The sequence below is a fragment of the Rutidosis leptorrhynchoides genome, chromosome 5 (genome assembly GCF_046630445.1).
Source record: "Rutidosis leptorrhynchoides isolate AG116_Rl617_1_P2 chromosome 5, CSIRO_AGI_Rlap_v1, whole genome shotgun sequence".
NCBI lineage: Eukaryota > Viridiplantae > Streptophyta > Magnoliopsida > Asterales > Asteraceae > Rutidosis > Rutidosis leptorrhynchoides.
Window position 1 is genome coordinate 26,759,958 of NC_092337.1, and position 72,089 is coordinate 26,832,046.

The following is a 72,089-nucleotide window of genomic DNA, read 5'->3' on the forward strand; positions in this document are numbered from 1 at the left end:
GACGTGTTGCGTACAATCATGAGGTCTTATGATTAATCTTCTCGTGTTGTTTACGGGTGATCCTGGAATATATAAAATCAAATCATAAGTAAATATATATTAAATATTATGTTAATTAGCCAAGATATGATTAATCCAATTTTGTCATAATATGATATATTACAGGTTTTGAAGTGTTTTAAAAATCAAATTAGAAGGATCTATTTAGTTTGCGAACAGGTTTGAAATCATTCAAACTATGTTCTTGTTGTTAAAAATTTTATAACACAAAATAAGATAGCTATATAAATATGAATCGAATAAGATTATGAATAAGGTTACTACCTCAAGTTACTTGGATAAAGCTACTGGAAAAGATAGAAAATAATCTTGATCAAACTTTCTTATGATGATTATAGGTTGTTCATGAAGCTAGTTCTTCATGAGTATTTACTGAGATTGTGAAGAACACTTAGAGTTCTTAAGAGTGTGTTTTTTTTTTGTTAGAGAAAGATGGTTGTAAGAATGAAATGAAAAACCAAGGTGATGGTGATACTTATAGGACAGTCTGGTTGTTGAGGGAACAAGGACAAATTATTGTGTTGAATTTTTGAGTAATAATGTATGCTAGCTTACAAATAAGATTCCCTCTTATCTAGGGCAGATCTAAAGCTGATAAGGATATTGATTTGATGTGTATTTACCAATAGTAAATACGTATGGATGATGGGTATGATACGGTAAAAGAAGCTCAAAATCGGGCTTTTATTTTGGGTCCAACCGGGCCAAAAATAAAAATTTTAAGACATTTTTAATAAAGCAATGTTAGCCCAAAAAAAATTTCCAAGCTGACCTGGCAGCTCGACCCCAGCCGGGGGCTCTGCCCCTTGGACCCCGCTTATCGGGGGCGCTGCCCCCGAACCCCCGTCATAATCAAGATAAGTTCAAACAAGTGTGCACTCCACACTTCCCCAAACTTGTTTAATATTTATCAAGATTATTTTGGTTACAAATTAATCCCATTACACTTAAATCATATTGGTGACATAAATCACAACACATTAAAGATTGTAAGTATATATGTCAAAGAACGTTACATATAGTTATCGTTTTGAAAACTTAAGTTAGTGGTCTGAAAGTATACTTATAACTCATTGTTGTTAGTTCACAATGAAATGTTAAACCATCCTTAAATCATGTTAAATATGTATAGATATGTACATATACATAATCGTATAATTATCGTGTGTTATATAGTTCGTGATATCATCGGTCAAATTGGACGGTCAAACGTTGTGTAAAACTCTTTTCAAAAATATAAGTCTCAACAGTTTGGATTGCTTATCATGTTGGTAGGGTTTAATTTATGTAAATATTAATCTCATAAGTATAGAACGATCGGAAAATTCCGGGTCGTTACAGTACCTACCCGTTAAATAAATTTCGTCCCGAAATTTTAAAATTGTACCTATTTTGCGTTCTCGGGAAACAAATGTGGGTACTTTTGTTTCATCTGATCCTCTCGTTCCCGAGTAAACTCGGGACCCCTTCGAGCATTCCAACGAACCTTAACGATTGGTATGTTGCTCTGCTTGAGTTGTTTAACTTCACGGTCCATGATTTCGACCGGTTCTTCTATGAATTGTAGTTTCTCGTCGACTTGGATTTCTTCAAGAGGAATGGTGAGGTCTTCCTTTGCAAGACACTTCTTAAGGTTTGAAACGTGAAATGTATTATGTACTCCGGCGAGTTGTTGTGGTAATTCGAGTCGATAAGCTACCGGTCCAATGCGTTCGATGATCTTGAACGAGCCTACATACCTTGGGTTCAGTTTACCTCTTTTTCCAAAACGTATTACACCTTTCCAAAGTGACACCTTTAACATAACCATGTCACCGATCTGAAACTCTAATGGTTTCCTTCGGACATCGGCGTAGCTCTTTTGGCGACTACGGGCTGTTTTCAATGTCTCCTTGATTTGTACTATCTTCTCAGTCGTTTCGTGTATGATCTAGGGACCAGTTAATTGTCGATCTCCTACTTCATTCCAATAGATAGGGGATCTACACTTCCTTCCATACAGTGCTTCAAATGGTGCAGCTTTAATGCTCGCATGATAACTGTTATTATACGAGAATTCTGCTAATGGTAGATATTTATCCCATCCGTTTCCAAAATCGATCACACATGCCCTGAGCATGTCTTCAAGAGTCTGAATTGTTCTTTCACTCTGCCCGTCAGTTTGTGGATGATATGCGGTGCTCATATCCAAACGAATTCCCAGGGCCTCCTGTAGTGATTGCCAAAACTTTGATGTAAATCTACTATCACGATCGGATATAATGGAAATAGGTATTCCATGCCTTGAAATAATTTCCTTTATGTATAATCGTAATAGTTTCTCCATTCTATCCGTTTCCTTTATAGGCAAGAAATGTGCAGATTTGGTGAGACGATCAACTATTACCCAAATGGTGTCATAACCCCAGGCAGTCTTAGGTAATTTTGTGATGAAATCCATAGTAATACCGTCCCATTTCCATTCTGGGATTTCTGGTTGTTGAAGTAATCCTGACGGCTTCTGGTGTTCTGCTTTGACTTTGGAACAAGTTAAACATTCTCCAACATATGTTGCAACGTCTGTCTTCAAATTAGGCCACCAATAATGCGTCTTAAGATCTTGATACATCTTTCCAACTCCAGGATGTATCGAGTATCTTGTCTTATGTGCCTCATTCAATATCAACTTCCTTAATCCACCCAACTTTGGTACCCAAATACGGTTTGCAAAATATCGAATTCCATCTTCTCGTATAACGAGTTGTTTCCCATACTTCTTCATTATTTCATTTCCTATGTTTTCTTTAGTAAGAGCTTCTCGTTGAGCCTCTTTGATTTGTGAGTTGAGATTCATGCGAATTTTTATGTTCATTGCTCGTACTCGAATTGGTTCCCGTTCCTTTCTGCTTAGAGCGTCAGCCACTACATTCGCTTTCTCAGGATGATAGCAAATCTCACAATCATAGTCGTTTATCAGCTCGACCCACCTACGTTGCCTCATGTTCAGCTGTTTCTGATCAAAGATATGTTGAAGGCTTTTATGATCGGTAAACACAGTGCATTTAACCCCATATAAGTAGTGTCTCCATATCTTCAATGCAAACACTACTGCTCCCAGTTCTAAATCATGCGTCGTATAATTCCGCTCATGAATCTTCAATTGTCGGGATGTGTATGCTATAACTTTCTTCCGTTGCATAAGGACGCAACCAAAACCTTGTCGTGAAGTGTCATAATATATCTCAAAATCATCGTTCCCTTCAGGTAACGATAAAATAGGTGCTGTAGTCAACTTCTTCTTCAGTAATTGAAATGCACTCTCCTGCTCAGAAGTCCATTCGTACTTCTTCCCTTTTTGTGTTAACGCTGTTAATGGTTTAGCTATTCGGGAAAAATCTTGAATAAACCTTCTATAATAACCAGCTAAACCCAAAAATTGGCGTATCTGCGTTGGTGTCTTAGGAGTCTCCCATTTTTCAATGGCCTCAATTTTAGCTGGGTCAACCTGAATTCCTTTGCTACTAACAACATGGCCAAGAAATTGCACTTCTTTCAACCAAAACGCACACTTAGAAAATTTGGCGTATAATTGTTCTTTTCTTAACAATTCTAATACCAATCTTAAATGCTGCTCATGCTCTTGCTCACTCTTGGAATAGATAAGAATATCGTCAATGAAAACGATAACAAACTTATCTAAATACGGACTACAAACTTGATTCATGAGGTCCATGAATACAGCTGGCGCATTCGTTAATCCAAACGGCATGACCAAAAATTCATAATGACCGTAGCGTGTCCGAAAAGCAGTTTTCGGAATACCTTCTTCTTTGACGCGTAGTTGATGATAGCCCGACCTTAGGTCGATTTTCGAGTAAACACATGATCCTTGCAATTGATCAAATAAGTCATCAATTCTCGGTAGTGGATACCGATTCTTGATAGTTAACTTATTTAATTCACGATAATCTATACACATTCGGAAAGATCCGTCTTTCTTCTTGACGAATAAAATCGGAGCTCCCCACGGTGAAGTGCTCGGTCGAATGAAACCACGGTCCAGTATTTCTTGTAACTGGCTTTGTAACTCTTTCATCTCAGATGGTGCAAGTCTATATGGAGCACGAGCCACTGGTGCAGCTCCCGGTACTAGATCTATTTGAAATTCTACAGATCTAAATGGAGGTAATCCTGGTAACTCTTCCAGAAATACTTCAGGAAAATCTCTTGCCACAGGCACGTCGTTGATGCTCTTCACTTTTTCCTTCGTTTCGACTTTATTAACATATGCTAAGATAGCATAGCACCCTTTCTTCAAGCACTTTTGAGCTTTCAAATAACTAGTGAGTTTTAGCTTTGAGTTACCCTTCTCTCCATAAATCATTACTGGCGTTTTATCCTTACGAGGAATGCGAATTGCCTTCTTGGCGCACACAACTTCAGCTCCTATTTTGGACATCCAGTCCATGCCGACTATTACATCAAAACTTCCTAATTCTACGGGTATCAAATCAATCTTAAATGTTTCTCCGGCTAAATTTATTTTACAATCACGGCAAATTTTATCGGCTTTAATTAGTTTACCATTAGCTAACTCAATCATGTACTTAGCATCTAGAGGTAATGATGAACAATTCAATTTAGCGTAAAAGTCTCTACTCACGTAACTTCTATCGGCACCAGTATCAAATATAATAGATGCGGATAAGTTATTAATGGTAAACGTACCCGTAACAAGCTCCGGGTCTTCACACGCCTCTCTAGCATTAATAACAAATGCTCTTCCACGTGCAGATCCATTATTCTTCTCTGGATTTGGACACTGGCTCTTATAATGACCCTGTTTCCCACACCCATAACAAGTAACAGTGGCCAAGGCAGTTCTATTTGCATTGGTGGCAGGAGTCTTGGTACCGTTTGTATTTGTAGCAGGAACCCTACAATCTTCAGCAAGATGACCTTTTCGATTACAATTGTTGCACACCACATTACAATAACCAGAGTGATGTTTGTGGCATCTGTTACATAAAGGATTTCGTCCTTTGTAACCTGAGTTTGAACCGCTACCCGCACCTTGCGTGGTTTCTTGTTTCTTGTTGGATTGTTGATGATTACCTTCCCACTTTCTTTGGTTTCCCGATGTCTTGACATCGGTGTTCTTATCCAGAATAATCTGGTCCATCAATTCATTCGCCATGGTGATAGCTTCATGAATAGTCTTGGGTTTGGATGCTGTAACATTTGCCTTGACCTTTTTAGGCAAACCGTCTTTGTACAGTTCAATCTTCCGTTCTTCGGTTGGTACCAATTCGGGACATAGCAAAGCTAATTCCATGAATCACTGATTGTAGTTAGTGAGTTCAGTACCAACAGCTTTCAGGCTTCGTAATTCAGCTTCCAACTTCCTAACCTCGTTCCTTGGACAATATTCGTTGATTAGCATTGTTTTGAATTCTTCCCAAGGAGTATCATAAGCTACATATCCTCCTACGGCCTTCACATAGTTTTTCCACCACGTGAGTGCACTATCTTGTAGGGTGCACGATGCATATTTGGTCATGTCCTTCTCAATACAACCACTGATTTTAAACACAGACTCAATCTTTTCGATCCACTGGGTTAAACCGACCGGTCCTTCTGTTCCACTGAATGATGAGGGCTTGCAACCTTGAAAAGTTTTGTAAGTGCACCCCACACGAGGATTTGGGTTAACTGCAGCACCTCTTGCAGCCTCGACCCACAACATTCTGTCGTTCACTCGCTGATTGATGAGTTCCTGGATTTCTTGTTCCGTCATTCGGTTCAATCGCGCCATAATCTTCAATAAGAATGAAAAAATAATTATTCACATGGAATATTATAGATGTAGTATGTATTTACAGTACATCGTAGCTTATTAATAATATGAACCAGTTATTATTATAAAAGCCTTTTCTTCTTATTAGCGTTTTATAATTATATCTAGGGTAGTACCTACCCGTTAAAGTTCATACTTAATAGCTTAGTACGAAAATCAATTACTACCACCCAAATAATACTTAACCATGGAAAATTATTGCATTTCACACTTCACTATTTTACATATGCTTATCTTACGTCAAACATTAAGCAAACCACACTAGTAATATTATACAAAACATTATATAATCCCATGGTTTAAAACAACAGCGCATCATTTCACCCAAAGCGTTTGTGTTCAAAGAAATCGCTTAAAGGTTATCCTGGTTGTCTCCCTGCGTTTTGGCTGAGGAACCGAAGAACTGGATGTCGGGATAGAACTAATAGGAATAGCGGGAATAGGTGTGGAAATATCTGGTGGAGTTGGTTCCACAAAATCCTCTCTAGACTCGGGATTTAGATTTTCCATTTCAGTAGCCTTTCGTTTCTTTCCTCGTTCGAACTTGTCTTTCGTAATTTCCTGTATTTCTTCCTCCTCAGGATCACTTTCCGGTTCCTCTTTAATTGATTCATCCGGAACTTGTGAGTCTTCCCCAAAGGTGTCGTTTTCATCATCGGATAGATTAATGACTGGAACACCATCTGAAGAGTCTGGTTCGGAGTCGCTGAATGTGATAATAAGTTCTAAGCCAGACATCTATCACATAACAACTAGCACGTTAATACTACATAATATTTACATATTAATTTTTAACCAACAAGGATAAGCAATAGTTTTCGAAATCAAACACAGTCAAAGTCCAGACTCACTAATGCATCCTAACAAACTCGATAAGACACACTAATGCAAATTCTCTGGTTCTCTAAGACCAACGCTCTGATACCACATGTCATAACCCGACCTTAACCATAAGGACGAATACAATAACATATGATTTCATCGCGAGGTATTGACCTCTATATGCGACATTTTTCAAAAACTGCATTCGTTTTTACAATACAAACCATAGCTTTTATTACAAATACAAGGTTTAAACAACTTAATAATGATTATCGTTTAGCGATAATCTTAGACTTACAAACTTTACATGTGATAATCAACATATTTTACATTACAAATCCTCCGATATGTAGTTTTATTTTTGACACAAATATGCATACTCAAGATCTTGCTTATATTCAACATGTTGCAGCGGAAGCTTTTAGTTATCACCTGAGAATAAACATGCTTAAAACGTCAACATAAAGTTGGTGAGATATAGGTTTAATGCCGGCAGCGTTATAAATATAGACCACAAGATTTCATATATAAACGTTTTAATAAAAAAATATTCTAAGTTGTTGAGCACTTGATAACCATACTTAACATTTAATCAACGTCGCATATTCCCTTTATTATGAAATCTTACTACACCGTACCAAGTGTAGTTACTGAAACGAAGTACTGTGCAACCGTTGAATACTGGTCGTCCAGTCCGGTTGGGGTTGTCAGGCCCGATAGATCTATCAACAGGATTCGCGTTTACAATACCTCATGTAAATATTAGTTACCAAGTTACAGGGAAGTATGCCAGTGGTACAACTCAACGTAGAATATATATTTTTAATCACTTGTGTCCATAACGTAAATCATAAAATGCATGTATTCTCATCCCGAAATATTTAGAGTTTAAAAGTGGGACTATATACTCACCTTTTCCTTGAAGGTATTTAACTCGACTTGGTCTCCGATAGATATCACGAACCTAACCATATATATAATATATCAACATATTTTCTTTTCAAGTAATCGTTACATATATATATATATATATATATATATATATATATATATATATATATATATATATATATATATATATATATATATATATATACTTATAATACTTTTAATATTTTCTTAGTCCGTAGTTAGCAGTCTGTTGTTAATGGTCCATAATTAGTTGCTCAATAAAATAAATAAAGACCCCATCGTATTCGTATTGATCAGAATTAATCTCGACCCATGGTACCATGTTGTCAAATGATGTGTTGCGTACATAAAGTACCGTGTTGTCAGATGACGTGTTGCGTACAATCATGAGGTCTTATGATTAATCTTCTCGTGTTGTTTACGGGTGGTCCTGGAATATATAAAATCAAATCATAAGTAAATATATATTAAATATTATGTTAATTAGCCAAGATATGATTAATCCGATTTTGTCATAATATGATATATTACAGGTTTTGAAGTGTTTTAAAAATCAAATTAGAAGGATCTATTTAGTTTGCGAACAGGTTTGAAATCATTCAAACTATGTTCTTGTTGTTAAAAATTTTATAACACAAAATAAGATAGCTATATAAATATGAATCAAATAAGATTATGAATAAGGTTACTACCTCAAGTTACTTGGATAAAGCTACTGGAAAAGATAGAAAATAATCTTGATCAAACTTTCTTATGATGATTATAGGTTGTTCATGAAGCTAGTTCTTCATGAGTATTTACTGAGATTGTGAAGAACACTTAGAGTTCCTAAGAGTGTGTTTTTTTTTGTTAGAGAAAGATGGTTGTAAGAATGAAATGAAAAACCAAGGTGATGGTGATACTTATAGGACAGTCTGGTTGTTGAGGGAACAAGGACAAATTATTGTGTTGAATTTTTGAGTAATAATGTATGCTAGCTTACAAATAAGATTCCCTCTTATCTAGGGCAGATCTAAAGCTGATAAGGATATTGATTTGATGTGTATTTACCAATAGTAAATACGTATGGATGATGGGTATGATACGGTAAAAGAAGCTCAAAATCGGGCTTTTATTTTGGGTCCAACCGGGCCAAAAATAAAATTTTAAGACATTTTTAATAAAGCAATGTTAGCCCAAAAAAAATTTTCCAAGCTGACCTGGCAGCTCGACCCCAGCCAGGGGCTCTGCCCCTTGGACCCCGCTTATCGGAGGCGCTGCCCCCGAACCCCCGTCATAATCAAGATAAGTTCAAACAAGTGTGCACTCCACACTTCCCCAAACTTGTTTAATATTTATCAAGATTATTTTGGTTACAAATTAATCCCATTACACTTAAATCATATTGGTGACATAAATCACAACACATTAAAGATTGTAAGTATATATGTCAAAGAACGTTACATATAGTTATCGTTTTGAAAACTTAAGTTAGTGGTCTCAAAGTATACTTATAACTCATTGTTGTTAGTTCACAATGAAATGTTAAACCATCCTTAAATCATGTTAAATATGTATAGAAATGTACATATACATAATCGTATAATTATCGTGTGTTATATAGTTCGTGATATCATCGGTCAAATTAGACGGTCAAACGTTGTGTAAAACTCTTTTCAAAAATATAAGTCTCAACAGTTTGGATTGCTTATCATGTTGGTAAGGTTTAATTTATGTAAATATTAATCTCATAAGTATAGAACGATCGGAAAATTCTGGGTCGTTACAGGCATCTAAGGCCGTAAGACTTCAAGGAGAAATTGTTACGTTCACACAGAAACTGAATGAAACACTATATGAGGCATGGACCAGATTTGGAAAGTTATTAAGAGGATGTCCGCAACATGGTTTAGACACCTGTCAAATAGTACAAATATTCTACCAAGGATGCGACATCACTACAAGGAAAGACATAGATATAGCAGTTGGTGGTTCTATTATGAAGAAAACAGAAACTGATGCTTATAAAATTATTGATAACACTGCTTTCCACTCACATGAGTGGCACCAAGAAAAAGATATCGTTAGATCATCTAAAGCAGCTAGAGCCGATTCTAGCCATGACTTAGATTCCATTTCAGCAAAGATAGATGCTGTCGAGAGACGAATGGAAAAGATGACTAAAGATATTCACTCAATACGAATTAGTTGTGAGCAGTGTTGAGGACCACATTTGACAAAAGATTGTCTCAGTATTGAATTAACAATGGAACAAAGAGAGAATATTTCATACATAAACCAAAGGCCTGGAAATAATTATCAGAATAATTATCAATCGCCAAGACCGATTTACAATCAAAACCAGAACTATAACCGAAATATTCCATACAACAACCAACAAGGTCCTAGCAATCAACAAGTATCTAACAATACTTACAATCAGCAAAGACCTAATTTTCAAAACAAACCACCACAAATCGATGATAAAAAGCCAAATTTAGAAGATATGATGACAAAGCTAGTTGAAACTCAAACGCAGTTTTTCACATCTCAGAAACAAACTAATGAACAAAATGCTCAAGCATTTAGAAATCAACAAGCTTCTATTCAAAACTTGGAACAAGAAGTAAGTAACCTAGCAAGGTTAATAGGTGAAAGAAAACCGGGAAGTTTACCTAGTGATACAAATGCTAACCCCCGGAATGAAACAGCTAAAGCCATTACCACAAGAAGTGGTACAACACTTAAACCACCTGAAATACCTGTAACTTCTGATGAAACTATTCCTACTCCACAAGAACCACAACCTGAACAAGATAAGGAAAAAGAACCGGTAGTTGAAAAGGTTAATGAAGATAACACAGTTAAGGCTAAACCTTATGTTAAACCATACCAACCACCACTTCCTTACCCGAGTAAAATGAAAAAGGAGAAACTTGAAGCCGAGCAATCCAAATTCTTGGATATGTTTAAACAGATAAATGTCAATCTTCCTTTCATTGATGTGATTTCAGGAATGCCTAGATATGCTAAATTTCTGAAAGATCTGATCACAAATAGAAAGAAAATGGAAGAACACTCGGCCGTTACTATGAATGCTAATTGTTCAGCTGTGCTGTTGAATAAGATACCAGAAAAACTATCTGATCCAGGAAGTTTCACAATTCCATGTTTTCTGGGTAGTCTTAGTTCAATAGAAGCATTGACAGACTTAGGTGCTAGTATAAATTTAATGTCGTATTCACTATACGCTAAACTAGACCTTGGAGAATTGAAACCAACAAGAATAAGCATAAAACTAGCCGATCGATCAATAAAATATCCTAGAGGGATAATGGAGAACATGCTAGTTAAAGTTGGTACTTTAGTATTTCCAGTAGATTTTGTTGTTCTGGATATTGAAGAAGATTCTCAAGTTCCTCTCATATTAGGAAGACCATTCTTAAACACGGCTAAAGCAATGATAGACGTGTTTGGTAAGAAACTGACCCTAAGTATAGAGGATGAGAGTGTTACCTTTTCAGTTGATAGAGTAATGCAACAACCGCAATCTGCAGATAATACATGCTATTATATTCACACTATAGATTTACATGCAGAATTGTTAGAAGAATTTTCAGAATTACAAGGAACTGGAGAATGTTCTTTAGGAGAAGGTAATGAACCAATAGATGAAGCTGAAATGTTAGCTACACTTATAGCTAATGGATATGAACCAACAACAGAAGAAATTCAAATGTTAAAAGAAGAAGACAGATATCGATATAAATCATCGATAGAAGAACCTCCGAAATTAGAGTTAAAGCCACTTCCAAACCATTTAGAATACGCTTATTTACATGGTGAATCTGAATTACCTGTAATAATATCGTCTTCTCTTACTGAAAATGAGAAATCACAACTCATTTCTGTGTTGAAAGCTCATAAACCAGCCATTGCATGGAAGATTCATGATATTAAAGGAATAAGTCCTTCGTATTGCACACATAAAATCCTTATGGAAGAAGGTCATAAAACGTATGTGCAACGCCAATGAAGAATAAATCCTAATATATAAGATGTAGTTAAGAAAGAAATTATTAAACTGCTAGACGCAGGTTTAATTTATGCAATCTCTGATAGTCCATGGGTAAGCCCAGTTCAATGCGTGCCTAAGAAAGGTGGCATGAGTGTCATCACAAATGAGAAAAATGAGCTTATTTCTACTAGGACTGTAACAGGATGGCGTGTATGTATTGATTATAGAAAATTAAATGACGTCACCAGAAAAGATCATTTTCCCTTACCTTTTATTGATCAAATGTTGGAAAGGTTAGCCGGAAATAGTTACTATTGTTTTCTTGATGGATTTTCCAGATATTTTCAAATTCCAATAGCACCCGAGGACCAAGAGAAAACTACATTCACGTGCCCTTATGGTACTTTTGCTTACAAACGCATGCCATTTGGACTTTGCAACGCCCCTACAACCTTTCAAAGGTGCATGATGGCGATTTTTCACGACATGATAGAAGAATGCATGGAAGTTTTCATGGATGACTTTTCAGTCTTCGGTGATACATTTGAATCATGTCTAGCTAATCTTGAACGATTGCTGATTAGATGCGAACAATCAAATCTAGTTCTTAATTGGGAGAAATGTCATTTCATGGTTAAAGAAGGCATTGTTCTTGGTCATAAAATCTCAAAGGAAGGAATTGAAGTGGATAGAGCTAAAGTAGATGTAATTGCTAAACTTCCACATCCCACCAATGTTAGAGGAGTTAGGAGTTTTCTAGGGCATGCCGGTTTTTACCGACGTTTCATTAAAGATTTTTCTAAAATTGCCACTCCTATGAATAAACTCCTAGAAAAGGATGCTCCATTCATCTTTTCAGATGAATGTATCAAATCTTTTAATATTCTTAAAGAGAAACTCACTAATGCGCCGATCATGATAACACCAAATTGGAATCTACCATTCGAACTAATGTGCGATGCAAGTGATTTTGCAATGGGAGCCGTTTTAGGACAAAGGATTGAAAAACGATTTCAACCTATTTATTACGCTAGTAAGACTTTACAAGGAGCACAAACAAATTACACAACCACTGAAAAAGAACTCCTTGCTATTGTCTTTGCTTTTGACAAATTTCGTTCATATCTCGTTCTAGCAAAAACGGTGGTCTATACCGACCATTCTGCTCTTAGATACCTATTTTCGAAACAAGATGCCAAACTAAGATTAATCCGTTGGATCTTACTCTTACAAGAGTTCGATATTGAAATCCGAGATAAAAGAGGAGCAGAAAATCTCGCCGCTGATCATCTTTCTCGACTTGAAAATCCTGAATTAGAAGTTCTAAATGAATCAGCCATACAAGACAACTTTCCTGATGAATATCTATTGAAGATAGATTATAATGAAATTCAATGGTTTGCAGACTATGCAAACTACTTAGTATGTGGATTCCTTGAAAAAGGATTATCGTACCAAAAACGAAAGAAATTCTTTAGTGATATAAAACACTATTTCTGGGAAGATCCACATTTGTTTAAAAGTTGTCAAGATGGAATAATACGCCGATGTGTATTCGGAGATGAAGCTAGTAAAATCTTAAACCATTGTCACACAGGACCAACAGGAGGGCATTATGGGCCTCAACTAACAGCAAGAAAAGTTTATGATGCTGGATTCTATTGGCCTACAATTTACAAAGACGCACACCTTCTTTGCAAATCCTGTGATGCATGTCAAAGGGCCGGAAAAATAAGTCAACGTGATGAAATGCCACAAAATGTCATTCAAGTATGTGAAGTATTTGACATTTGGGGCATTGACTTTATGGGTCCATTTCCAAAATCTCATAATAATTTATACATTCTCGTAGCCATTGATTATGTATCTAAATGGGTAGAAGCACAAGCTCTCCCAACTAACGATGCACGAGTTGTAGTCAACTTTTTAAAACATCTGTTTGTAAGGTTTGGAACACCGAAAGCTTTAATAAGTGATCGGGGTACTCATTTCTGTAATAATCAACTTGAGAAAGTTCTTAAAAGATATGGAGTAACTCATAAAATCTCCACCGCATATCATCCACAAACAAGTGGACAAGTTGAAAATACCAACCGAGCTTTAAAATGTATTCTAGAGAAAAACGTAGGATCAAATCCAAAGGAATGGTCCATTAAGTTGGAGGATACACTCTGGGCTTTTAGAACAGCCTACAAAACTCCAATTGGAACCACACCTTTTAGACTCGTTTACGGAAAAGCATGTCATCTTCCAGTAGAAATTGAACACAAAGCATTTTGGGCTTTGAAGACATGTAATCTTGATTTACATGAAGCTGGACGTCTACGGTTAAGTCAATTAAACGAATTAGAAGAATTAAGACAAGAAGCATACGAAAATTCATTAATCTATAAGGAAAGAACGAAGAAATGGCATGATAAAAGAATCAGAAGTTCAAAAGAATTTAAAGAAGGAGACAGAGTTTTTTTTTCAATTCACGATTTAAGCTATTTCCTGGAAAATTGAAATCAAGATGGTCTGGACCATTCATAGTCAAAAGAGTTTTCCCATACGGAACAGTAGAATTAATAAATTCAAATGGAATTGAATTTAAAGTTAATGGTCACAGAGTTAAACACTACATAGATAGTCCGATGGAAGTCGACAACGAAGTTAATCACAATTTCGACACCACAGCTAACTAAGTGTGGGGAGAATCAAGTCTTTAAAGGATAATATGTATTTCTGTTAGAGTTAGATTTTCTGTTTTCGTGTAGTTCTCGAAAATGGAACCCGAATGGTCTTTCCCTAGCAGACCCTAAAGAACTAGTCTTCTCCCCCCATTCTGAATTTTTATTTTTTTTTGGTTTTTACGAAATGAAGACTTCCTGTGAACTAAACCATGGTCTAATGCTACACGCTTTGATTACTGAACGTAATAATGACGTCCTTCCAAGTGAAATAGTATCATTAATCAAAGAAAAATTGGACGGAGTAAGAAAAGAATCCAGATGCGAAGATAATAAGTTACAATTTGGTAAAGGAAAATCAAAATCCGCAGCGAAAAGAAGAGCACGACACCTTGAAAATGTCACAAATGCGGAAAATGGTCACATGGAGGTAAATGTTCAAATAATCAAACCTATTCAAACACTGAATTTGTTACTTTATGCAGAGACGGACCGTTCATATGTTTAGAAGAAAAAACACTGAATGCTCGAGGTTACGCCTATGTAGCTATGGAAAACCAATTAAACCGACTATCTTATGAGTGGGATAGATCATATCACTAAGAAATCTATTTCACAGGTAAGTCTGTATAGTTTTTATTTTTATTTTTACTTTTAACCTTTTGATAATAAACGCTAATTTGTTCGCTATAAAGTATTAAATTGGTATTGAATAAAATTAGTTTTGGCGACCGAAATTATTGATATCATACAAAAATTTATTACATCACTGCGAAATTTAACGTTTATTCTTAAGGTATAAATATCTTTAATCAATCAACACAAAATATTTCAAAAATTCGTCATGAGTTAAATTAGGTCATGGAACCGAAATTACTTTACCGAAAAGAGGGGCGCATATTTTTGATAATATTTGATTGATTAAAGTGGGATAAAAGCCAAGAAGATTTTTTAATTTTATTTTTACCATATTTTTAAAATTAATATATAAATCTTAAATTAATATTGTAAAATTTTTAAATTAATATATTTAAAATTGTAAATATTTGAACAATTGATATTTTTAAGTTTGTATGTATAAAAACAAAAATATAATATAAGTTTGCTGTGAATTTTTAATTTTATGCATTTTAAAATTAAGTTTGGTGTGAATTTATAATATGAATTTTTAATTAAGTTTGGTGTGAATTTTTAATTTTATGCATTTTTAATTTAAGTTTGGTGTGAATTTAAAAACAAAAATTTACTTTATTTCGTTAAGTTAAAAATATGATTTTTAAAATTCGTCGTGAGTTGAAGACTAGGTCTTTGAACCGAAATTGCTTTACCCGAGGGAGGAACGAGAACTTTTATTATCATTATTTTTAATCTTATTGAATTAAAGTATGCCAAAAACATTAAAAAAAACCCAAAAATCTTAGCTTTTAAAAACATCGCTTGAAAAAGGCAAATTTTAAAATTTTGTCGAAAGACGGACTAGGACATCGTTCCGAAACGACCTCGTCCTAATACAAAGGAAAACAAAATTTTAAATTTATTTTATATTTGTTTTATAAGTTAAGGATTATTAAAAAAAAAAATGATAGCCGCGACTCGCGGAGTTTGAAGAACACAAACACCGCAAGTCGCGGAGCTTGCAAAACCAGAAAAAATAAAAACGCTGGAAACAGATCAGTTGCACACTACCACCCACTCCAACCTAAGAAAAACACCCGAAAAATACACACTAAAACCTCCGAAATTCACAATTTTTCACCGTTTTTCATCAAACTTTTTACTAAAATCATGTTGAGAAGAATGCTATCAAGGAATTACTCAAGGAAAACGGTAAATTTCTACACCTAAACACCATTTAATCCGAAAATTAGTGTTCTTGAGCAATTTTTTCTCCAATTCGATTTTGATGCTTTTTAGTGTAATTATGCTTAAATTGTTTATGTATTATGCTTGTATAACCTAGATTGATGCTATTTAACATGATTAGAATCCTTAAACTTCAAATTTTGAGTAATCTAGGGTTTGTGTTCTTGAGCAAATTTGGGGCTTTTTGATATAAACAGGTTATGACCGATTTTTGTCATGAATTGTTGCTAAATTAAGTAGTGTAACATGTTTAGGTAGTTAAATGATCCAAACTTTGAGCCTAAACATGATTTTGAGAATTAAAGTGGACTTTTTCAAGTCTAAAATTCATGAACTTGATTTTTGAGAGATAATGTCATTTGAAACTTGTTTAATTGCTAATAATGATTATTTTGACATGTTATTTGAGTTGAATGCTTATGAACTTGGCGAACATTTTCGTATATGCTTATTTGGAAAAGTGTAGAATTGTGAAAAATTGTGAAAATGTGTATAAGTTTAATTATGATTTAACATGTCATTATAATTATTTTGATTGATGATTTTGCTGACACTAATGCATATTTGGATGCACAAAAATTGTGTTTGATGTGTTTTGCAGACTGAAAGGGGTGAATCTTCATCCCAAGCTCGCAATGCTCCTCCTGAGAATGCGGAACAACAGGATGTTGATAGCTATTACAAATAAGATATACCTCATCCAGTTATGACATTTTCAGATATGCACTTGGAAGATTTGCACCCGAACTTGAGATTTGACAGACGTTGGATAGATTATCCAAAATACCAAAGGGGATTGCATACTCTTCATTCTAAAGCTGTTGAAGTACCTAGGATCATAGAATGGGAACCATTAGAAGCTGTAGAATTAGCCGGGCCAATTAGGGAATTACTTGCACAGAGGTATGGTAATTCTATTTTTAACGATTGGGTACGTTTATTCAACATGCGTAGACCTGTATATAAAGTATGGTGTGAAGAATTGTTGTGTAGTATAGAATTAAATGATCGGGTAGCTAGTTTAACTGATCGATCTTTTATTAAATTTTTGTTAGGAGGTTCGATGCGACACATGTCTTTGCTAGACATGGCTCAGGCCTTACGTATATATACGCCTGAGAAGTTAGCGTCTGCCGATTGTAGAGGGTTGATACTAAATGGTAGAAAGATAGACAAAAATTTTGATACGCATGGTGTATAGAGTCAAATGACTAGCCATCACCGATTTAAAGGGGGAAATTACTCTTATTTGGATATAGATAGAGCAGAGTTAAGAGTAATTCATAGGTTTTTAGCTAATTCGATTACACAAAGAGGTAAGAATAAGGAAAAGGTAAATGAACAGGATTTGTTTTACCACATGTGTATTCGAGACCCACAAAACGCTGTAAGTATACCGTATTGTGTGGGTTATTATTTATCAGCTATGGTTAGGGGAATGAGACCGCATAGCATAATAGGAGGTGGTATATTTATTACTTTGATTGCTGAATATCTCAATGTAGATATAAGTCGGGGGGGATTATTAGTTGAAGAACCAGAACCCCAAGATACAATTGGTTTAAATTTATACCATGGTGCTAAAGTTTTGAAGAGGCGAAATAACGCCGCAGTACGATATAATGGTAGACATCCACAGGTTGAGAGAAACCAACAGCAAGGTAATGTAGGAGGGGGAAATGAAATGGCAGAAATGCAAAGGTTTATAGCTTCACAAGAGTATGAAAATGCTAGACATAGAGCATTTGAAGATTGGCAAGTTCATCAAAACCAAATCATAGCTTATTGCCAACATGTAGGTAGAAACTATATTCCTACACCAACGCCCATATTCCCTCCCTGGTCTATAGAGATGCAACTACCGTATCCTACGTATAACCCAGCCGAAGCATTTTATAACACATATGGTTATGCATGGAACCCCTTCTGGTATCAGTATCATCCCTAGTCTACTTAGTTTTATTTATTTTATTATTTGTAATATTGATACATTTAATACTTATGTTGGATTTGTATTAGTTTTTATAATTTTTTAACTTTTATTTTTAGATTTTAATAATTTTTGAATGTGGGGTAATATACCAAACTTCAAAAATATGTATATATGTTTGCATTTTATCTTATGTACACAACAGGGTAAAACAACGCATTTTCAAAAACTGGCATTAAGTTCAGCAAAAGCAACTAATTTTGACGACAAGATGCAAAATAAATGTGATATAACAACAAGACGGAATGAACAAATGATATGCACCATTTATCATTCAGCAAACAAACGCCAATATGTTTGGGAACTTTGGTAAAATTTAATCATTTTCACACAAATCACCCTCAATAATTTAAATTGTTACTGATTTCTTGCAAATGAGGGTATTGCAAGATCTTAAGTGTGGGAAGGGGTTAAATTCTTTCGGATTTTTAAAATTTTTATCTTAAACACTTGGTTACCATTAAAAATACTAGTAAAGCAGTAGTTGTATTAGAATCTAGTGCTCTCTGATAATAAAGAACAGCCCTAGTTTTATATACTGACTACCCACTTCTAGTAAAATTTTTCAAAATTTTCAACTAAATGAACTCAAAATCATGTTTATACATATTTATGAACGATAAAACTAGGTGTTAACACCGAAATTATTGTTACCTCGGAAATGACATAAATTGATAAACAAACCAAAATGTTAGAATTCATTTAAGAATGGAATAGAGGAGAACAAAAAGGCAATAAAAAGAAAAATAAAAGCCAAGTGTGGGAAAATTTACCAAGTTTTTCAAAACATATATCACATATTTTTGTACAAATAACTGAAAATACTTTTGCTTTGGACTAATCTAAAAAGTTTTGCCCGATGAAAGAAAAGAAGAGATGGATCTACACGATGAATCAATTCCATCATTAAAAGGAAGTAAAGTCTTCCGAAAAAGAAACGCGCTTCTTGATATAGGTCATGAAGTTGTCGTCCAGACCAGCTGTAGGTTGACGAAAAACCTAGAAAAGTCATTACTAAAATCAGCAGGAAATCCACGGACCTTAGCATTAAACAGGGTCGCCAAGTGGTCAGATTTATCCTAACCATGAGAAGGATTTATCTCGTACAATGGGGGGCACCGTGCAAATTAGCTTGATAAGACTAATGAATCAGATCCCCAGAAAGGATAATCTCCTTAAAGATCAAAAATCAGCTTTTAAGACTGATATTACTCAATCCTAGAGATTGACCTTAAAGATTGAGAATTACAAACTCATGGAATTCGATGATATCTAAACTCGAGCTTGAACGAGAAAATATTTTGATCAAATTATAAACCGATTTGTTTTCTGAAAACCCATTTTCAATGTGTTCATTACCATTGAACGTAAAATCCTAGGAATTCACCTGGAATTCATTAGGTCACCTGAACTAAATCGGGTGTCAACCGTAAGAACGGTGGTTGCATAGCATGGTCAAAGACAGGACCTTGTGCCAGACCGAAAAATTATAAGGGTGAGCTTTACTATTGCTCCTACAAAGGATAGTAATTGCGTCCGACACGTTATAGACCATAATTAAAAGCATGTCAGGGGACATTGCCTTAACAGTTGCTTGTTCAACGCTTTCCTTTACAACCGGACGGTAGTTTATCGAAAGGTAATATACGAAGCAAGTATACTGGACGTGCTGCTTTCCCAATACAAGGTTAGCAAGTGGGTGACACAAAACCATAAGTTTTGAGCTAAAATTTTCAAATATGAAACCCACCAAACCCACAAAAATAATTTGCAAACACCGGTGAAGGGTTATTCCGGAAAACTTATCTAGGGTAAAAACTAGATTTAATTTTCAAAAGATCAAATGTTTTCATAAAGATCCAATTTCCTTAATGGATCTAAATTTTTATAGTCATGTGGGACTGTAAACCATATCGTTACTACCATTGTTTATACCGCAGTATAGAAATCACTGATGTACAAAGTGTGAAGAATAAAGAAGTGATTCTAGTATTTCAAGACTATATTGCTTGAGGACAAGAAACGCTCAAGTGTGGGAATATTTGATAATGCTAAAAACGAACATATATTTCATAGTATTATTCCTCAAGAAAGACAAGCTTTTAAGTTGCAATTGTTCTATTTACAAGTGATATTCGTTTAAATAATAAAAGGTGAAGACAAAAGACAGATTCGACGAATTGAAGACGCAAAGGTCCAAAAAGCTCAAAAGTACAAAATACAATCAAAGAGGTTCCAATTATTGATAAGAAACGTCTCGAAATTACAAGAGTACAAGATTCAAAACGCAAAGTACAAGATATTAAATTGTACGCAAGGACGTTCGAAAATCCGGAACCGGGACCAGAGTCAACTCTCAACGCTCGAAGCAACGGACTAAAAATTACGAGTCAACTATGCACATAAATATAATATAATATTTAAATAATTCTTATAATTATTTAAATATTATAATATATTAAAAATTCGTCGGCAAAGAAAGACTCCAAAGTTGGTGAGCTGGAAAATCAAACTCCGCGACTCGCGGAGTTTGAAGGCAAAAATTGTCGCTAGTCGCGGAGCCCCAAATTCTGAAACCGCCTATAAAAGCAAACACAGTTTGATCGCAAATATATCCATAATCTATCTCTCTCAATATATACGGAAATATATATATATATAATTTATATTTTAATTTTAATTTTAAATCCTAATAATAAGGGTATGCTAGCGAATGTTGTAAGGGTGTAAGTCGAAATTCTGTCCATGTAACGCTACGCTATTTTTAATCATTGTAAGTTATGTTCAACCTTTTTAATTTAATGTCTCGTAGCTAAGTTATTATTATGCTTATTTAAAACGAAGTAATCATAATGTTGGGCTAATTACTAAAATTGGGTAATTGGGCTTTGTACCATAATTGGAGTTTGGACAAAAGAACGACACTTGTGGAAATTAGACTATGGGCTATTAATGGGCTTTATATTTGTTTAACTAAATGATAGTTTGTTAATTTTAATATAAAGATTTACAATTGGACGTCCCTATAAATAACCATATACACTCGATCGGACACGATGGGCTGGGTATTTATATGTACGAATAATCGTTCATTTAACCGGACACGGGAATGAATTAATAGTCTATGGAATTATTAAAACAGGGGTGAAATTATGTACAAGGACACTTGGCATAATTGATAATAAAGTATTAAAACATTGGGTTACACTCAGTCGACATCCTGGTGTAATTATTAAACAAAGTATTAAAATCTTGTTACAGTTTAAGTCCCCAATTAGTTGGAATATTTGACTTCGGGTATAAGGATAATTTGACGAGGACACTCGCACTTTATATTTATGACTGATGGACTGTTATGGACAAAAACCAGACGGACATATTAAATAATCCAGGACAAAGGACAATTAACCCATGGGCATAAAACTAAAAATCAACACGTCAAACATCATGATTACAGAAGTTTAAATAAGCATAATTCTTTTATTTCATATTTAATTTTCTTTATTTTATATTTAATTGCACTTCTAATTATCGCATTTTTATTTATTGTTATTGTATTTAATTGCACTTTTAATTATCGTACTTTTTAATTATCGCAAGTTTATTTTATCGCACTTTTATTATTCGCAATTTCATTATCGTTATTTACTTTACGCTTTAAATTAAGTCTTTTATTTATTTAATATTTTACATTTGGTTTTAACTGCGACTAAAGTTTTAAAATCGACAAACCGGTCATTAAACGGTAAAAATCCCCTTTTATAATAATAATATTACTTATATATATATTTGTATTTTAATAAATTAAACTAATATAGCGTTAAGCTTTGATTAAAAGATTTTCCCTGTGGAACGAACCGGACTTACTAAAAACTACACTACTGTACGATTAGGTACACTGCCTATAAGTGTTGTAGCAAGGTTTAAGTATATCCATTCTATAAATAAATAAATATCTTGTGTAAAATTGTATCGTATTTAATAGTATTTCCTTGTAAAATTTAAGCTATTTTATATACACCTCGCTTTGACATCACTTGCATTCAGATTTTCGGTCACATCTCTGTGATTTATTTTTGAAGCTGTCAGGTGAGTTTATAGATCCCTTTTTAATTGCTTTTGCAATCTATATTTTTTGGCTGAGAATACATGCACTTTATTTTAAACGCAATGGATACAAGTACATACTAAATTCTACATTGAGTTTGAACCGAAAATTCCTTAGCTTTGGTAACTAGTAACTGCCAGTTATAAGAACTGGTGGGCGCGAGTAGTTGTATATGGATCCATAGGGCTTGACATCCCCGTCCGTTCCAGGTATAGAGACCCTAGCCTGAACTATAAAGCGGACGTATGCTATTTGAGTTTAGTACACGTTGGTTTGCGTGTATTGTACATGTTGGTTGCGTTAAAACAGGGGTACTTATTATATATACGTTAAGTTTAGTTACCAAGGTGCTCAATTTCGTAGAATATTTTGATAAACGTTTTGGATGAAACAACTGAAATCTTGTGATCCACCTTTATATACAAATTATGCTCAATATTAAAACTATGAACTCACCAACCTTTGTGTTGACACTTTTAGCATGTTTATTCTCAGGTCCCTAGAAGTCTTCCGATGTTTGCTTATACGTTATACAAGCTATGTGCATGGAGTCATACATGCTTTATTAGAGAAAACTTTGCATTCACAAAATCATCACCATGTATCTTATTTTGACTGCATTGTCAATGGATGTATTATTGTAAACTATTATTTACGGTGATTGTCTATATGTAGAAATCATCAGATGTCGAAAACCTTGGATTTAGATATTCATTTACGGTGTGTCTTTTCAAAAGAATGCAATGTTTACAAAAACGTATCATATAGAGGTCAATACCTCGCAATGAAACCAGTGAATAACGTACTGCGTCAATAGCGATTTTGACGGGTCATTACAAACTCCTAACTGCATTTCAATAAAGAAAACAATATTGCAAAGCATCGAAATAAGAGGCAGATAATAATGTTGTTAGTTTATCTACTGTTATCATTTCAAACACTCATTACATTCCACAAAACCAGTGGCAGAATGTGCTTGAGCCTGGGTGGGGCATTTGCCTCACCTAAGTTTTAGCTTGTAACCATCAATATTACATGTATTGGGCTTTGTATATAACATTTTTTTTTAATGACACTACCAAAAGATCACAAATAAATCATTAGACTTTGCCCATTAAAAAAATTAAACATAAAGCCTTTAGTTACACAAATTTCAATCAACCCACTAAATAAATCTAAACGCCAAACTTCAATTAAAATTATCAGCCAACCGAAAATTATAAACGAGTGAACGACTCTTCTTCTTTACAACTACAATTCTCGATCTATTAGTCGTTTACATAATATTAAAGATATTAAAAGTCTTCGAGCTGAGCTGTAATAGAACATTTTTCTTTAGTCGGTTATTTTGGTTTGTTCTGACTTGCTAACTGATGGTTATGTTTCACATAAATAAATAAATATATATATATTAAACTTTTTAAGTTTATAATTAAAAATTGCTATTTGTATCGATCTCGGTGCCATGATTAAAAAAAATTAAATTTCTGCCACGGCACAAAACAAATTACTCCCTCCGTCCCACCACAAATGTCCACATTTCCATTTTGAGATGTCCCATTTCAAATGTCCACTTTGTGTTTCAACCAATGAGAAGAGGTTATTCAGAAGAGAGAAGATTTCTGATTGGTTGAGAATGGAGTTAGTGGGATTTCCTAAAACTGTGTGCAAAAAGTAAGTGGACACTTGTAGTGGGACGGAGGTAGTATGATTTATATCTTTGTCCAATCCGATGAGTAATGTTATATATGAACTTAAAAAATAAGCTTTACACCTTCATTCATAAACTTATATTCACTAAACTTAGAGAAACTTCTCGATCATTGTATTAGTTAAATATGATTAACTTTAAAGACTTTTAGATTATTATAGGCTTATAGCTTTAACTTTTATATCTATAAAACTTACAGTATTTCATACTACGTATTTAACTTTATACGCCAAATGATTTATCCAAAAAAAAAAAAAAAAAAAAAAAAAACTCATAAATAACAATAAAATAACAGATTCTCTTTGACGATTTCTTTAATACGAATAAAAAATTGGTTACATTCCGGTTGAGTGAAGTAATCTACAACCTTGTCCCATGATCCACCTCCCAAACTTTAATAACATAAATAACTTTTTGTTAACTTTTGAAAACAAATTTAAAACTTCCAACCTAATGACGTAGTACACACCATCACGAGTGACGAATGGCGTACTATCTTCGATAATGATTATTATTAAAATTAAATGTCGAATGTTATTCCAGATATGTCACACTACGTTGCCGGGAGGCGTAGCGTCCTCTCTCACATGTCATTACTTGACTATGACACGTCACATAAATTATAGGACAACGTGGAGTAGGTTATGGGTATGACTAGAATGTTTTGATAGGGCAGTTACTCAGAGGCAGGCAGTTACTCAGAGGCAGTTACATTAAGCGATTATTGTCATAACTGCCCATTATCTCCCTATAAATGGCAGTGCTAAGTGTCGTTTGAAATATTAATCAACACACACATTGCCTAACTTTCTATTCGACACTCATCTTGAAGACTCGTCAAAAGTCAACCACTAACACCTCCTATATCCCGACTATTCTAACTGAGAATACCCTTATTCGAAGTAAGAATCTTCACCTTAATCATTCTTTTGCACTTGACATTAGTAAGACTTAAGGAGTACCTATATAATATAAGGGTATTTTGTGTTAATCATTATTATTTTTGAAGTGTCTATTATAAATAAATATAAATTATAAATTATAATTATTATAATTATAATTATAAATGTATAACAAATACGTAGTAATAAATAGTTGTAGTAACTAAAATTACAAACAAGTATATACTAATATACTATCAAAATTATGATCACAATATCATTTCCACATATATACCCTTGTATAAACGTGCTAGCACAATTATTTATCAACAACTTCACATGTTATTATAGAGTTGAGTTCTCGTTAACGGTTCAACTGATTAATCCAAACTCATTAACCAATACACGACACAATTATTAATTTTTCATTTCATTCATTTATTGTCAATAAAAGAGATAATAAAGGTTTACCCAAACACGACCATAATGTTGTGTCATATCCAAATACCCGAATACCGTATTATATCCGATTTGAATTTGTGTCTTCTTTCCAAAACATTACACAGTCCCCCAAGCTAAAGCCAAGCCCTTTTTGAACCTTTTTCACCCTTTATTCACGAGCTGGTTAGGGTTCAATCACGGATAAACAAACACCACAATATCCTTTTTTTTGTTTTCTTACCCAAATTCAACAACCCTGTTTTCATCTTCTCAATTTCTCACTATCCAACCTTTATTTTCACCTCTTTAATTACATTATTTCCAAAATTAAAAAAATACCCATGTAAAATTGATGCAACCCCATCAATAAAAATCGATTCTTTTTAGCAAACGTACATGTGAAGTTAATTTATATCCATCACAAGATATATCACACATTTTCTTGCTTTTCTGTTTACCTTGTCAAAATTTGAAGTATTTCAATTCTTATAAAGCTAGGGTTTTGTTTAGTTCCGCTGTAAGTCAAATGTAATTGTACTAATTATTATATATTTAGTAGTATGGAAGATTTATTTAATCAAGGATGGAAATGGTTAGAATCGGAGAATTATTTTTGCTCAATGAAAGCTGGTGGCGGTTTGATTCACAAATTTGAGCTGTTTTTGAGAAAACATTGGCCTAAGATTTGTTCTGGGTGTGGTAAATTAGGCAAAGTTTTATACTTTTTAGTTTTTCATTGGAAAGATTGTGTTTTTAGGGGATTTAGGTCTTTTTTCTGTTTGGGTACTGTGGCATTGCTGATTATTATCTGGAGCTGTTTTATCAGCTTGACTTCAATGTCTTGCTTGCTTTATGTTCTTCTTAGTATGGTAATTATATAAATATAAATCTTTATGATATTGAATCTTGATTATGTCAGTTTTTGAAAGTTATTATTAATTATTTTAAATTTTTGTATGGATTTAACAGGGAGCTGCTGGTTGTGCTGTGCACTACTTGGGTTACACACCCGGTTTATTTATTGTGGGGCTGTTTGCAATTTTGATTTTGTGGATGTATGCCAACTTTTGGACTACCGGTTTATTGTTTATCGTTGGAGGTTCGTCTTATTTGACTTCTGAAGTTTACTATTTGTTTAAAGATTGATATCACGATTGACCCATTTGACCCGTCAGAGATAATGCGTTTGACATAAGTGTATGTAGTGTTCAATCATTAATAGATGAAATGTGATGTTCGATTGTTTGGCCCGTTACAGATAAAACATAACCTAAGTGGACCCGTTCATAAGTTTAACATTGTATGCTGGTATTGTTAACGTTAACGTACATCGTCTTTTGAATATTTCAGGATATGTGTTTTCTTTAAATCATGCAAGGTTGGTGATTTTAATGGCAACAATGTATGCACTCTACTGTGTAAAAGTTCAAGCTGGATGGTCTGGATTATTGGTATCGATTAACCTTGCGTTTTTATCTAACGATGCTTTAAACTGTATGATCCAATGGAGTGACAATTTGAGTGAAAAAACACACTTTGAAGAGCAAAAAATACCCAAATCATTTGTTGATGATGATTTTGTAGCGGAAAATGAGTTTTCTGTTCCTACTGATGAACCTGAAAAGGTTAACGAAAAGGTGCACTCGTATAAATCTTCAAGTAAACCAGCTGCTACTGCAACTGTTGAACATAAACAAAAAGAATCGATATCTATACCTGTGGTTAAAGACGATGGGGAGGCGATTAATGAGATGAAAAGAATTATTAACTGTTTGGATCATTATGAAGCTTTGGGTTATTCTCGTTACAAGAAAATCGATGCTTTGTTGTTGAAGAAGGAATATAGGAAAAAGGTACGCTGTTTTCACGAAAAAGTTTTGTTCTTTGTTGTAACCAGTATTTAGATTTGCGTTTGGAACTAGTTATTGGAATATCGGAGTACTATTTCGAAGTGCAATAATTAGTTTTTAGTGGGTTTGTATATTTTACTTCCATATTACAAAATGTCTCCCCTTATAGCAATTTATCCTTTTCAGTCATTTTATCTATAAAAATTTTTAAGCTCCTTAAATTATCAATTTTTGCCGGATTTTAATTCAGAATACTTACCACAGTTCATATTATTATCCTATTTTGACATGGCAACATCGTATAATCACTTTAAAAACCCACTTCCAAACAACCCGTTAGACTCAAATAGTCAAATGTGTCATTTTAGTTCACATTTTTATTGTTAGTTTGTTACTTGTACCTTTCGGTTCATTTCGCTTATATTATGTTTCTCTATATTCAGGCTATGCTTGTGCACCCTGATAAAAACATGGGTAGTCCACTTGCAAGTGAATCTTTTAAAAAGATTCAATGTGCATATGAGGTAAGTGTTATCCATTTTACTTATACGTTACACTGTCGGTTTGGGTTAATCGGGATGGTTTGGGGGTTTAGTTGACCGGTAAATGCACTTATTTGGCACTACATACATAATAATTTTGAACCTGTATATCTTCTAGATTTGACAAGTGTTGCAAAAATTGGCCGACTAGTCGCCTGCGGCCTGACTAGTCATTTTGGTGACTAGTACGCCCTATTTTACTGAAAAACTCTCTTAAAAAGTCGGGCAATGCTAAAAATTCAGGTTAAAGTAGGTCAGAATCGGTCAAGGTCAAGGTTGGTCAAAGATAATATTTTTTAAAATTAGATTTTGTGCCATATATTTGTGTTCGAAATATTAATGTTTTGTATATTTATGTGTAACATAGATATGTTTAAAACATTTATTACTCCGTACTAAAGTCAAGTTGGTCAACGTCCGACTGGTCCCCGAATCAGTTGACTAGTCGATCCAATGTCCCGACCGACTCGTTTCCGTCTTAAGACTTTTCCAACCTTGGATTTGACCCATTTGTGATAAACCCAACCCAAAAATACTGATGTGGTATTATGGGTAGGTTCTTTCTGATTCTGTGAAAAAGAGGGATTACGATGATCATTTGAGAAAAGAAGAATCCAAGAGTCTGTCTGACAAGTCCCCGAGTACTGCCCATCAGGTACGTTTGTAAAAGAAATTGGATGCATATAACACAACTATTATAAATTATGACAATCAAATAATCTAATTTGCATTTTTTTATATGCTCATCATCATTCGTGGGCCAAAGCAGGACATGCCTGATTACTGCTCGGAGGAATCAAGACGTATACAATGTACAAAATGTGGTCATTCACATATATGGATATGTACCAATAGGACTAAGTCTAAGGCGAGATGGTGTCAGGTGGGACCGACACTGAAAAATTAAAAAACTACATATATTTATAATATTATTTGTTATAAGTTTTAACTAATTGTCTTTGTTTTTAGGATTGTTGTCAATATCATCAAGCGAAAGATGGGGACGGGTGGGTAGAATATAAAGGCTCACTTGTGTTCGATCGTCCTCAACAGGTACGAAGATCCTCTTTTTTTTTTTTTTTTTTTTTTTTTTTTTTTTAAATTTTCCGAGTAACAGTGGCTCTTTGAGCATTTAAAACATATAACATGTAATATGGCTTTATTGATTCTCGAGGCACACATTGCTGATATCAAGTTAATTATTCATATAGGTTGAAATTCCACGTGCTTTTGTTTGTGCCGAGAGTAGGATATTTGATGTATCAGAATGGGCCATTTGTCAGGTATATTTTTCAAATTTTTTGTTCGTAATTCGTTATTCATGTACTCAATTATTTGTATTTATACATGTAACCAAATGTAAGAAGCTAATAAGTTTTGATTGATGTACAGGGAATGGCTTGTCGACCAAACACACATCGTCCAAGTTTTCATGTAAACATGGTTGGGTTGGAGAAAGGTCAACGGTCAAACTCGAGTAGATATCCATGGGATTTGGATGCGGAAATGACAGACGAAGAGGAAGAATTCGAGTTATGGTTACAACAAGCGTTAGCCTCGGGATTGTTTTGTGAAACATCCAAACGAAGAAAAAGTTGGAGCCCGTTTAAGTTACCACAAAAGAAAGGTAAAAGACAAGGGAATAATCGAATGTCTCAATGATTGTCGATAGATAGTCGGTCTTGTTAGAAGATTAAGTGGTCCCAGTCTTACCCCGTGCTGACCGAAGAACCGAACAAAGAACAAGATGGTGGAAGATAAGTTGACTGATATCATTGATAAATTGTAGATAAATTTGTAGTAGTTTTCTTGGAGATTTTGAGATTTAGTGGAGTTACAAAAAATGGGTGGTGGAAGATGTGTATATTATTAACATTTGATGGAACTTGCATGATCAAGAATGTTGTGTTAGTTTTTTAATCCGTTTAAGTTCCTCTGTGATGTGTAATACCAGTATATTTTAGGTATTTTTAATAAGCTATCTGAAAATCAGAAGAAAAAAAGAAGTTTATCCTTTTCTTTTTAAGAATTTGCAGCTATTTCTTAATTAGATGGAGTTGGCAAAAATGGGTGGAATATAGGTTGACCCATTATATGAGTAGATGTACATAACTTGTATAGTTTTCTTGAAGATTTTAGTGGAGTTGGCAAAAATGGGTGGAAGATGTGTTTATTTTTAACATTTGATGGAGTTTGCATGATCAAGAATATGTTAGGATTTATTGGGCCAAAATAATGGATTATTAATCAAAGATACTGATTCCATAAACAACAAACGGAACAAATAAAAGTATAGAATCTAAATGATAGAAAATATTTGTGCTTATGTGTAATTAGTATGATTGGTTTAGTCCACGACCAAGTAGATAATATTTTCTTATTTATTTCGTGCTCAGGTTACAAGTTATACTAGGTGCATTGCCCGTGCGTTGCACGAATATGGTAAGCGTTGTTGCATCGCACTTGTAATGTTGGTACGTGAAGCGGTTAATGACGACGGTTAACAATACGAATCTGGAATATTTGAATATAAATATACGTAAATCAATTTGTGTCGTTCATTTGAAAACTGTCATTATTTCATTTGAAAAGTGTAGTGCGGTGAAAAATGAAAAATAGTATTTGAAGACAACAATGACTATCAATTTAATTAGGTACTATATATAAGGTAAGTGAAAAGGTTAAAACTATTGTTATTATTTATGACATAACATAAAGTTATTATGAATGTTTAGGGAAAATGAAAAGTTTAAAACTATTGTTATTATGCATAACATGCATCAATTTTAGTTATGATTAAAAATATTTAGGATCAAATGTATGATAATAACTTAATATCAATAATCAAACTGAAAGACTTTATACGCAACATTTTATTATTAATTTTTTAGTTCTAAATTGTCTTATCCTGATTAATTAATCAACCATTTTTACCATCTTTATATTTTTATTTTCTTAAACACGTCTATTATGAGTAATAATTAAGTAATTATAGTTACATGAAAACTCAAATATTTGATACGTAGTAAGTATTCACTTAATACTAAATAATAAGCTGGTTAATATTAAACTTGATGTAGTAAAAGTAACAATTATATGCTAATTAGACTACTCCGTAATAGCTACTCGATCAAACATAACGTATAATATGGTTGACTTATTCAATACATGTTAAATTATCTTTGTTATTCAAGAATCAATTTTTTTTACCATCGTTAATTACATTAATAATCATTTTACTATAATGTAAATGATTGCTAAAAGATTACGTTTAATAATAAAACATTAAAAAATATTAAGAATAAAAAAAAAGTTAAATCAAACAAAACGTACATACAATTCAATAGAATAGTAAAAAAAATTTGCATTCTTTAATATTTGTAACCTACATTCATAACAAATATGATACAAAAAGAAGGCATAATTTCTTTATCCATTATCAAAGAACTATATGATGCAAATAATTGCTAAAGAAAATATTTAATAATACAACATTAAAAGGAAATATTGAACATCAAGAGAAAAGCTAAATTAAATAAATCATACTTACAATCCAATACAAAAATGAAACAATTTGTGTTCTCTAATATATGTACATATTCGCAATAGGAAATACTCCACAATGCTTTGTCCCTTAATGTTGTAATATCTGAAACTTGTCCGAATAAGATGTTGACATCACTACATATTAACAATAAAAGAAACCTAAATAATAATAATAATAATAATAATAATAATAATAATAATAATAATAATAATAATAATAATAATAATAATAATAATAATAATAATACTAATAATAATAATAAATAATTAAAAACACAACAAATACATTATTGACGAAGATCTATAATCGACGTAAGAGTATATATATATATATATATATATATATATATATATATATATATATATATGAACTCTAAACAACTATCAAAACGGATAAATTTCACATGATAATAGAAAAATACTCATGTACACCAATAACTTGTTAATAAAGTCATACCGTAGCATAAGTCTAACGTTCGTGTGATAGATGAATATACAACATTACATGAGGAAATAATCTTACTAAATTGATGATGATGATGATTAAGAACTAACATATATAAAACTCTATCAATTATTAATTAGTATTTGCAATGTATGTGGTGAAATGAAAAATGTGTATTGTGAAAATGAATAATGAGTATTTATAGGCAACATTATAATAACTTATTTAATATAAGGAAAATGAAAAGGTTAAAACTTATTTATTTATTATAAGAATAATGAAAGGATTGAAATTAATCAATTTAATACATGGAAAATGAAAGGATTAAAACGTAGATATTATTATTAATGAATTTTCTAATTCTTTTATTTTTATAATTATTACCTTTATAAAATTAAGTAGGAAATAAGGAAAAATGTTTTTTTTTTCTTTCTTTTGTTGTAAATGATTAAATAAGATAGAATTTATTAGGGCTAATTTATGACACAGGGTGTCACTTTTTAGGTAGTAATAGATTAGAGTTATAATATATAGAAAAGTGAAAATAAGACAACAAATAGATCATCTTCCTGCCCACGCAAAACCCCGCGTTTCACGAGGGTGTCAAATAGATGTAAATTTGATGTTGGTCAGTTTTTTTTCCGACTAATCTTTGACATAACTACTAGTTCCCGACTAGCTACTTTACAAGCTTGTTCAAAACGCGTTAGGTTGGCATGCATACTTGTTTAATTGTTTTCCCAATCTTTCTTCATGAATAGGTTTGTCAAGTATGATAACAAACGAGAGCTTTAACGACTCTTCGAACCTGCTTTGTGGACCTTACCATCCACTTTCTCGTACTGCACCGCCTTACCCGATCTTGAGAAATAAGACAAAATATTCGAGGCAGCGGGTGAAAAGGATTTTGATGCACTTGCAAAGTTAGGATCACCGATTTGAACACCGTAATAGAGATTAGATGCTATGTAGCCAACAACCATAAAGTGAACATATTTTATGTTTTTTATGTTTATTTTATTTTATTTTCTCAAGTATGTAGAGAGATGATAAAAGAATTCATCAATTATCAATTATAGACAATATTTCACAACATGTATCTACACGTAAGTAACATCGCGACTCTATATGTAAATATATATACGCATAATATAAGACATGTAAACGTATACACATAATATATACAACATTTTAATATATATATATATATATATATATATATATATATATATATATATATATATATATATATATATATATTATATGATTATATGATATTAACTAGTTGTGGAGCCCTCGTTTCGCGCTGGGAGTTCCGTTTTGAATACGAGTTAGAAAAAAGTCTTGATCTATTTTGTAAAAAAGAATTTTTTTCGACATCTAACATCGAAGGGTTGTTCCTTTTGTGAAAGTTGCTTCTTTTAGCGTTAAAGTTAGTTTGATCTATTTTGTAAAAAAGAATATTTTTCGACATCTTTTGGTAGCATTGAAGGGTTGTTCCTTTTAAAAAAGTTGCTTCTTTTATCGTTGGAGACAAAAAAAAAATGTAGCACAGTAGTAGCTTATGTGGGTCCTACTGTTTGAGCGCAGAGTACAAGTCGGTAAAACGTTGTGGGTGTTATTATTCAGTATTTTTGGTGTTAGTGAAGGGATAATTAATAATTTAGAATATAGGTATAAAGTGGGGGGTTCGATTTTGTGACGATCGCTCCAAATCCATATGGACAATACGTCATTCATTGATTTCATTGCGAGGTATTTGACCTCTATATGATACGTTTTGTAAACATTGCATTCTTTTGAAAAGGCACACCATAAATGAATATTTAAATCAAAGGTTTTTAACATCTAATGATTTCTACATATAGACAATCACTGTAAATAATAGTTTACAATAGTGCTTCCGTTGACAGTACAGTCAAAATAAGATACATAGTGATGATTTGGTGAATGCAACGTTTCCTTGAAAAATATGCCATGTATGACTCCATGCACATAGCTTGTCTAACATATAAGCAAACAGCGGAAGACTTCTAGAAACCTGAGAATAAACATGCTTCAAGTGTCAACACAAAGGTTGGTGAGTTCATAGTTTTAATATTACACATAATCCGTATATCAATGTGGATTTACAAAAGTTCAGTTGTTTTATTCAAAACGTTTATCAATAGGTTTTACATAAAAGGTGGATCACAAGATTTCAGTTGTTTCATCCGAAACGTTTATCAATCGGTTCTACAAAATTGAGCACCCTGGTAACTAAACTTTAATGCTTATATAATTTGTACCCTTTGTATAATCATCTTAATAATACACGCAAACCAACGTGTACGCTTCTCAAATAGCATACGTCCGTTAAAAGGCTAGTGCTCTAGCTCGGACGGGGATATCAAGCCCTATGGATCCATATATAACTACTCGCGCCCACCAGTTCTTATAACCGACAGTTACTAGTTACTAAAGCTAAGGGATTTTCGGTTTAAACTCAGTGTAGAATTTAGTATGTACTTGTATCCATTGCGTTTAAAATAAAGTGCATGTATTCTCAGCCCAAAAATATAGATTGCAAAAGCAATTAAAAAGGGAGCAATGAAACTCACGCATATAAATATTGTATATCGGTTAATAAAGCATTTGCATGTATTCTCAGCCCAAAAATATATGTAAAAAGGGATCAAATGAACTCACACAAAATCAGTTTTAGTATTTGTATCCATTTAGTAAAACAGTTTATAAAACTGCGCATGTATTCTCAGCCCAAAAATATGTATAAAAAGGGATCAATGAACTCACACAAAATCAGTTTTAGTATTTGTATCCATTTAGTAAAACAGTTTATAAAACTGCGCATGTATTCTCAGCCCAAAAATATGTATAAAAAGGGATCAATGAACTCACACAAAATCAGTTTTAGTATTTGTATCCATTTATTAAAACAGTTTATAAAACTGCGCATGTATTCTCAGCCCGAAAATATGTATAAAAAGGGATCAATTGAACTCACTGTTTAATATTGATATACAATATTGCAGGAAAGCACGTAGACGCATCGGAGATGATAAACACGAGGTTTGATTCACAAAAAAAAATACCCCCGAACATTACCCATAACCTCCTTGGCAATAACCCATAATTTCCTTAGCTCTAGCTTGCTCGAAAACTCATTTTGAAAAATACTTGGACAGCACTCCGTCGTAATATTTTATGTACATTATTATTTTTGTATCGCAAAAATAATAACATTAATAATAAAAATAATAAGATTAATAATAATCTTATTAATAATAATAATAATAATAATAATAATAATAATAATAATAATAATAATAAAATAAATAAATACGGAGTAAAAATAATATATATGTGTGTGTGATTTACCTGGCCAAAACTCGAGAATTTATAGCACTTGGCCTGAAATCTGGAGTGATGCGACTCGCATGGAAGTGGCCTTCTGGCCATGCGACTCGCATGAGGACCAGGGACAGCTCACATTGTTTTGGCTCCTAGCTTGTCGACATAATATAAAATAAATATATAATATATATAATTTGAATAATTAATTATATATTATATTAAATTCACATGCATAGTTGACTTGTAACTTTTGTTCCGATAAGTCGTACGTTGTTACTTGACTTATGTCCCGGTTCCGGTTTCTCAAATGTCCTTTCGTACGCTGAGAAAACTTGCATTTTACATTTCGTGACTCGTACCTTTGTTAAAATATAGCCTTAAATTATTCCTAAACTATACCACTCAAACTATATCTTAAACTTTCGAGTATTTTGGTCATTTACTTCTATAAATCATCGTCTCACTATTTGTTAAAATACATTTTTAAAATAGTGTTTTACTGTAGCAAAGTCAATTCACTGTAGCAAAGTCAATTTCACTGTAGCAAATAGTGATTTTCGAAAACACTGTAGCATTTTGAGTAATGTGGCAAATTGGAAAACACTGTAGCAAATTAGTGTTTTACTGGTTCATCTTAAACGCTTTAGTTAACTTATCTAAATATCAATCGAATCAATAAACGAATGTTACTATCGTTTATTATATATATGTATATATCTTTTTAATATACATAAATCAATTTTTAAATACACATTGGAAGTTATTTATAAATAAATTTTAATAATAAATATCTCAATTTATCATATATATTCAAATAGATATTTAAACCAATAAGTTTAATGTACGGTATCAAACAATTAATACATTGTTACCTTTTCATGTTATAGTATATATATATCTGTTTACATATAATTGTTCGCGAATCGTCGAAAACAACCGAAGGTATTTCAAAAATTTTGAGATTCAGTTTTACAGACTTTGCTTATCGTGTCGGAAATGTAAATCATACAAAGATTAAGTTTAAATTTAGTTAAAATTTCCGGGTCATCACAGATTTATATTTTAATTAAAGTTAGGGGGTTAGGTTTGTGAAAAGTGAAAAATGAAATAGGACTATTCATAATGAAGAAGACAAATTTTGTCTATTAGTTATGTTGGTAATGGTAATGGTAATTTCACCACACCTTTATTTATATAATGGATACTTTTAATAAACTTAAAATATTTGATTTACTCTTATAAAATAAAAAGTGTTATGATACTAAAGTCAAAGAAGGTGGATGCCAATTTTCACATGTTTCCAAATTTCATTACTATTTCACCTAACATATATCATTGAAGACATGGATGTATAGTAAAATTTTAGTATTATAAATATCAATCAGTTGTAAGGATATTGAGTACACAATTCTTCAATAATAATTCTTACTTCCCCATTTCTTCTTTAATAATCTATAGTTGAGAATTAGGCTACAAAAGTTGTTATCTATCACTAAATTACAACACGTTATCAGCACGAAGTGCTCCGTATAATCAAGGTTTATTTAAGCAAGCACAAGTCACTAATCAAGGTAAGAAATTCTTTAACGATATCTTCTATTATTTATTAGTAAGGTAAATATTATTATCATCATAAGTAAAATTATATTTTTGTAATCTAACTTTTATTAACTTCACTAACATTTATATTTATGTTATTTAAGTTATATATGGTCGGTCATACCGCCTGAATTATATTTATGTAATCTAACTTTTATTAACTTCACTAACATTTATATTTATGTTATTTAAGTTATATATGGTCGGTTATACCGCCTGAATTATATTTATGTAATCTAACTTTTATTAACTTCACTAATATTTATATTTATGTTATTTAAGTTATATATGGTCGGTTATACCGCCTGAATTATATTTCTGTAATCTAACTCTTAACTTCACTAACATTTATATTTATGCTATCTAACATTTATGATTACTTATGCAATTAATCATTATCTATTTCATGCATACTAATGTTTATTCTTAAAATTTATTATTTATGCATAATATGTTTATTCTCTTGATCTTCGTATTTATACTAAACGTATTTATACTAAATGTATTTATAGTAATCGTATTTGTACTAATAAAATTCTTTTATTAAAATTATTATTAATACAACGAGTACATAATAGTCGTTAACGTCAACTAACGACGTTACAACGGTCATATATACATAACGGTTGTTAACGCCAACTGACGACGTTACAACGACTATATTTTTCAAATATAAAATAAACATCTCCGTTTTCACATTTTCACAAATCAATCTTCATTTTCTCATATTACCACTCTCAAAAAGGTTTTTGTAAAGATGATTCACACAAGGATGATTTTTCCTATTGTATTGGTCATACTAACTATCATCATTGTTGCTAATATACCACGGGGTGAACCTATATTCTATCATGCTCTTGTGGTTTTATCATTTGTAATCATGTCATTAATCTGTTGTTTGCTACTTATGAATTTAAAATGATTCTAATTTCATTTTATTATTTGTCTATGAATAGAAGTTGATCATGATTATGATTTATGTTGTTCATCTTTTGATAATAGAAAATGTCAAATTTGAAAAGGCTTAAATTTGCTCCTTTAGAATTAAGTGGGAACAACTACTTAACATGGGTTATGAATGTAGAAAAACATCTCGAATCAATCGGTATTTTAGAAACCCTGAATGAAAATAACAATTGTTCCGAACAAGAGAAAACAATAGCAAGTATTTTTCTTAGCAAACATATTGACGAGTCCTTAGAATCTACATATTATATGATCGAAGATCCAAGTGTATTATGGAAAATACTCAAAGATAGATACGATATTAATTATCAAGAAATAATGGTGATCCATGAAAGAATAAAATTGAAGATGTTAGTAGACGCTCTTATAAGAATCCCGGAGATTCTTATTAATGATCTGGTAACGTGGATCATCAGTCTAGTATTTCTTGAATACATGAACATCTTGTTTAGCTCTACAAATAAGTTCTAAAAGAAAAGAAAACGAGAGTGAATCTGTTGAAAAATCTTGATTAAATAAACCCTGAGCTACCTTGAGACTTGAATGGTTTGAATTTTCTAAGGTGCCTAGCTTGTTATGTATCAGTCATAAAATAACGCATATGTTTATTAAGTGTCATCTTTTATGTACTTCAAATTGTAACTTGTTTGCAGGTAATATAATTTGATTATCTTGCTGAAATATAACTCATTATTTGCTTATCTTATTTGAAGTTTTAGTATGAATCCTGCTGAAATACAACATCAATTAAATGGTAAAGACCTATGTATTGCAGATAGTGGTAACATACACACTATGATCAAATCTAAGAAATATTTCATTGATTCAAATCAAATGAAGGAATTATAAATACTATATCAGGTCTTGCAAACTTGATATAAGGAACGAAAAAGGCAAAAATTCATATTACCAAATGGTACGAATTTTCTGATAAACGATGCCTTGTTTTCTCCCAAATCAAAGAGAAATTTGTTAAGTTTCTCTGATATATATCATAATGGATATGATTATCAGTTAATGATAACCGGAAATGAGAAATATCTATATAGCACCAAAAAGCGCATATGATGAAAAGCGCAGCGCATATGATTAAAAGCGCGTATGATGAAAAGCGCAACGCATATAATCAAAAGCGCATATGATAAAAAGTGCATATGATGAAAAGCGCATATGATGAAAAGCGCAGCGCATATGATTAAAAGCGTATATGATGAAAAGTGCATATGATGAAAAACACAGCGCATATGATTAAAAGCGCATATGGTGAAAAGGATATATGATTAAAAGCGCATATGATAAAAAATGCATATGATGAAAAGCGCATATGATGAAAAGCATAGCGCATATGATTAAAAGCGCATATGATTAAAAGTGCATATGATGAAAAGCACAGCGCATATGAATAAAAACGCATATGGTAAAAATGATATATGATGAAAAATGCATATGGTGATGATGTGCTGAAACTATACCTTTATTTATGAACGGATTTGAGTGATTTTGATACACGAATTGTTTTATTATATATATGGTGTTTTAATGAATTCCGGTTGATTTCACACATATATAGGCTACTAGTCCTATCCGTGTAGTTTAGTTTTATAGTAAATCCTATTCGTTCCACAGGGAGATGGAGTGTTTAATGGTTTTTTAATAGTCTTTGAAGTTAAACTTATTTAAAGAGGGTTTTAGATTAGGAATTATATAATATAACAATAATGAAAAATAACTTAATTAAACTAACTTACTTTATAAATAAAATTACAAGATTACAGGATTTATAATCATTAAATTAAAAGTGAACTAAATGAAATTATACTATTTGTGATAAAACAATTGTATTACTGAATGGTAATAAGTAAAACAATAACTTGCAATAAAACTAAATGATTAGGAATTTGTTTTAACCAATGAAATAAAATACAAATGATTTAAATTAACTAAATAATAAGTTTTAACTAAATTAAAGATGAATGAAAGGAAATTATAGTAATTAAACTAATTATAAATTAAATACTTTAAAATAATAATAAATATTACTTTAATTAAAACTTGGAATTAAACAAAATTCGTAACAGTACTGTATTTATACGTACGCGTTTCGCGTGTATATATATGCGTTCCGCATATATTTTGCAGATACGCGTTTCGTGTGGAAGTATACACGATCCGCGTATGTTATATTCGATGTGACAAAACAGTACGTATTAAGACTGAAGGAGATTGATTTATATTTTAATTTTTCTGAGTAATAATACGTAAAAATAATAATAAAAAAAATAATAATGATTTGCAATATATAAATGGGAGTGTTCACTTAAATGTTTCACCTCTAGATCCATGGATTGTTTTGAATTTAAGACTTATTAAAATGTTTTAATATACAACTTTATATTTTCTTTCGAATATATAAAGTTTCAACTAACTAAATTAAATCTAATTCTCATTTGATCTTATTTAGATAGTTTACTATTCTCCAAGTATTTAAATTGAGACCTAACCTAGTTTTGACTTTCGCCAAAACCTCAAATCATAACGGTTTTCCTTTTTACAATTTTCACTATTATATAACTAATGATATTACCTAAACCACCGAACTTTATTTCTAAATTAGTGTTAATAACTTATTCATAAGTTCGTCTAAATCACTTGTAGTGTTGAAGCTTAATTTATATTAATAGAAATAACTTTCGCTATTTATATCCAACAAATTAAGTTATAAGGATTAAATTTCGTATCGTATAACAATGGTTCTTTTGACTAAGCTCAATATTAAAAATACTTAAGCTACATTTTAATATTTACAAAAGATAACAATCCATTTCACTAGGGCTCTACATCTAAGTAAACACTATGGGAACTTAGCTATTCATTTTAATGGGATGAACATAAAAATATAAATATACAAACATAATGATAACAATAATGATAATGATAAAAGATGATAACAATAATTTTAGTAGAACAAACTTACGAAAATCTTCACTTTCATTAACTTCAAATGGTAGAAAATTACAATAACAACACCCTTGCACTCGAACAATAATACCCTTAATCACGAACAATACACCCTTAATATTGAAACTATCCTAAATCTTGAACTTTAAAATTAATTGGAACTGAAAAATAAAATGATACGGAGTACTTGAAAATAAATTAAAACAGTAGATAAATAATGATAAGTGGTGATGTGTGTTGACTGTGATATTCTCTGTATATCTTCTATATTGTTGTGTAATGTGTCTCTGCTCTCTCTTGTGTCTCCTTAGTACTCCGTATTATATTCTTGAGAATTGAAAAAGAGGCACCAATTGTTTAGTCCTCTTGCTAACTGTCCTTGATAAAGAATACATATTAAATTTGAGGCGTGCTAGTTGATTCATATAATAACTTAAAAGTGGCCGTCCCATGTGAATTTTGGATCTGAATCTGTCTCAACATTACACGTTTCGCGTAGTAGTTCACACGTTCCGCGTAAGAGTAAACTGAAATCTGGATTTATGTCACAACATTACGCATTTCGCGTAAGGTATTACGCGATCCGCGTAAGAGTAAACGGAAGTTTTTATTTTTATCTTTATTTTCTGTTGACTCATTGTAGACGTGTACTATCTTGGACGATTTGTTTTAACTCTTTTTCTTCGGTCTTCTTCGATCATCTTGAACTTTCATATTTTTCGTCTTTTATTCTTGATTTCGGATAAACGTTTTCTCGATATATAATTGGTTTAAATTCGTCGTTTATCGTCGTTCCTTCAACTTTAAGCTCGTGTTTACTTTAGCCGTTTTTCTCGTGAATTATGCATTGAATGTCTTCGTAAACGGTAAAAATCTATGAAATATAAATGATATTGCGTCGAAATATATGTATGTTTAAAGCAATATCAAAATACCCCACACTTGAACATTGCTTGTCCTCAAGTAATAACAGTTTTTAATAATAATCGAAATGTTTGTAATACAACTTTCCACATGAATCACACTTTTTCTTTCAATTTTTTTTTTCAATTTTTTTTTTTACACACACACCACACGAATTGAAAACACACACTTTATGAAACACATTAGAAACACTACACAATATTTATTGGATCACACGAAATGAAATTCTGACAACAGAAACAAAGTTGAAACTCGTGATTAAGGTTTAAAAATTTGGATCCTTAGGGAAAATTGGACCTTGTGAAAACATTTTATGATTTTTTTAAAATGTCATGCTAGTTTTTAAACTAAACACGTTTTCCAGTTTTAACCTCAAATTCCGGTTGAGGGTAACTGAAAACCGAAGTCTCAGTCGGCGATTAGCAAGCTATCTGCCCCCATGATTGTAGTATCATGGAACTCTTAACCGGGCGCCCCCTGACGCGATATTTCTATCCGTCTTTTACGACAATTTGTACATTTCAATTCAAGGGTTAAAACTGCGAAGACTGAGCTATCGCGTGGGACAGATCCTGCTCCAGCTTATACACCGTAATCGGTCTTACACTGGACAGCTCCTTGGATTTACCCTACCAAGTTTATTTTCGGGTTTGAAAGTTCAAGACTTTCTCTTCCCACGGTACTTTTATATCGTGATATGATATTAGTATGAAATGATATAGTTTAAGAAGTATGCTATACCAAGTAAAACGATATTCGAAAGACTTTACTTCCTTAAAGGATGGACTTGATCCATCCTTTATTACTCGCATCAATGGAATACTCAGGTTTATACATTCCAAAGCAATAATATCTGCAATAAACTTTATAGAAACACGTGATAAATGGTTCTAAACATATGGGTTTATAAATTTTGTTATACTTGGTTTCCTTTTATATATTTTAATCAAATAAACTTATGTATTTTTAATGTATGGAGACGATAATTTCGGTTTTTGACACCTAAACTTTAATCGCTCATAATTACCTTAAAAATTGACTAGGTATATTTGTTTAAAAATTTTCAAAATTTTCGTAAAAACCACCAAGTTATAAGTTATCGAGAATTTATATATTCCCACCCCACACTTAAGATATGTAATGCCCTCATTACATAAAATCAGATAAAATGTATAAATTTGAGAGGACAAAAAGTGTAAAGGTAGTTAGAACTTCCTTGGTTAAAAATTGGAGATCGTAAAATGATTATCGTATGAACATATCCAATCCCTTTTATCACAATAATAATTTCGTGTTTCGTTATGTCGAATATCTCATCATCGTAAGTACCTGTCAACAAATATGTTAATCACACACAAGATGGGGTTGTACTTAGTAGTATACAAATTTTACCCCACACTTAAAATTTTTGTATATATAAAAATAAAAAATAAAAGTAAAAGTAAATAGTTAACACACACCATAAAAATCAATTTTTTTTTTACAAACAAGATAAAAAAAAATTGTTTTAAAACTAAAAACTAGAAAAACGGCCATATTGGGCCTCCTTGATTTTCCTCTTCCTGTTGCTGTTGCTGCCGCTATTCATTTTGGCGTTGTTGTTCATAAAAACACCGATAAGCATCCTGACTTGTAGCTAGAGCGGCATTGGGGTCATAAAGTGGAGGGAGAGGATCACCGGGTGCTTGCCATGGGGTGTATGAAGGAAAGACTGAGGGTGTGTAATTCTGTGGGTTAGCTGCGTATAGATATGCATGATGATGTGCCCACTCAAGTTGTGCTCCCTGGCCCCTTTGATCATATCGGATGTTTTCTAAAATATTACCCTGATCTAGTTGGGTTTGCCTCACGTCCCCTAATTGCCGAGACAAACTAGTGTACTGGTTTTCTGATCTCTGTCCCCAATTTTCATATGAGTTCCTTACATCTAAACTCAATGAATTAAATGAATTTTGTAACATATCGAAATCAGAAGTACCTACATTTGACGAACTAGCCTGATCAGGCTGTCTCCGTCTTCTCCTAGTTTCTCGATCAGGTTCATCATCTTCCTCCATAGGAGCGGGAGCAACAACTTCTTATCGTCTTAAACTACGTACCCCACCCCTCACTTGTATTGCTTTTGCCGTCTTATACACCTCCAATCCTAGAACTCTCACACCTTGATCTACCGGTATGATTGGAGGTACGGATTCACTCGGATCGAGTCCGAACCAGTTTCCTAAACAAGTGATATAGTGACCCCCCGACATGTCACTTGATCCTCTAGCACCTTTACCTACATGTCCCAAGAAGTAGGCAACTCCATAGGGTATACTAACAAAAGTCCCCTATCTCTGATCACATCTAAATACCAAAGGTCAATATAATTAATTTTATCTGTATTTCCAAATGCTCTTTGGTTTATTGTGTTCGCTATAAATTTATGAATTATTCTAAACCGAACATCAGTAATCTTTTGATATGATTCTTGCCCGGCCTCATATGTATTCCTACGAGTAAAGGATTGCCAAACTGCCCCAGAATCATAATTACCTGTATATCTAGCACCAGTAAAAATATACTCCCTAAAACCGGGAGTCTTCATCTCATCGATGGTGTAAATGCCTAAAGCGGTAGTCACGTTGCTTAAGGGCATTCTTCTATCTACCCCACCCAGCCTAAATTGTAAAAAATTAGTATCATCGATATTTTCTGGGTGTATGTTCATCCTAACAGTAGAATAGAATTCTAAGCACCATTCTTTATATACATGACTATTTAAACTGAACAACCTCTCAAAATCATTAAAAACCAAAGTTACCCCAAATTCGTTTGTGAAACTTTGGTTTAAAATCTCCCTGATTTGTGTATCTAAGTTGGCTGGGTGTCCTAAGGGAGCCCAATCTACAATGTAAACTGGAGAGGTGTTTCTATGGATCAGAGAAAGTAAGTCTTTAACCTTTTGTACCCATTGAGGTACATCATTAGGGAATCTCAGGTTCGGGTATTGGGTTTGGAGTTGTTGTTCCATTTGGGGCGTGACTTGTTCCTCTTCTTGTTGTTGGTTTACAGCTCTCATTCTAAATAATCCCTGCATAACATTTAAAACAAGAAAATCGTCTCAATTGGGTGTGTTAATATTAGCAAAGAATCCATACTCAACATATAAGCTTGTTTTCAAATATCACCATATAATGTTGCAAAGTAGTCTGAAATCAAAACATAACATATAACAATTATAACCATCAAACATATCATATTATGTATATAATCTCAGTTTTGATTATGTAAGCTTGTATCAACACCACAAGAACCAATAGTTCAACAACAGTTAAAGTTTTAGTTCTAGAAATTAAAACAAATAAACCAAAAAATTCAAAATAATCAATCAAGTTTCATAAGCAAAGTCTATTTCATAAGTGAAAACATACAATGAGCTAAACATATCTAATTTAATTCAATCACATTGCGTGCATTCCAGCTTCTAAATAATCCTTAGCATCATTACAACTCATACTTGATTCATGGCAATAACAAAAAATATCAAATATAAACTAAAATTAAAATCACAAGATCAAGCAATCAAACTCATGTTTAAAGGTTCTAACTACTATCAAAACAGTTAAAAACATGTAATTATAACCAAAATAATACATTTCAATGGTAATTCATCAATTTTTCCCAAATTGTACAAACCTTAATTTTATAACAATCAATTAAGAAGCAATTTCTCATGGTAATCGGGTTTAATATCATACTAACAATATAGTTATAGCAATAATCAAGTAAATTTCAACAATAACAAGCACTAAATTCCGATTAAAGCTAGAACAATCAATAATGAAAAACTTGAAGAACAAGTGGTAAAATGAGTTTAGGACCCTTACCAATCTAAGCATGTTGAAAGATTTAAGAATTGGAGAAGATTGAGAGTGTTAAATTAGTTTTTGGAAGTGATTTTGGTGGGTTTTGGCTCTCTCTTTCGTTCACAGCAAACAGAAGCAGAGAAAAAAAAATAAAGTGTGAAGGAGAAGAACAGAATTCGATCAGATATGTTTTCTGATTTTCTAAGTACGCGTTCCGCCTAGGTCTACGCGTTTCGCATAGATGTTAATTCTACGCGTTCCGTGTGCACTCTACACGTTACGCGTAAGCGTTAAGCTCTTTTTTTTTAAACTTTATAAGTAATCAAATTTTTAAAATATCTTTTATAAATTTATATTTGTTGTTTCGGAAATTTCAGTTGTTATACCTAGTCTTTATCCGTTTATAAATTTTTAAATTCAATTTATAAAATTTAATGCTTTAAAAGTTAAAGTTTTAATATTTTTCGAAAACAACTTAGAAATAAAACAAAACACTCTATATATATATATATATATTTTTTAAATAAAATTAAAAGATTAACGTTTTAAAATTTTAAAACAAGTACGTGAAAAATAAAAATCACATGAACTTAAAATACACTCTATTTCTATTTATTTTATATATATATATATACTTTTAAACCAACTAATTTTTAAACTTAAAACTTTGTTTCCTATCGACTAGGTAGAGATAATTTTGGTTATTACACCTATCATTATCCACGACAAAGTTTACAAGTTATATATTTTTACGGTTATTGATAAAAAAGTATATTTTTAGTAGAAATAATTTTTCTTTTGTTTTTGTGGTTTACTATTTAAAAGATATCTTATGAATCCAACAAGAAATTTCGTGCAATTTGAAGAATGACAATTCAGTTGTAACACTTAACATTATCGTTTTCAATGAAAACAGGTTGAACTCAAGGTTCATCAATTTTAAATGGTAGACCTTTTTAATAAAGACAAACAACAAGCAAATACAAACTAAAATACACCAAAACACAAACACACAAAAATGCACGGACATACAATTTGCGAGAAAAAGATTTAGAGGGTGAAACCGCGTTGACTCGCCTCGTAGTAGAGTTGTACCATTTCGCCCCCCATGGCTTCGTAGGCGTAACCTCGTTGGTTTAAGAGGTTTTCCTCTGAACATTTAAAAGGCCCTTCTCGGCACAAGGTTACGTACTCGTAATTAGAGTTCGTTTGGTTCTTTGGGCAATCTCCGTAATGAGTCGGTTTTCCACATTTTACACACTTGCCCAAATGACGCGCTCGACGCTTCTTAGCTGATTTTGATTTGCCTTTTGCATAATTTTTCTCATTAAGTTCTTGCCTTATTTCTTTTCTTGCCTGATCGCATCTACTCTTTATATCTAATACCACATCCCTCGGTAAAATATTATCGCACATAAAAAAGAAGTGGTTGTAGACATATTGATTGCGCATCTTGAAAATAAAAAATAAATAAATAAATAAAAACGAAAGAAAATAAAAAGGTAGAATGGAGGGAGAAGACTAGTTTTTTAATGTCTGCTAGGGAAAGACCGAACAAACCCCACTCTTAAAGATAAAAATAAAGATCGAGAATGGAGTTGAAAACCTTAAAGTTACCCCAAATTTACTTGTCCTTAGGGTAGAAGGTGATTTCGTCTCTTTCTGTAGTGTTGATTCCATCAAAGTATAACTTGAGTCAATGACCGTTCACCTTGAAAGTTCCACCGTCTTTGCTATATAACTCTGCATATCCAGATGGAAAAACCTGTTTTATTATATATAGCCCAGTCCACCAGGATCTAAGTTTCCCAGGTGAAAACTTAAAACGTGATTGGAAAACTAATACTTTATCCCCTTGTTCGAATTCTTTTCTTTCTTTTAATCGTGCATCGTGCCATCTCTTAGTTTTCTCTTTGTATGTTTTAGAGTTTTCATAAGCTTGTAGTCTTAATTCATCTAATTCATTAAGTTGTAAGAATCGGTTTTCTCCAGCTTCCACAAGTTCGGTGTTACATTCTCTTAGAGCCCAATATGCCTTGTGTTCAACTTCGACAGGTAGATGACACGCCTTACCATAAATTAATCGGAAAGGTGTAGTACCAATGGGCATTTTGAATGCAGTTCTAAATGCCCAAAGCGCATCATCTAACTTTCGATGCCAGATTTTAGGATTATTTTTAACCGTTCTTTCTAAAATCCGTTTAAGACCTCGATTCGTGTTTTCAACTTGGCCACTCGTTTGAGGGTGGTAAGAAGTTGAGAAACGATGATTAACTCCGTACTTTTTAAGTACTTTCTCGAGTAATTGATTTGTAAAATGAGTTCCACAATAACTGATTAATGCTTTTGGAATCCCAAAACGTGAAAATAGGTTTTTTAGGAAGTTCACAATAACACGGGCATCATTTGTGGGTAAAGCTTTTGCTTCGGCCCATTTAGAAACGTAGTCAACTGCCACAAGGATTTATTTGCATTTATTCGATGCGGGAAATGGACCCATGAAATCAATACCCCAAATGTCAAATACTTCACATACAAGAATGCCTTTTTGTGGCATCTCGTCCCTTTTTGAGATATTACCGGATCTTTGACATGCATCACATGTTTTAACCATGTGGTGTGCATCTTTGAAAATGGTTGCCCAATAAAAACCCGAGTCAAAAACCTTCTTAGCTGTATAACTAGGTCCGAAATGACCACCAGCTGGGCCTTGATGACAGTACTCCAATATTTGTTGAGCTTCTTTACCATATACGCATCGGCGGATAACTTGATCCGCTCCTATTCGAAAAAGATTAGGGTTTTCTCAGAAGTAAAACTTTAAATCAGCAAAGAATTTCTTCTTTTGCTGGTACGTTTGGTTTTTAATTAATACTCCTGCAGCGAGATAGTTTGCAAAATCCACAAACCATGGAACTTCAAATTCAGTTTCTATTCTCATTAGAAACTCATCGGGAAAAGTGTCATGAATAACTGACTCATCTAGTTTTTCTAGGTCGGGATTCTCAAGACGAGACAAGTGATCAGCAGCGAGATTTTCAGCACCCTTTTTATCCTTGATTTCTATATCAAATTCTTGTAAGAGAAGAATCCAACGTATCAATCTAGGTTTTGCATTTTGTTTCTTAAACAAGTACTTTAGGGCTGAATGATCGGTAAAAACAATCGTTTTAGATAACACAAGATATGATCTAAATTTATCAAAAGCAAATACAATTGCAAGGAGTTCTTTTGTCGGTAGTCGTATAGTTGAATTGTGCTCCTGTTAGTGTTTTACTTGCATAATATATTGGTTGAAATTTGTTATCTTGGCGTTGTCCTAAAACAGCTCCTAGTACGAAATCACTAGCATCACACATTAGTTCAAATGGTTTGGACCAATCGGGAGATACTATGATAGGTGCATTCGTAAGTTTATCTTTTAGAATGGAGAAAGCATGTAAGCATTCGTCATTGAAGTCGAATGTACTATCTTTCTCAAGAAGTTTAGTCATGGGTCGAGCGATTTTGGAAAAGTCCTTTATGAATCGTCGATAGAATCCCGCATGACCTAAGAAACTACGAATTCCTTTAACGTTAGTTGGAGGAGGAAGCTTTGAGATTACATCGATCTTAGCTTTGTCTACTTCCATTCCATCTCGAGAAATCTTGTGTCCTAAAATAAAGCCTTCCTTCACCATGAAGTGGCATTTTTCCCAATTTAAAACAAGATTTGATCCTCACAATGAATTAACATTCGCTCGAGGTGTGAAAGACATGAATCGAAGGAGTCTCCAAAAACAGATAAATCATCCATAAAGACTTCCATACTTCCATCTATCATGTCATGGAATATTGCCATCATACACCTTTAAAAGGTGCCTGGCGCATTGCATAATCCGAACGGCATTCGTCGGTATGCGAAGGTACCAAATGGACAAGTAAATGTTGTCTTGTCTTGGTCTTTTGGATCAATGGGAATTTGAAAATAATCGGAGAATCCATCAAGGAAACAATAGTACTCTTTTCCCGCTAAACGTTCTAGCATTTGGTCAATATAAGGAAGCGGGAAATGATCTTTCCTTGTGGCGTCGTTTAAACAACGGTAGTCTATACAGACTCTCCAACCAGTGACTGTTCTTATAGGAACGAGTTCATTCTTATCATTAAGGATCACAGTTGTACCCCCTTTCTTAGGTACCACTTGAATAGGACTAACCCATGGCTATCGGATATAGGGTATATTAACCCGGCATCAAGTAACTTGATAACCTCCTTCTTGACAACTTCTTTCATGTTAGGGTTTAACCTTCGTTGTCTTTGTACCACGGGTTTAAAATCTTCTTTCATTAGAATCTTATGAGTACAATAAGCGGGGTTAATCCCTGGAATATCGGTTGTTTTCCAAGCAATTGCTTTCTTGTGAGTTTTTAGAACAGACATTAACCTACTCTTTTCGTTATCGGAGAGTTTTGATGAAAGTATAATAGGTAATTGTGACGTACCTTGGAGATAAGCATACTCCAAATGTTCCGAGAGTTCTTTAAGTTCCAAGGTTGGTGGTTCTTCCAAGGAAGATTTTATCCGGAACCTATTACCATCAGTAATTTCTTCAAAAGTTTCATCTTCCTTGAGAATTTCTTCCTCACAGCAATCTTCATCGATAACTACTTTCAACAATTCGTCAAGTTCAAGCTCTACATCAAATGCATTACTTTCACTCATTGGGGTAAAGTTCGAGGTGTCAACATTTAGTAATTCTTGTAATTCTTCTTCAACACAACAATCAACAATGTCTACCTTATAACATTCGTCATCGGAGGAGATAGGTTGTTTCATAGCTTTATCTATGTTTAAGGTAACTCTATCTTCCCCTACACCTAGACTAAGTTTTTTATCTTTAACACGCACAATCGCGTCGGTGATATTTAGAAAAGGTCGCCCTAGAATTAGGGGAACCTTGCTATCTTCTTCCATTTCAAGGACAACGAAATCGGCAGGAAAGATTAAATGATTAACTTTAACCGGTAGATTTTCGGCAATACCAATAGGATAGTTAAAAGTTCTATCGGCTAGGCGTATACACATCCTAGTTGGTTTTAGATCTCCTAGGTTTAGTTTTAAGTACAAGGAGTGTGGCATAAGATTAATACTTGCCCCTAAGTCAGCTAATGCATCGTACATTACTGAATGTCCCATCAGACACGGAATAATGAAACTACCAGGATCTCCAAGTTTCGGTGGCATCTTTTGCTTTTGCAAAATTGCCGAGCATTCCTCATTAAGAAATGTGGTTGAAACTTCTTCATATTTACCTTTATCGGCTATGAGATCCATGATAAACCTTCCATAATTTTGCATACCCGCAAGAACATCTACAAGTGGTACATTGATACAAATTTGCTTAATCATTTCGGCAAACTTGATGTACTGTGCTTGTAATTTATCTTTCTTCAAACGTTGTGGATATGGAATTGGATGTTTGTATTCTTTTAATGGCGGTTGAGTTTTAGGTGCACTTGTGGTTGGCACTTTATCCTCTTCCACGGAAGAATCTTTTTCATTTGGAATTGGAATAGAAATAGGAGCATGGGGCTTTGCAACATCGAGGTTAACGGTTAACCCACTTCTTGTAGTTATGGAGTTTACTTGCTCATTCCTTATTTGACTGTTGTTGGGATTCACTTGAGTATTTGAGAGGAGAGCGCCTGGTGATCTCTCTGCTAGTAACTGTGAGATCCTTCCAACATCTCTTTCTAAATTCTATATCGTAGCTTGTTGATTACGAATTTGCTGAGTTTGAAGTTCTGTAGTTTGCTCGTGCTTAACCATAAAATCTCTCAAAAGATCTTCTAAACCGGATTTCTTCTCGGGTTGTGGTTGTATAGGTGCTTGTGGTTGTGGTTGATTGTGTTGGAAATTATTTTGGTAATTTCGTTGAGGTTGATTTCGGTTATTTAGGTGATTGTAACCTGGTGGTGCATTTCTTTGATTTTAATTTGAGAAATTCCGGTTATTTTGGTAAACCGGATTTCCTCCTTGGTAATTATTGTTTGAACCTGAAGATCCTCCTATTTGGTAGCTGTTGATAGGAGGATATTTCCGGTTCATTGCTTCAACCGCCAGAAAATCGTTGAAATTCATTTCATCTTTTCACAAGTAACCTAAGAAATTCGCTTGCTCTTCCATTGTTGTTTGATCACAATCTCTAGTAAGGTGAGGACCTTGGCACAATTCACACCCTACCCTAATAGCATGCATTTCCTTCGTCACCTTCTCAATTTGTCTTCCTTGATTTGCCAATTGAACTTTTAAAGCAGCAATTTCATCGTTGCTTTCGATACTAGCAACAGTTGTTGATCTAGAGAACTCCATCTCTTGATGCCAATTATGAGAATGTGCTGCTGATGTTATGCGAGGTGTATACGAAATAGTTTATATTTTACTAGGAAAAACTATTAAATACGATACAATTTTTACACAAGATATTTATTTATTTATAGAATGGATATACTTAAACCTTGCTACAACACTTATAGGCAGTGTACCTAATCGTAAAGTAGTGTAGTTTTTAGTAAGTCCGGTTCGTTCCACAGGGAAATCTTTAAACAAAGCTCAACGCTATATTAGTTTACTTTTATAAAAATACAAACATATATATAAGTAATATTATTATTATAAAGGGGGTTTTTACCGTTTAATGACCGGTTTGTCGATTTTAAGACTTTAGTCGCAGTTAAAACCTAATGTAAAATATAAAATAAATACAAGACTTAAATTAAAGCGTAAAGTAAATAACGATAATGAAATTGCGAATTATAAAAGTGCGATAAAATAAAATTGCGATAATTAAAATGTACGATAATTAAAAGTGCGATTAAATAACAATAAATAAAAGTGCGATAATTAGAAGTGCAATTAAATATAAAATAAAGGAAATTAAATATGAAATAAAAGAATTATGCTTATTTAAACTTCCGTAATCATGATGTTTGACGTGTTGATTTTAGTTTTATGCCCATGGGTTAATTGTCCTTTGTCCTGGATTATTTAATATGTCCGTCTGGTTTTTGTCCATAACAGTCCATCAGTCATAAATATAAAGTGCGAGTGTCCTCGTCAAATTATTATTATACCCGAAGTTAAATATTCCAACTAATTGGGGATACGAATTGTAACAAGGTTTTAATACTTTGTTTAATGAATACACCAGGTTATCGACTGCGTGTAAACCAAGGTTTTACTACTTTGTTAACAATTACACCAATTACCCTTGAATGTAATTTCACCCCTGTTTTAATTATTCTAGTGGCTATTAATCCATTCCCGTGTCCGGTTAAATGAACGATTATTCGTACATATAAATACCCCGCCCATCGTATCCGATTGAGTGTATATGGTAATTTATAGGGACGCCCAATTGTAAATCTTTATATTAACATTAACAAACTATCATTTAGTTAAACAAATATAAAGCCCATTAATAGCCCATAGTCTAATTTCCACAAGTGTCGTTCTTTTGTCCAAACCCCAATTATGGTACAAAGCCCAATTACCCAATTTTAGTAATTAGCCCAACATCATGATTACTTCGTTTTAAATAAGCATAATAATTACTTAGCTACGAGACATTAATGTAAAAAGGTTGAACATAACTTACAATGATTAAAAATAGCGTAGCATTACACGGACAGAATTTCGACTTACACCCTTACAACATTCGCTAACACACCCTTATTATTAGAATTATAATTAAAATTAAAATTAAAATATAAATTATATATATATATATATATATATATATATATATATATATATATATATATATATATATATATATATATATATATATATATATATATATATATCGTATATATGAGAGAAGAGAGAAAATAGATTATGTTTTTGGTTCACCAAAGCTCGATTTTTATAGGAGGTGTGGCCTGACTTTTCATGCCATGCGATCGCATGGACTTCCTTCTTCCTGGCCATGCGATCGCATGGCCAGCTGGGAGAGCTCACATGTTGCTTGTTTCCTTGTGCCGACGTTTTATAAATAATATAATATATTAAATAATTATAATAATTATTTAAATATTATATTATATTTATGTGCATAGTTGACTTGTAATTTTTAGTCCATTTCGTCGAGCGTTGAGAGTTGACTCCGGTCCCGGTTCCGGATTTTCGAACGTCCTTGCGTACAATTTTATATTTTGTACTTTGCGTTTTGAATCTTGTACTCTTGTAATTTCGAGACGTTTCTTATCAATAATTGGAACCTCTTTGATTGTCTTTTGTACTTTTGAGCTTTTTGGTCGTTTGCGTCTTCAATTCGTCGAATCTGTCTTTTGTCTTCACCTTTTATTATTTAAACGAATATCACTTGTAAATAGAATAATTGCAACTAAAAGCTTGTCTTTCTTAAGGAATAATGCTATGAAATATATGTTCGTTTTTAGCATTATCAAATATTCCCACACTTGAGCGTTGCTTGTCCTCAAGCAATATCGTCTTGAAATACTAGAATCACTTCTTTATTCTTCACACTTTGTACATCAGTGATTTTTATACGACGGTATAAACAATGGTAGTAACGATATGGTTTACAGTCCCACATGACTATAAAAATTTAGATCCATTAAGGAAATTGGATCTTTATGAAAACATTTGATCTTTTGAAAATTAAATCTAGTTTTTACCCTAGATAAGTTTTCCGGAATAACCCTTTACCGGTGTTTGCAAAATATTTTTGTGGGTTTGGTGGGTTTCAGATTTGAAAATTTTAGCTCAAAACTTGCGGTTTTGTGTCATCCACTTGCTAACCTTGTATTTGGAAAGCAACACGTCCAGTTTACTTGTCCCGTATATTACCTTTCGGTAAACTACCGTCCGGTTGTAAAGGAAAGCGTTGAACAAGCAACTGTTAAGGCAATGTCCCCTGACATGCTTTTAATTATGGTCTATAACGTGTCGGACGCAATTACTATCCTTGGTAGGAGCAATAGTAAAGCTCACCCTCATAATTTTTTGGTATGGCACAAGGTCCTGTCTTTGACCATGCTATGCAACCACCGTTCTTACGGTTGACACCTGATTTAGTTCAGGTGACCTAATGAATTCCAGGTGAATTCCTAGGATTTTACGTTCAATGGTAATGAACGCATTGAAAATAGGGTTTTCAGAAAACAAATCGGTTTATAATTTTGATCAAAATATTTTCTCGTTTAAGCTCGAGTTTAGATATCATCGAATTCCATGAGTTTGAATTCTCAATCTTTAAGGTCAATCTCTAGGATTGAGTAATATCAGTCTTAAAAGCTGATTTTTAATCTTTAAGGAGATTATCCTTTCTGGGGATCTGATTCATTAGTCTTATCCAGCTAATTTGCATGGTGCCCCCCATTGTACGAGATAAATCCTTCTGATGGTTAGGATAAATCCGACCACATGGCGACCCTGTTTAATGCTGAGGTCCGTGGATTTCCTGCTGATTTTAGTGATGACTTTTCTAGATTTTTCGTCAACCTACAGCTGGTCTGGACGACAACTTCATGACCTAAATCAAGAAGCGCGTGTCTTTTTCGGAAGACTTTACTTCCTTTTAGTGATGGAATTGATTCATCGTGTAGATCCATCTCTTCTTTTCTTTCATCGGGTAAAACAGTTTAGTTTAGTCCAAAGCAAAAGTATTTTCAGTTATTTGTTACAGATATATGTGACATATGTTTAAGATAACTTGGTAAATTTTCTCACACTTGGCTTTTATTTTCCTTTTTATCGTCCTCTATTCCATTTTAAATGAATTTTAACATTTTAGTTTATTTCTTAATTTATGTCCTTTCCGAGGTAACAATAATTTCGGTGTTAAAACCTAGTTTTATCGTTCATAAATATGTATAAACATGATTTTGAATTCATTTAATTGAAAATTTTGAAAAATTTTACTAGAATTGGGTAGTCAGTATATAAGACCAGGGCTGTTCTTTATTATCAGAGAGCACTAGATTCAAATACAACTACTGCTTTACTAGTATTTTTAATGGTAACCAAGTGTTTAAGATAAAAATTTTAAAATCCGAAAGAATTTAACCCCTTCCCACACTTAAGATCTTGCAATGCCCTCATTTGCAAGAAATCAGTAACAATTTAAATTATTGAGGGTGATTAGTGTGAAAATGATTAAATTTTACCAAAGTTTCCAAATATATTGACGTTTGTTTGCTGAATGATAAATGGTGCACATCATTTGTTCATTCCGTCTTGTTGTTATTTCACATATATTTTGCATCTTGTCGTCAAAATTAGTTGCTTTTGCTGAACTTAATGCCAGTCTTTGAAAATGCATTGTTTTACCCTGTTGTGTACATAAGATAAACTGCAAACATATATACATATTTTTGAAGTTTGGTATATTACCCCACATTCAAAAATTATTAAAATCTAAGAATAAAAGTTAGATAATTATAAAAATGATTACAATATTAACAAAAATATTAAATGTATCAATAATTACAAATTACAAAATAAAAAAAAATAATAAGTAAACTAAGGATGATATTGGTACCAATAGGGGTTCCAGGCATAACCATAAGTGCTATAGAATGCTTCGGCAGGGTCATACGTAGGATATGGTGGCTGCATCTCTATAGACCAGGGAGGGAAGATGGGTTTCGGTGTAGGAATATAGTTTCTACCTATATGTTGGCAATGAGCTATGATTTGGTTCTGATGAACTTGCCAATCTTCAAATGCTCTCTGTCTAGCATTTTCGTATTCCTAAGAAGCTATAAACCTATGCATTTCTTGCATCTCATTCCCCCCTCCTACATTACCTTGTTGTTGGTTTCTCTCCACCTGTGGATGTCTACCATGGTATCGTACTGCGGCGTTATTTCGCCTTTTCAAAACTTTCGCACCATGGTATACATTTAAACCTATAGTATCGCGGGGTTCTGGTTCTTCTACTAATAATCCCCCCCGACTTATATCCACACCGAGATATTTACCAATCAAAGTAATAAAAATACCACCTCCTATTATGCTATGTGGTCGCATCCCCCGAACCATAGCTGATAAATAATAACCCACACAATATGGTATACTTACAGCGCTTTGTGGGTCTCGAATACACATATGGTAAAACAAATCTTGTTCATTTACTTTTTCCTTGTTCTTACCCCTTTGTGTAATCGAATTAGCTAAAAACCTATGTATCACTCTTAATTCGGCTCTATCTATATCCAAATAAGAGTAATTTCCCCCTTTGAAACGGTGATGGCTTGTCATTTGACTCCACACACCGTGTGTATCAAAATTTTCATCTATCTTTCTACCGTTTAGTATCAATCCTCTACAATCGGCAGACGCTAACTCCTCAGGCGTATATATACGTAAAGCCTGAGCCATGTCCAGTAAAGACATGTGGCGCATCGAACCGCCTAACAAAAATCTAATAAAAGAACGATCGGTTAAACTAGCTACCCGATCATTCAACTCTATACTACATAACAATTCTTCACACCATACTTTATATACAGGTCTACGTATGGTGAATAAACATACCCAGTCATTAAAAGAAGAATTACCATACCTCTGTACAAGTAATTCCCTAATTGGCCCGGCCAATTCTATAGCTTCTAAGGGTCCCCATTCTATGACCCTCGGTACCTCAACAACCTTAGAATGAAGAGTATGCAAACCCCTTGATATTTTGGATAATCTATCTAAAGTCTGTCAAATCTCAGGTTCAGGTGCAACTCTTCCAAGTGCATATCAGAAAAGGTCATGACTGGATGAGGTATATCCTGCTTGTAGTAGTTATCCACCTCCTGTTGTTCCAAATTCTCAACAGGAGCATTGCGGGCTTGGGATGAAGATTCACCCCTTTCATTCTGCAAAACACATCAAACACAATTTTTGTGCATCCAAATATGCATTAGTGTCAGCAAAATCATCAATCAAAATAATTACAATGACATTATCAATTTATATCAAACTTAAGCTCATTTTCACATTTTTATCAAATCTACACTTTTTCAAATAAGCATATACGAAAATGTTCGCCAAGTTCATAAACATTCAACTCAAATAACATGTCAAAATAATCATTACTAGCAATTAAACAAGTCTCAAATGGCATTATCTTTCAAAAATCAAGTTCATGAATTTTAGACTTGAAAAAGTTCACTTTAATTCTCAAAATCATGTTTAGGCTCAAAGTTTGGATCATTTAACTACCTAGAAATGTTACACTACTCAATTTAGCAACAATTCATGACAAAAATCGGCCATAACCTGTTTATATCAAAAAGCCCCAAATTGCTCAAGAACACAAACCCTAGATTACTCAAAATTTGAAGTTTAAGGCTTCTAATCATGTTAAACAGCATCAATCTAGGTTATACAAGCATAATACATAAACAATTTAAGCTTAATTACACTAAAAAGCATCAAAATCAAATTGGGGAAAAATTTGCTCAAGAACACCAAATTTCGGATTAAATGGTGTTTAGGTGTAGAAATTTACCGTTTTTCTTGAGTAATTCTTAGATAGCATCCTTCTCAACATGATTTTAGCAAAAGATTTGGTGATTAACGGTTAAAAATTGGGATTTTTGTGGTGTTTTTGGGTGTATTTTCGGAGCTATTTTCGCAGCAGTTTTTTGAGTTTTGGGTTGGGGACTGAAACTGATCGTTCAGCTCTTTATTTTTTTTCTATAATCCGACTCCTCCGCGAGTCGCGGGGATTTACCCTCCAAACTCCGCGAGTCGCGGAGTTTGGTATTTTTTTTTTTTTTTTATAATCATTAACTTATTAAAACAATTAAGTAATTAATTTTAAAATTTTGTTTCCCTTGTTATTTAGGACGAGGTCGTTTCGGATCGATGTCCTAGTCCGTCCTTCGACAAAATTTTAAAATTTGTCTTTTTGTAGCGATTGTTTTAAAAGCTAAGATTTTTGGGTTTTTTTTTTTTTAATGTTTTTGGCATACTTTAAATCAAAAAGATTAAAAATAATGATAATAAAAGTTCGCGTCCCTCCCTTGGGTAAAGCAATTTCGGTTCAAAGACCTAGTCTTCAACTTACGACGAATTTTAAAAATCATATTCTTAACTTAATGAGATAAAGTAAATTTTTGTTTTTAAATTCACACAACTTAAATATGAAATTCAAAATTAATATTAAAAATTCACACCAAACTTAAAATTTGAAATGCATAAAATTAAAAATTTATATTTTTAAAAATTAAAAATTCACACCAAACGTAATTTAAAAATTTATAAATTCATATCAAACTTATATTAATTTTTCAAATATTTACAATTTTAAATATATTGTTTTTATAAAGTTTACAATATTAATTTAAGATTTAAATATTAATTTTAAAAACATGGTAAAAATAAAATTAAAAATCTTTTTGTCTTTTTATCCCACTTTAATCAATCAAATATTATCAAAAATATGCGCCCCTCTTTTCGGTAAAGTAATTTCGATTCCAAGACCTAATTTAACTCATGACGAATTTTTGAAATATTTTGGGTTGATTGATTAAAGATATTTATACCTTAAGAATAAACGTTAAATTTCGCAGTGATGTAATAAATTTTTGAATGATATCAATAATTTCGGTCGCCAAACCTAATTTTATTCAATACCAATTTAATACTTTTTAGCGAACAAATTAGCGTTTATTATTAAAAGGTTAAAAATAAAAATAAAAATAAAAACTGTACAGACATACCTGTGAAATAGATTTCTTAGTTATATGATCTATCCCATTCATAAGATAGTCGGTTTAATTGGTTTTCCATGGCTACATAGGCGTAACCTCGAGCATTCAGTGTCTTTTCTTCTAAACATATGAACGGTCCGTCTCTGCATAAAGTAACAAATTCGGTATTTGAATAGGTTTGATTATTTGAACATTTACCTCCATGTGACCATTTTCCGCATTTGTGACATCTTTCTAAGTGTCGTGCTCTTCTTTTCGCTGCGGATTTTGATTTTCCTTTACCAAATTGTAAGTTATTATCTTCGCATCTGGATTCTTTTCTAACTCCGTCCATTCTTTCTCTGATTACTGATACTATTTCACTCGGGAGTATGTCATTATTACGTTTAGTGATCAAAGCGTGTAGCATTAGACCATGGTTTAGTTCACAGGCAGTCTTCATTTCGTAAAAACCTAAAAAAAATAAAAATTCAGAATGGGGGGAGAAGACTAGTTCTTTAGGGTCTGCTAGGGAAAGACCATTCGGGTTCCATTTTCGAGAACTACAAGAAAACAGACAATCTAACTCTAACAGAAATACATATTATCCTTTAAAGACTTGATTCTCCCCACACTTAGTTAGCTGTGGTGTCGAAATTGTGATTAACTTCGTTGTCGACTTCCATCGGACCATGTATGTAATGTTTAACTCTGTGACCATTAACTTTAAATTCAATCCCATTTGAATTTATTAATTCTATCGTTCCGTATGGGAAAACTCTTTTGACTATGAATGGTCCAGACCATCTTGATTTCAATTTTCCAGGAAATAGTTTGAATCGTGAATTGAAAAGAAGAACTCTGTCTCCTTCTTTAAATTCTTTTGAACTTCTGATTCTTTTATCATGCCATTTCTTCGTTCTTTCTTTATAGATTAACGAATTTTCGTATGCTTCATGTCTTAATTCTTCTAATTCGTTTAGTTGACTTAATCGTAGACGTCCGGCTTCATGTAAATCAAGATTACATGTCTTCAAAGCCCAAAATGCTTTGTGTTCAATTTCTACTGGAAGATGACATGCTTTTCCATAAACAAGTCTAAAAGGTGTGGTTCCAATTAGAGTTTTGTAGGCTGTTCTAAAAGCCCAGAGTGCATCCTCCAATTTAATGGACCATTCCTTCGGATTTGATCCTACGGTTTTCTCTAGAATACGTTTTAAAGCTCGGTTGGTATTTTCAACTTGTCCACTTGTTTGTGGATGATATGCGGTGGAGATTTTATGAGTTACTCCATATCTTTTAAGAACTTTCTCAAGTTGATTATTACAGAAATGAGTACCCCGATCACTTATTAAAGCTTTCGGTGTTCCAAACCTTGCAAAAAGACGTTTTAAAAAGTTGACTACAACTCGTGCATCGTTAGTTGGGAGAGCTTGTGCTTCCGCCCATTTAGATACATAATCAATGGCTACGAGTATATATAGATTATTATGAGATTTTGGAAATGGACCCATAAAGTCAATACCCCAAATGTCAAATACTTCACATACTTGGATGACATTTTGTGGCATTTCATCACGTTGACTTATTTTTCCGGCCCTTTGACATGCATCACAGGATTTGCAAAGAAGGTGTGCGTCTTTGTAAATTGTAGGCCAATAGAATCCAGCTTCATAAACTTTTCTTGCTGTTAGTTAAGGCCCATAATGCCCTCCTGTTGGTCCTGTGTGACAATGGTTTAAAATTTTACTAGCTTCGTCTCCAAATACACATCGGCGTATTATTCCATCGGGACAACTTTTAAACAGATGTGGATCTTCCCAGAAATAGTGTTTTATATCACTGAAGAATTTCTTTCGTCTTTGGTACGATAATCCTTTTTCAAGGAATCCACAAACTAAGTAGTTTGCATAGTCTGCAAACCATGGGATTTCTTTATAATCTATCTTCAATAGATATTCATCAGAAAAGTTGTCTTGTATGGCCGATTCATTTAGAACTTCTAATTCGGGATTTTCAAGATGAGAAAGATGATCAGCGGCGAGATTTTCTGCACCTCTTTTATCTCGGATTTCAATATCAAACTCTTGTAAGAGTAAGATCCAACGGATTAATCTTGGTTTAGCATCTTGTTTTGAAAATAGGTATCTAAGAGCAGAATGGTCGGTATAGACCACCGTTTTTGCTAGAACGAGATATGATCGAAATTTGTCAAAAGCAAAGACAATAGCAAGGAGTTCTTTTTCAGTAGTTGTATAGTTCGTTTGTGCTCCTTGTAACGTCTTACTAGCATAATATATAGGTTGAAATCGTTTTTCAATCCTTTGTCCTAAAACGGCTCCTATTGCAAAATCACTTGCATCGCACATTAGTTCAAATGGTAGATTCCAATTTGGTGTTATCATGATCGGTGCATTAGTGAGTTTTTCTTTAAGAATATTAAAAGATTTGATACATTCATCTGAAAAGATGAATGGCGCATCCTTTTCTAGGAGTTTATTCATAGGAGTGGCAATTTTAGAAAAATCTTTTATGAAACGTCGGTAAAAACCGGCATGCCCTAGAAAACTCCTAACTCCTCTAACATTTGTGGGATGTGGAAGTTTAGCAATTACATCTACTTTAGCTCTATCCACTTCAATTCCTTCTTTTGAAATTTTATGTCCAAGAACGATGCCTTCTTTAACCATGAAATGGCATTTCTCCCAATTAAGTACTAGATTTGATTTTTCGCATCTAATTAGCATTCGTTCCAGATTAACTAGACATGATTTAAATGTATCACCGAAGACTGAAAAGTCATCCATGAATACTTCCATGCATTCTTCTATCATGTCGTGAAAAATCGTCATCATACACCTTTGAAGGGTTGCAGGGGCGTTGCAAAGTCCAAATGGCATGCGTTTGTAAGCAAAAGTACCATAAGGGCACGTGAATGTGGTTTTCTCTTGGTCCTCGGGTGCTATTGGAATTTGAAAATATCCGGAAAATCCATCTAGAAAACAATAGTAACTATTTCCGGCTAATCTTTCCAACATTTGATCTATGAAAGGTAAGGGAAAGTGATCTTTTCTGGTGGCGTCATTTAATTTTCTATAATCAATACATACACGCCATCCTGTTACAGTCCTAGTAGGAATAAGCTCATTTTTCTCATTTGTAATGACAGTCATGCCACCCTTCTTAGGTACGCATTGAACTGGGCTTACCCATGGACTATCAGAGATTGGATAAATTAAACCTGCATCTAGCAGTTTAATAATCTCTTTCTTAACTACATCTTGCATATTAGGATTTAGTCTTCGTTGGCGTTGCACATACGTTTTATGACCTTCTTCCATAAGGATTTTATGTGTGCAATACGAAGGACTTATTCCTTTAATATCATGAATCTTCCATGCAATGGCTGGTTTATGAGCTTTTAACACAGAAATGAGTTGTGATTTTTCATTTTCAGTAAGAGAAGACGATATTATTACAGGTAATTCAGATTCACCATGTAAATAAGCGTATTCCAAATGGTTTGGAAGTGGCTTTAACTCTAATTTCGGAGGTTCTTCTATCGATGATTTATATCGATATCTGTCTTCTTCTTTTAGCATTTGAATTTCTTCTGTTGTTGGTTCATATCCATTAGCTATAAGTGTAGCTAACATTTCAGCTTCATCAATTGGTTCATTACCTTCTCCTAAAGAACATTCTCCTGTTCCTTGTAATTCTGGAAATTCTTCTAATAATTCTGCATGTGCATCTATAGTTTGAATATAATAACATGTATCATCTGCAGATTGTGGTTGTTGCATTGCTCTATCAACTGAAAAGGTAACACTCTCATCCTCTATACTTAGGGTAAGTTTCTTACCGAACACGTCTATCATTGCTTTAGCCGTGTTTAAGAATGGTCTTCCTAATATGAGAGGAACTTGAGAATCTTCTTCCATGTCCAAAACAACAAAATCTACTGGAAATACTAAAGTACCAACTTTAACTAGCATGTTCTCCATTATCCCTCTAGGATATTTTATTGATCTATCGGCTAGTTGTATGCTTATTCTGGTTGGTTTTAATTCTCCAAGGTCTAGTTTAGTGTATAGTGAATACGGCATTAGATTTATACTAGCACCTAAGTCTGCCAATGCTTCTATTGAACTAAGACTACCCAGAAAACATGGAATTGTGAAACTTCCTGGATCAGATAGTTTTTCTGGTATCTTATTCAACAGCACTGCTGAACAATTAGCATTTATAGTAACAGCCGAGAGTTCTTCCATTTTCTTTCTATTTGAGATTAGATCTTTCAAGAATTTAGCATATCTTGGCATTCCTGAAATCACATCAATGAAAGGAAGATTTACATTTATCTGTTTAAACATATCCAAGAATTTGGATTGCTCGGCTTCAAGTTTCTCTTTCTTCATTTTACTCGGATAAGGAAGTGGTGGTTGGTATGGTTTAACATAAGGTTTATCCTTAACTGTGTTATCTTCATTAACTTTTTCAACTACCGGTTCTTTTTCCTTATCTTGATCAGGTTGTGGTTCTTGTGGAGTAGGAATAGTTTCATCAGAAGTTACAGGTATTTCAGGTGGTTTAAGTGTTGTACCACTTCTTGTGGTAATAGCTTTAGCTGTTTCATTCCTGGGGTTAGCATTTGTATCACTAGGTAGACTTCCCGGTTTTCTTTCACCTATTAACCTTGCTAGGTTACTCACTTCTTGTTCCAGATTTTGAATAGAAGCTTGTTGATTTCTAAATGCTTGAGCATTTTGTTCATTAGTTTGTTTTTGAGATGTGAAAAACTGCGTTTGAGTTTCAACTAGCTTCGTCATCATATCTTCTAAATTCGGCTTTTTATCATCGGTTTGTTGTGGTGGTTTGTTTTGAAAATTAGGTCTTTGCTGGTTGTAAGTATTATTGGATACTTGTTGATTGCTAGGACCTTGTTGGTTGTTGTATGGAATATTTCGGTTATAATTCTGGTTTTGATTGTAAATTGGTCTTGGCGGTTGATAATTATTCTGATAAGTATTTCCAGGCCTTTGGTTTATGTATGAAATATTCTCTCTTTGTTCCATTGTTAATTCAATACTGAGACAATCTTTTGTCAAATGTGGTCCTCCACACTGCTCACAACTAATTCGTATTGAGTGAATATCTTTAGTCATCTTTTCCATTCGTCTCTCCACAGCATCTATCTTTGCGGAAATGGAATCTAAGTCATGGCTAGAATCGGCTCTAGCTGCTTTAGATGCTCTAATGATATCTTTTTCTTAGTGCCACTCATGTGAGTGGGAAGCAGTATTATCAATAATTTTGTAAGCATCAGTTTCGGTTTTCTTCATAATAGAACCACCAGCTGCTATATCTATGTCTTTTCTTGTAGTGATGTCGCATCCTTGGTAGAATATTTGTACTATTTGACAGGTGTCTAAACCATGTTGCGGACATCCTCTTAACAACTTTCCATATCTTGTCCACGCCTCATATAGAGTTTCATTTGGCTTTTGTGTGAACGTAACAATTTCTGCTTGAAGTCTTACGGCTTTAGATGCAGGAAAGAATTGTTTAAGAAATTTGTCAACTAAAACATCCCATGTATCAATCGCCCCTTCAGGTAACGATTCCAACCAATCTTTGGCTTCTCCCTTTAAAGTCCAGGGAAATAACATGAGATATATCTGTTCATCCTCCACTTCTCGGATTTTAAATAGTGTGCAGATCCTATTAAAGGTACGTAGATGTTCATTTGGATCTTCCTTTGGCGCACCACTAAATTGGCATTGATTAGTCACCATGTGTAGAATTTGTCCTTTGATTTCATGATCTGGCGCATTAATGTCTGGATGAGTAATTGCGTGACATTGGCCAGTGCGTTTAGCTCTCATTCGGTCTTCCATACTTAAAGGTTCCAGATTCTCCATAATTGAATTTGTTGAATCGGTATCACTAGATGATTCTGATTTAATGGTTCGTTCCTCAACAATCTCTGTTTGAATGATTGGTGGCTCCGGAGGAAAGTTTAATGGTTCAGGATCTACGAACCGTTCCTGAATATTCTCCGGATTCTCAATTGTGATGTTGGGTTCAAAAAATGGATTATCGGAAATTTGAACTGAAGTACTTGGTCGACTGGATGACGATTCTAAAGAAAAATCAACGGCGGTTATATTTGCTAAATGTCTTGATCTAGTTACAGGTGGTGAACGTACAAAAGGTGATGAACGTCTTGCTCGGTGCATTCACTGAATATCCTATTAGTTTTTAAAAGGAAAGAAAAATTATAATAAGTTATCCAACCAATAGACTTTTCTGATTTTGCCCACGTTTTGAATAGCCAAAAGATGCAGCAGAGGGGCAGGATTAGTTTGGTCTCAATATAATTGAGGACTGTTTGGCTCCAATAACCCGGTCCACGTACAAATCCAACTATTACTACGAACCAGAAAATTTTGATGTCTATTAATTTAACCACTTAAAATAAATTTTTGTAATTTTAAGAAATTTAGATAAGAAGTAGAAAAAATTCTAAGTCCTAAAAACTAGAATGGCGAGAAATGAGAAAGAAAAAGAGTTCGTCGAAAAAGGTCGAAAAAGAAAAATGGTTCAAAAAAATAAAAGGTGACGGAAAAATAAAAGAAACTTATAAAAACTTAAAAATACTTGACTAACCTAACCTTATTACTACAACTAACTTAAAATTATAATCGCAAATTGAAATTACTAATTGGAATGATAATTGATACATAGTAAAAGGTGTCTAAAAATATTAAAGCTTACAGGAAAAACTAAATATCAAATGGAAATAACTTAAAAAGAAACTAAAACTTAAAAAGGCGTCGCAAAATTCTAAAGCACCTAAATCTTAGTCTAAAGAAAAAGTACTTAAGGAATTCTACGACAAAGCCTAAAAATCTAGGAGTAAAAATAACTATAGCAAAAACTAAGTTTAAAATTAAATATGAGCTAAAAATACAAATATTACGCTAAAATGATTAAAAAGGGACAAAATATAAAAATATACAAAAAGTTGTAAAAATTACAATTTTTATAAAAATATTATTTTTATATTATTTATTTAATAAAACTACTAATTTTATAATTTAATGAAAACTAAAATAAAACTAAATATAACAAATTAATAATAATAAAAACTAAACTAATAATAAAAAAAATAATACCCTAATTAGGGTTTTAATTATATAATAATAATAATAATTTCGTAATTATTGCAGCAGGAAGTCAAATCTGGCGTGTCAGATGGGCTCATGCGATCGCATGAGTCCTCAGTTGCCCAGCCATGCGATCGCATGGGCTAGGGTTTCGGGCCATAGAGTGGGCTGCTACAGTACAGGCCGAATTAAATTTTTTTTTTTTTTTTTTTTGGTAAAATTATGTAATATATTTATATAAATTAAATAAAACTTATATTTTTATAGAATAAAGATAAAGAAACTTTTATATAACTTACAAACTCTTAAAAAAATATTTATATTTTTGTTTTTATTTTTATATTTTCGAATATTTAAAACGTATTTCTACAAAACGTACTAAAAATAAAAATCTTTTTTTTTTATATTAGCGTTCCGCTTCCGGCTTTTAAGAGATTTCCCCGGCAGCGGCGCCAAAAATACTTGATGTTATGCGAGGTGTATACGAAATAGTTTATATTTTACTAGGAAAAACTATTAAATACGATACAATTTTTACACAAGATATTTATTTATTTATAGAATGGATATACTTAAACCTTGCTACAACACTTATAGGCAGTGTACCTAATCGTAAAGTAGTGTAGTTTTTAGTAAGTCCGGTTCGTTCCACAGGGAAATCTTTAAACAAAGCTCAACGCTATATTAGTTTACTTTTATAAAAATACAAACATATATATAAGTAATATTATTATTATAAAGGGGGTTTTTACCGTTTAATGACCGGTTTGTCGATTTTAAGACTTTAGTCGCAGTTAAAACCTAATGTAAAATATAAAATAAATACAAGACTTAAATTAAAGCGTAAAGTAAATAACGATAATGAAATTGCGAATTATAAAAGTGCGATAAAATAAAATTGCGATAATTAAAAAGTACGATAATTAAAAGTGCGATTAAATAACAATAAATAAAAGTGCGATAATTAGAAGTGCAATTAAATATAAAATAAAGGAAATTAAATATGAAATAAAAGAATTATGCTTATTTAAACTTCCGTAATCATGATGTTTGACGTGTTGATTTTAGTTTTATGCCCATGGGTTAATTGTCCTTTGTCCTGGATTATTTAATATGTCCGTCTGGTTTTTATCCATAACAGTCCATCAGTCATAAATATAAAGTGCGAGTGTCCTCGTCAAATTATTATTATACCCGAAGTTAAATATTCCAACTAATTGGGGATTCGAATTGTAACAAGGTTTTAATACTTTGTTTAATGAATACACCAGGTTATCGACTGCGTGTAAACCAAGGTTTTACTACTTTGTTAACAATTACACCAATTACCCTTGAATGTAATTTCACCCCTGTTTTAATTATTCTACTGGCTATTAATCCATTCCCGTGTCCGGTTAAATGAACGATTATTCGTACATATAAATACCCCGCCCATCGTATCCGATTGAGTGTATATGGTAATTTATAGGGACGCCCAATTGTAAATCTTTATATTAACATTAACAAACTATCATTTAGTTAAACAAATATAAAGCCCATTAATAGCCCATAGTCTAATTTCCACAAGTGTCGTTCTTTTGTCCAAACCCCAATTATGGTACAAAGCCCAATTACCCAATTTTAGTAATTAGCCCAACATCATGATTACTTCGTTTTAAATAAGCATAATAATTACTTAGCTACGAGACATTAATGTAAAAAGGTTGAACATAACTTACAATGATTAAAAATAGCGTAGCGTTACACGGACAGAATTTCGACTTACACCCTTACAACATTCGCTAACATACCCTTATTATTAGAATTATAATTAAAATTAAAATTAAAATATAAATTATATATATATATATATATCGTATATATGAGAGAAGAGAGAAAATAGATTATGTTTTTGGTTCACCAAAGCTCGATTTTTATAGGAGGTGTGGCCTGACTTTTCATGCCATGCGATCGCATGGACTTCCTTCTTCCTGGCCATGCGATCGCATGGCCAGCTGGGAGAGCTCACATGTTGCTTGTTTCCTTGTGCCGACGTTTTATAAATAATATAATATATTAAATAATTATAAGAATTATTTAAATATTATATTATATTTATGTGCATAGTTGACTTGTAATTTTTAGTCCATTTCGTCGAGCGTTGAGAGTTGACTCCGGTCCCGGTTCCGGATTTTCGAACGTCCTTGCGTACAATTTTATATTTTGTACTTTGCGTTTTGAATCTTGTACTCTTGTAATTTCGAGACGTTTCTTATCAATAATTGGAACCTCTTTGATTGTCTTTTGTACTTTTGAGCTTTTTGGTCGTTTGCGTCTTCAATTCGTCAAATCTGTCTTTTGTCTTCACCTTTTATTATTTAAACGAATATCACTTGTAAATAGAATAATTGCAACTAAAAGCTTGTCTTTCTTAAGGAATAATGCTATGAAATATATGTTCGTTTTTAGCATTATCAGCTGCTATATCGGCAATGATTGTGTGAGCTTCTTCGGCCATTTTTTCATGATTGATCCTCCTGCTGCAACATCAATATCCTTTCGAGTAGCCACATTGACTCCTTTATAGAATATTTGGACCTTTTGGAATGTATTCAACCCGTGTTGAGGACATACCCTAAGCATTTTATTGAATCGGGTCCAAGCTTCATAAAGAGTCTCATTAGGCTTTTGCTTGAAGTGATTTATATCACTTTGCAACTTTGCTGCTTTTGAAGCAGGGAAGAACTCTGACAAAAACTTGTCCATCATATCATTCCAATCTTCGATATAACCTTCTGGTAATGAGTCTATCCAATCTCTTGCATCATCCTTTAATGACCATGGAAATATTTTTAAACATGCGATATCATCGGTGACATCCTTGATCTTGAATAGCTTGCAAATGCTTACAAACTTACGAAGATGCTCGTTAGCATCCTCATTCGGAGCTCCATCGAATTGGCATGTATTAGTCACCATGTGGAGAAATTGACCATTTATTTCAAAGCCGTCAGTCATCGTAGGTTGAATAATTGCGTGGCCTTGACCTGTTCTTGTTGCCTTCATTAATGCATCCATCGTTTGATTTGTAGCAGCCATCTCTTCTTCTTCTTTAATAATTGGCTCTATGATTGGTTGAATAACTGGTTCAGAGTTAGAATTTAATGAAAGTGATTCTAAACCCTCAGCGAGAGACTCTACTTCTTGAGCTCTTAAGCGTTCATGCAATTCCCTTTCGGGTTCAGGATATGAAGGAGTTAAATCAGTGTTGGAAGAACGTAAATTCATGCATTAATTTCTATTATGCAATCGCAACACCAAAAGCTTTTCTAAGAATTGAATTCCTTCAAAAGGATCGAATAACATAAAAACAATGATAAAAACCTTTAAACAAACAGATTTTCCTTCTGATTTTGCTCACGTTTCGAATAGCCAAAAGACGCAGCAGAGGGGCAGGATTCGTTTGGTCCCAATATAATTGGGTACTGTTTGGCTCCAATAACCCAGTCCACGTACAAATCCAACTACTACTACGAATCAGAAAAATTATCTATTTATTTAACTGCCAACTCCCCGACAGCGGCGCCAAAAAGTTGATGTGCTGAAACTATACCTTTATTTATGAACGGATTTGAGTGATTTTGTTACACGAATTGTTTTATTATATATATGGTGTTTTAATGAATTTGGGTTGATTTCACACATATATAGGCAACTAGTCCTATTCGTGTAGTTTAGTTTTATAGGTAAATCCGATTCGTTCCACAGGGAGATGGAGTGTTTAATGGTTTTTTAATAGTCTTTGAAGTTAAACTTATTTAAAGAGGGTTTTGGATTAGGAATTATATAATATAACAATAATGAAAAATAACTTAATTAAACTAACTTACATTATAAATAAAATTACAAGATTACAGGATTTATAATCATTAAATTAAAAGTGAACTAAATAAAATTATACTATTTGTGATAAAACAATTGTATTACTGAATGGTAATAAGTAAAACAATAACTTGCAATAAAACTAAATGATTAGGAATTTGTTTTAACCAATGAAATAAAATACAAATTATTTAAATTAACTAAATAATAAGTTTTAACTAAATTAAAGATGAATGAAAGGAAATTATAGTAATTAAACTAATTATAAATTAAATACTTTAAAATAATAATAAATATTACTTTAATTAAAACTTGGAATTAAACAAAATTCGTAACAGTACTGTATTTATACGTACGCATTTCGCGTGTATATATACGCGTTCCGCGTATATTTTGTAGATACGCGTTTCGTGTGGAAGTATACATAATCCGCGTATGTTATATTCGATGTGACAAAACAGTATGTATTAAGACTGAAGGAGATTGATTTATATTTTAATTTTTTTGAATAATCATACGTAAAAATAATAATAATAATTTGCAATATATAAATGAGAGTGTTCACTTAAATGTTTCACCTCTAGATCCATGGATTGTTTTGAATTTAAGCCTTATTAAAATATTTTAATATACAACTTTATATTTTCTTTCGAATATATAAAGTTTCAACTAACTAAATTAAATCTCATTCTCATTTGATCTTATTTAGATAGTTTGCTATTCTCCAAGTATTTAAATTGAGACCTAACCTTGTTTTGACTTTCGCCAAAACCTCAAATCATAACGGTTTCCCTTTTTACAATTTTCACTATTATATAACTAATGATATTACCCAAACCACCGAACTTTATTTCTAAATTATTTTTAATAACTTATTCATAAGTTCGTCTAAATCACTTATAGTGTTGAAGCTTAATTTATATTAATAGAAATAACTTTCGCTATTTATATCTAACAAATTAAGTGATAAGGATTAAATTTCTAATCGTATAACAATGGTTCTTTTGACTAAGCTCAATATTAAAAATACTTAAGCTACATTTTAATATTTACAAAAGATAACAATCCATTTCACTAGGGCTCTACATCTAAGTAAACACTATGGGAACTTAGCTATTCATTTTAATGGGATGAACATAAAAATATAAATATACAAACATAATGATAACAATAATGATAATGATAAAAGATGATAACAATAATTTTAGTAGAACAAACTTACGAAAATCTTCACTTTCATTAACTTCAAATGGTAGAAAATTACAATAACAACACCCTTGCACTCGAACAATAATACCCTTAATCACGAACAATACACCCTTAATATTGAAACTATCCTAAATCTTGAACTTTAAAATTAATTGGAACTGAAAAATAAAATGATACGGAGTACTTGAAAATAAATTAAAACAGTAGATAAATAATGATAAGTGGTGATGTGTGTTGATTGTGATATTCTCTGTATATCTTCTATATTGTTGTGTAATGTGTCTCTGCTCTCTCTTGTGTCTCCTTAGTACTCCGTATTATATCCTTGAGAATTGAAAAAGAGGCACCAATTGTTTAGTCCTCTTGCTGCCTGTCCTTGATAAAGAATACATATTAAATTTGAGGCGTGCTAGTTGATTCATATAATAACTTAAAAGTGGCCGTCCCATGTGAATTTTGGATCTGAATCTGGTCTCAACATTACGCGTTTCGCGTAGTAGTTCACACGTTCCGCGTAAGAGTAAACAGAAATCTGGATTTATGTCACAACATTACGCGTTTCGCGTAAGGTATTACGCGATCCGCGTAAGAGTAAACGGCAGTTTTTATTTTTATCTTTATTTTCTGTTGACTCATTGTAGATGTGTACTATCTTGGACGATTTGTTTTAACTCTTTTTCTTCGGTCTTCTTTGATCATCTTGAACTTGCATATTTTTCGTCTTTTATTCTTGATTTCGAATAAACGTTTTCTAGATATATAATTGGCTTAAATTCGTCGTTTATCGTCGTTCCTTCAACTTTAAGCTCGTGTTTACTTTAGTCATTTTTCTCG

At 32.8% G+C, this 72,089-nt stretch overlaps 1 protein-coding gene across 4 annotated transcripts; it reads left to right on the forward strand.

The window, feature by feature from the left end:
* The first annotated feature begins 25,445 nt into the window (after positions 1-25,445).
* Positions 25,446-29,667, forward strand: LOC139847113 (uncharacterized). Of its 4 annotated transcripts, none has more exons than XM_071836722.1 (9): positions 25,446-26,159; positions 26,260-26,389; positions 26,641-27,143; positions 27,584-27,664; positions 28,239-28,337; positions 28,449-28,565; positions 28,652-28,740; positions 28,893-28,965; positions 29,075-29,667. In XM_071836722.1, the coding sequence occupies exons 1-9, from the start codon at positions 25,851-25,853 to the stop codon at positions 29,342-29,344; spliced, it is 1,671 nt and encodes a 556-aa protein (XP_071692823.1). In that variant the 5' UTR covers positions 25,446-25,850; the 3' UTR covers positions 29,345-29,667. The 4 variants fall into 4 exon arrangements, with proteins under 4 accessions (XP_071692823.1, XP_071692824.1, XP_071692825.1 ...); XM_071836723.1 differs by having other exon boundaries at positions 28,452-28,565; XM_071836724.1 differs by having other exon boundaries at positions 25,449-26,159; positions 28,652-28,735; positions 28,894-28,965; positions 29,075-29,664.
* The last annotated feature ends 42,422 nt before the right edge of the window (positions 29,668-72,089 follow it).

Bases quoted from the DNA above. Each gene is read 5' to 3' on its own strand.
- LOC139847113 (XM_071836722.1), top strand. From the start codon at position 25,851: ATGGAAGATTTATTTAATCAAGGATGGAAATGGTTAGAATCGGAGAAT. The intron at 26,390-26,640 runs GTTCGTCTTATT...TGAATATTTCAG, and splicing joins TTTATTGTTTATCGTTGGAG to GATATGTGTTTTCTTTAAAT. The intron at 27,665-28,238 runs GTAAGTGTTATC...TATTATGGGTAG, and splicing joins AGATTCAATGTGCATATGAG to GTTCTTTCTGATTCTGTGAA.